Source organism: Gymnodraco acuticeps, unplaced genomic scaffold (genome assembly GCF_902827175.1).
Source record: "Gymnodraco acuticeps unplaced genomic scaffold, fGymAcu1.1, whole genome shotgun sequence".
Lineage (NCBI taxonomy): Eukaryota > Metazoa > Chordata > Actinopteri > Perciformes > Bathydraconidae > Gymnodraco > Gymnodraco acuticeps.
In genome coordinates this window covers 32664-104752 of record NW_022989770.1, presented here as the reverse complement: position 1 = coordinate 104752, position 72089 = coordinate 32664, and the positions used below count along the sequence as shown (strand labels likewise).

The following is a 72089-nucleotide window of genomic DNA, read 5'->3' as shown; positions in this document are numbered from 1 at the left end:
ATGGATATCACTGAGATGCTCCCCACTATGTACTGCTGCAAGTGTCCTTCCTAACATACCTGCCTTCTCTTTATCTGTCACTGCCAGCCTCTCCCCATCAACCAAAGCTGGCATTTTAATGGATTTCCTTTTCCCACTCATCTGCTTAAACATGGACCAGACATCACCTAATGTTACTCCTCTGCCAATGGTAGAACACCATTCTCTCCATGTTCTCTTTCATGTGTCCTTCCTAACATACCTGCCTTCTATAGTATATGTTGTGTTATGTGGCTTGTAATGACCTCTATGCTTCCCTCTGATGTTAGCAGGTGTACCGACTCCTCACACCATATCCTACATTTCCCCCAATCAGCTTTAGCAAAGCACCACCTGGTTATCACACCTCCTTCCTGCATACATTATTATTCATTTTAGGAAGCACTGGATAATGGTCACTTCCTACAGTGGAGTTATTCAAAACAAACCATTCGCACGTATGAACCAAACAGTTTGTTACGTCCCGACTAGAGGAAGAGGAGAGCAACATACACCAGAATTCTAAGGCTTTACTCATTGGGAACTCGGTATGAGATAGAGCACACTGTTGAGATGTCCAATCTGCCTGTTTTACACACTTTGACCAACAGGGGGTTTGTGTTCAAATGAAGCACATGATGAAGCCTCATGAGATGAACCCTTTTGCGAACCAATTGGCTGGAAAGCTTCATAAGGCTTCATCTCACCATCACTAAGAAGCAGTGCTTCGAAGCTTGCTTCAAATCACGTGACATATGACGTCCGAACCAGCAACTGCTTCATTTCCTGAATGAATCACTTGACTGGTTCGCGGTCCATTCACACAATTAAATGCACTGCCTCGTCTCGATTCTGACAGGTTGAAAACAGTTTCAATTTGAGGCACTTCAACACTTTATGACCGCTCTAAACAATGCGCAATGTGTGGGTTGTCGTAGTTTGCGTTGTTGCTGCTGATGTTCCTTCTGGCAGAATCTACACAACACAGCCAGTCATGCACCATACAGCACATGAGGGGGCAGAGTTTTACTCTGTGTGTTGCAACTTGCATATATATTTATACCACTTGACGCACACACATGCATGGCGTAATCTCCACTGGGGACTTTTCGAAATCCCCACTTTACAAGTATGTTTTTTATTATTTTTTAACGCAAGCCGTCATCGCCGCGGAGGATCACACAGCCTCTGTGAGCGAGCGAGACAGAAGGAGAGAGAGAGCTAGGGAGAGATAAATATAATAATATAATATAATAATTAGGGCCGGGACTCGATTAAAAAAATTAATCTAATTAATTAGAGGCTTTGTAATTAATTAATCGAAATTAATCGCATTTTTAATCACATATACATATTTGACCTGAGAACAGTGAGAAGCCTTCCGAGTAAATTGCCAGAACGCCGACACCTCCTCATCTCCACCGCTCCCATGTTTTATTTTGTGTTGCCATAAGTTAGTCTCTCTGCGTTTCTGCGCTGGGCTAATGCTAATAATGCTAATGCGAGGATAATAAAATGGCGGCTTCACAAAACTTTTTGGGAGTTTTACGGGGCGTGGTTTGCAATCCGCCCAGCCAATCAGACATAGGCTATAGCTCATTTCTCACAAGAGAGCCGTACGAAAGTCCCCTGCTCTCTAGCAGCTCTCTGCTCTCTAGCAGGGACTTTCGTGGGGGGTAAAAAGGTTCTCATGAACTAATTTAGTACCGGCTCTTTTTGGTGTGAACGCGATAAAAGAGGGCTAACGTCCACGCTAGCTTCCACGCTAGCTGCTATATGTTTTGCATTGAGGTGATACTTTGAGGCTTGATGTGCTGTGGTGATATGCGAATTCCTTTTTAAGTATCATTCCAATGTGTATAGGACAGTAAAAAAACAGTTTAAAAGGGGAATGATTAGTAAAATATGCATAAAGAAAAAGAAAGAATGCTAACTAGGTAACATAATGTAGCGGCACGTGGGGGGTGTTTGTTGGAAATCCTATTCAACTAAAAGCCAGACAACGCCACCTTGTTGGGAATTGCACCCAAGGAAATAATTATTCCAAGTACCAACAAGGCACTCAGGTTCGTGATACTGAGGGGCAGGAGACGTGGTTCCAATTTATCAAATGTTTTTATTTCTGCATTAAAATATCATTAAAAACACCATAAGATCATTATACACACTGAAAATAAAGGGGGGGGAACTCTTAATTCAGGGGTGCTGAGGCTTACCAGTGGATGGAGGTGACGAGGGGTGAGAGGGATCCCAACAAAGTAAATTAAGGCACCCGTGATCACTACACACTCACACGAAGGAACACAAATCAGGGGGGAGCACAGCACGACACACAAAGGGGGAAGCCACCACCACACCTTTGGCTCTCAGCAACTAAGAGGGGCAAACAATAAACAATTACTGGTGTTGAGGTTTAGGATGGCAGCTTCTTCTTACGCTGCACTCGGAGAGAAATATTGGAGACGGAGACGATGAACTGTTTAGCCCTTGAGCATGATTTATTCCTCTGCTTCACAGGTGATTCCTTCGCTCAGCCGAGCTAACTTAGAAGAGAACAAACATAGACAGTGTACACGTGCATCAGGTGAACACACCCTCATTTACATGACGCAAGACTGGTCATTACGTAGCACGTAATACTACAGTGCCTCAGTGGTACAATAACAGTATTACATACAATAACTGAGGACATAATGTAAACATTTCCCCTCAACACCCCCCACTTTGTTCTCAGGTTGCTGGTACTCCAAAAATGTAAACAACATGAAAATGTGGACCTCCTCACACATTTTAAACTCCAAAAAACGATTCCTGCAAACTTCTTCAGTTTCAGCTTAGTTACAGGTTTTGTCATTATGTCTGCCACCATCTCTTCAGTAGGGCAGTACACCAGAGTTAGTTTTCCATCCTTACAGTTGATCTTATGAAGTGGTACTTTATGTCCACGTGCTTACACCTCTGTCTGCTTACAGGGTTTTTGGCTAGGGCAATTGTTCCCTGGTTGTCCTCATACACTACTGTTTGTGTATATTTGTAATCATCGATACCCTCCAGTAACTGGTCTAGATATATACACACTCTTGTATAGTTGAGGCTAGAGCCATGTATTCCGCCTCACAGGTGGAAAGTGCCACTGTAGGCTGCTTCTTACTCTTCCATGAGACTAAAGAGCTGTTCTTACTGAGGCTTACACAGTATCCTGTGGTACTGCGCCTGTCGGTGACATCAGCTGCCCAGTCGGCATCACTGTAGGCTAGTAAGCCTAGCTTCTCACTATCGTTTCTTCTGAAACACAACTCTTTCTCTATAGTGCCTCTAAGGTATCTTAACACATGTTTCACAGTTACCCACTGTTCCTCTGTAGGCTCAGCAAAATATTGTGATAGTTTGCTCACAACAAAACTTAAATCTGGCCTTGTACATGTGGTCAGGTATATAAGGCTGCCTACCGCCTCTCTGTACATCCTGACATCATCCATTTTCACTGCATTTTCTGTATAGTCAAGTTTTTGATCACAGGGTGTTTCTCTGGGTTTACAGTTTTGCATGTTAAACCTCTCCAGTATCTTGTTAACATATTTTTCCTGTAACATCTTTACACATCCATCCGACTGTTTGAAATCGATACCCAGAAATGTTTTAGGCTGCTAAATCTTTCATCTTAAATTTGGCAGAGAGCATCTCTTTCACTTCCTTCATTATTTTGTCATTGCTAGCTGCAATGATCAGATCATCGACCCAGATGATTATTATCACCTTTCCACCTTCGGTCTCTTTGGCATAGACACAGTGGTCTGCTGGGTTCTGTGCAAAATCGTCTTCAGTTAAACAATCGTGCAAAATCCTGTTCCAATTTCTACCGGATTGTTTTAGACCATAGAGAGATTTTTCTAGCTTACACACTAGACCTTCCCCTCTTTCTTCATAACCCTCTGGTTGTTCGATATAGATTTCATAATCTATAGGAGTGTGTAAGTACGCTGTTTTTTACATCCATCTGATGCAGTAGCAAGTCCTCCTGTGCTGCTTTCTGTAACAACACTCTTACACTCGTCAAGCTGGCCGTGGGGGAAAAGGTCTCTCCATAGTCAATCCCCATCCTCTGGCTATAGCCTTTGGCCACAAACCTTGCTTTGTACTTGTCCATTCCCTCAATATCACTTTTGATAGAGTAAACCCATTTGCCCCCCACTGTCTTTTTGCCTTTTGGCAGATTTGTCAGGGTAAATGTGTTGTTGTCGTTTAATGATTGGATTTCGTCATCCATGGCTTTGACCCACTCTCTTGAGTCAGTTGACGTCATAGCCTGCTTAAATGTCTGTGGAATGCCACATACTGCTCTGTAGCAGTAGTCTACGGTAGTATGAATCCCATCACTATCACCAGTTACAAAGTCCTTTAAGTGACTTGGTTCCTTCTGTCTCTAGTCCGGTATCTCCCACCCTCAGATTCATCATCTGTCCCACTTGGTTGTGTTTGGCTACTGTCGTCAGACATAGTTACTGGACTGTCACTTTGTGCACTAGTCTCTTTAGCATTCTCTGCGCTCTCATGTATCTCCTGTGTGACCCTGCTAGCCCTAGGCTGCCTCACACTGTATTTGTCGTCATTTGGGTCTGACCCAAATGTCTGTGTCTGTTTCTCCACAGTTACCTTGTTTACAAACTTAACTAGTCTGTGCTTTTGTACTTTCTCAGTATCTGGGTGATAGACCAAATACGCGGGGCTGTTCTTGTCATAACCCACAAAACGCCCCTGATCACACCTGGAATCAAGTTTTCCTTTGTCCTGTTTGTATGTGTAACATACAGACCCAAACTTCTGCATTGTAGAGACGTTAGGCTTTTTATCTGTCAGCATCTGGTAAGGGGTTTGTCCTGTACGCCTGTTAAAACATCTGTTACGTACTATGGCTGCTGTTTGGACTGCGTAGTTCCAGAACTGTTTTGGTAACTGACTTTCAGTCAGCATACACCTACCCATCTCAAAAAGAGTACGCCAGCTTCTCTCAGCTGTACCGTTCTGGTGGGGTGAGTACGGGGCTGACGTCTCATGTCTTATCCTATTTTTCCTTAACAACGTTTGGAAATCCCTGCATGTGAACTCTGTGCCGTTGTCTGACCTTATACACTTCACTTTCCCGTATGGGGTTGTATCTGCTAGGAATTTTTCCGTTGCCTGTACCGTGTCACTTTTAGTTTTTAGAAATATACAAATATTGCACCCGAGTAGTCATCAGTGAATGACTGTACATATTCGGTAACCATCTCTTGACTCTGTAGCTACTGGACCGGCTAGGTCTGTGTGTACCATTTGTAATGGAGCCTTAGCTCTACTATCAGGGTTTCTATTTCTGGTTTGTGCAAATTTCCCCTGAATACACACCTCACATTCTTGGTGGGTCTACTCTGTTTTGCCCTTGATCTGCATACCTTCACCACAATTTTGCATTTGTAGCACACTCGTCATAATTACAGTGGCCTAGTATTTCATGCCACGTCTGTACATCATGGCAAGCATTGCATTTGTCACTATTCTCACCTTCAGTGTGCAAATAATACAACCTGTTGTACACATGAATGTCAAACCTGGTACTGTCTTTGTGTATCAAAGCGTCTTTTCCCTGCTTGAAAACGACCGTGGCTCCGCTGGCGGTCGCTGCCTTCACCAGGGGCGTCGCCTGGGGTAGGCATCCGGGGCTTTAGCCCCGGATGTTTTTTCTTTAGTCCCGGACAAATTCTCTCTCAATAATATAATACATTAACCTACTTTACCTATAGGACGGACGGCAGAAATGTAATTTCCCATGTTCAGTGAATGCAACACAGAGGCAAAGACGACGCCACCAGACCAATCAGAGAGTTGCATGGAAATAAACGTGTTTTATTGGCTGACTCTGTGACAATGTTTACACTTTAAATTGTCAGCCCCGGACGCATAGATTCTGAAGATGGACATTAGACATTTTTTTAATAAAAAAGACAGCAATTCTCAAGTGGTGGCTCACACAACAACCCCAGAGCCACCACCTGAGCCAGGTGAACAAGGTATGTACCTGTCAGTAAATGTACAAGTTATGCGAACATGTAAGCAAAGCATAAATTACAGCTACGTTGACGTTACTTTGAATCGCGCGGGTAAGCTAAACCGTTAGCAAGTAGCTATAGCTAGCCAGATATATTAAATAAACACTTTGTCATACAATCTAAATGTTGTGTTTTTTAGCGTTACTTGGTGATTTCAAAGAAAGCTCTCTGGGAAATGTTGACTTACTGTCTGTGTTCGACATGAAGCTAGAAGCTACCTTTCAGTAGTACACAGTTGATCCTGATTCCTTACTCACAGTTGGTGATTACTTTCCTGCATTTCAATGGACAGCATATAAAAAGGACATGTGAGCTTCATTGCTTAAGAGATCCTCACATGCTATCTCTTTTAAAAAAGAAGTGTCCAGTCAACAACAAAATATCAGTGATCGTATAGTGATAGTATATTTTTCATAACCCATGTGAAACATTAAACTTAAAAAAAACTCTGTGAGGGCCTAAGATATTCTACAAAATAATATTAAAAAAACATTTTAGTTATATTTTTCATTAGTTTTACCAAAATAACTTGATTTAATTGTATTTAAAATAACATTTCCAAAGAAATAAATCCTTCGAATCTGCCTATTCAGTTTCTGTTGGAATGTGAAGGGTTAAATGAAAGAAGCCCCTCTCTGCGAGTCTGTGAAGATAGGAGCTGTTGGACTTCCAGCTATGAATTCACAGAGGGCCCGCTATAGTAACTAAAACGAGAGAGTAATGTCAAATGACAGTACAATTGACCAATCATATCTTCCCTCTAAATGGGTGGGTGTTATTATCGCGGACTTTATGACAAGTTCCGCCCGCTGTGCAACTTTTCTTGTTTCCATAGCAACAACAACTTCCTGTCAACAGCGTTAACTCGCCTTCAAAATAAAAGCATGCCAAATTACACTTAAGACATACAACTGCAACGAAAGTAACAAACACAATGCAATATCCTTTTCAATTTCAAAGAACACAAATAGGGTTATTTACAGGTGTTGTTTTGTGTGGTAGAGGGTCGCTTTCATTGATGCGTTTTGCACCCCGGGCTGTTGTTTTGATATTCCGCTGAAGTATACTCTGCTGTGACATAATAACTCGATTAGAACGAAATCTAAAATGAAAATTGTAAATAAGCAATCTGTATGTAAAAAACCACCTGTATGTAAATTGTAAATAAGCCATCTGTATGTCAAATATGTCTTATATGTCTTAAATGACATGATGAATTGGAAATGGGGGACCCTGATGTAAACAAGACGAAAGTCTTTCTCTGGTCTGCATCCCCTTAACAATTGTATGTTTTGAGCTGTACTGTACTGTACCCAATATACAAGCTGTTAATAAACTTTCAATCAATCAATCAAAGGGAAGGGGTGGGGGTCAGAGGGCCTAGGAATAAAAGTCACGGCTCGCCACTGCAAATAGCCAATCACACCAAAAACATATTGCTGTGACTGTGAGCATTAAATAATTAACATTAAACTAAACAAATGTGACCCACACAGTGTGTGATCACAATTGTATGTTTATATTTAATATCATTTTAGAAACATGTTTAACAATGGACAGCAGGGGGCAGTAGATGGCAGGTTAACACTGCCGTAAACGGGTTTGTTGTGATTTGCGCCTGCCGTAAACGGACTGATGTGGAGACGGTGCTGCCGTTGGCTTGCCATTCTGGCAAGACCCGCCAAACGAGCAGCTAAGAATTTGGTTGTTCATCATTTCTCCTGTTTTGCAGGTCAGTTTTGTGTACATATTGTCACAAGTGTTATAAGAATCCACGGTAGTGTTGTGTCACGATGTCCTAGTGTTTGAAGTGGTGTTTGGACGTTAGTTATTGTCTTCAATGCTGCGTAGGAGACTGCCTCGTGGTTGCTGTGTGCGTGTGTGTGTAATGGCGGTCGCTATTTTAATGTAGCATAACTGAGCTTTGATCAAAGTGAATGCAAGTAAATATAATTGTTTACAGCTCCTATACATTTTGTACTTACATATTTTCCGGGTTTATATCCTAAGTATTTTGTGTGTGTGTTGTGTCAAATGGTTAAGGGCATTAACAATTGTGTGTGTGTTGTGTCAAATGGTTAAGGGCATTAACAATTGTGTGTGCCAAATGAATAATACATTCTGGCAAGACCCGCCAAACGAGCAGCTAAGAATTTGGTTGTTCATAATTTCTCCTGTTGCAGGAATACTATCTGTCATCGCGCCCTGCATAGCGGGGCTTGTTACACAAACACAACAGTACGTTATTGTCCTTAGAAAATAAAAACATACATTTTGTCCACCGACATAATACAGGCACCTTACCCTCAAGAGATCCTCACGTGCTATGAGAATCTCCCACAATCCATTGCCGTAACAAAGCTAATGCAGGCATACGTTTGTGACACTAGATGGCGCAATTGTGTATGTGCGTTTGGGGAGTCTTGCAGTAGAACATTTGACTGTAGCGCCGCCACTGTGGGCTAAGCCCCGAATGTTTCCAGGTCCAGGCGACGCCCCTGGCCTTCACTGAGAAGATGTCCTGGGGATATGACGGTATAAACAACGCCTTTCTCAGCGTAGTGGTATGTCGCCGTCCTCCGCTGTCGACCAGGCAAACCTCTGCTTCTCCCTTGCGTTGAGCGACGCCGTTGCACCGGGTACCGTCTGCCAGCTCCACGCAGTGTGTCTCTGGCTTGAACGTGTCATCGAAGTTTTTGAACTTGGTGATGTCCGTGATGATGTGCGAGGTGGCTCCTGTGTCGACCATCAGGCCCTTCTCCTGGATGCTGCGTGCTGGCTGCCGCTGGACCCTGTTTTCTCCGTCTTTGATCCTGAAGACGTAATCTGCGTCGCCGCCATCTTCTTCTGAGACTTTTCTCGCGCCATCTTGTCTGTCTTTACGCCTGCACGTGGCGTCTTTGTGTGTGTCACTTTTGCATTGACTACACCATGTCTTTTGCCGACACACTCTCGCTCTGTGGCCTTTTGTGCCGCACTTAAAACACTCAATATCGGCATTGTCACTGTTCCTGTCATATGCACCTTGCTTGGCGGGCCGCCGTCCGGGTCTCGCTTGAGTCTTCATCACGTTATCACTCGACTCTGTCGTGCTTAATTTCTCTGTGTCTTCAAAACTCCTTAGCTTTGTCCTGAACTCTGGAAACGTTATATTATCATCATTATGTGCCACGTGTATTGCAAATGGCCTAAACATCTCAGGCAGTCCTTTTAAGACCATGGCTATCAGTAGGCCGTCGCCTAACGTTTCACCTGCGTTCCGTAGCGCAGTGATGGTGGTTTCTGCCCGTATGACATTGTCTGTGACACTTTCACTGTTCGTCTTCTGAAGCGATGTCAACATGGTATACAAGTTTATTATCCGGGGTTTTCCCCTCCCGGCATAATATCCCCTTAATATCGTTAAGGCTTCTCTTGCATTGTCGGGCGCATCCCTCATAATTAGCGAGAGGCTTTTGTCGTCTAAAAGTTGTATTAGCTCAGCATACGCGTCTGCATTTTTCTTGCCGTCTGCCGCTATCTCGGCTTCACTATTTGGTTCTCTTAGAATCGTGTTCTTTAACCCTAATAGGTGAAGGTGTCCTAACACTTTTGTCTCCCACAGTTCATACTTAGTTTCATCTCCGTCGAACATCAGTCGAGGCAACCTGCTTGTCCCTCGATGATCCATGTTAGCTTATCTTGCTATCCCGTTAGCACGCTGTTCGCCGTGACTTTCTGACGGTGATACATCTTCAAACTTCTCCCCGAATGACTCCTGGGCCCATAACCTGTTGAGGTTTAGGATGGCAGCTTCTTCTTACGCTGCACTCGGAGAGAAATATTGGAGACGGAGACGATGAACTGTTTAGCCCTTGAGCATGAATTATTCCTCTGCTTCACAGGTGATTCCTTCGCTCAGCCGAGCTAACTTAGAAGAGAACAAACATAGACAGTGTACACGTGCATCAGGTTAACACACCCTCATTTACATGACGCAAGACTGGTCATTACGTAGCACGTAATACTACAGTGCCTCAGTGGTACAATAACAGTATTACATACAATAACTGAGGACATATGTAAACATTTCCCTCAACACAACCGTTGCAAAAAACAGTAAAGTAGTGAGTGAGGGAAAGGAAGAAAGAGAGCAAGAACAGGCGCATGAGAGTTGGGATGATTGTGTGTCTGACAGCAGTGATGTGCCAGGTTTTTTGAGCAGTAGCCAACAAAAAAAAATGTACTCGGCTGAAATGATAAAAAATTACCTGGTGCAGACAAAAAACCAACATAACGTTATAATAGAAGAATATTTCCCAGATTTGTCCGTTTTTTGTGCCTCAGCAAGATTCCACGTGAACCGCACAGAGCAGTCTGTCCTGGATGAGCTGGAAATATACAGACTAAAAAGAATTGTTACTAAAGTAAGGCTTAACTAGCTTCTTCTTCGGCCTGGAAAAAAGAATGGGCAGAGGCGAGTGATCCACTCACTGCTGTCAGACACAGGGCAATAAATAACAGAGCCAAGCCAGATCAGGAGGCGAGCTGTGAGTTTTTATTCCACCCTCTACACAAGCGAGTATGAGGAGGGGGAAACTCTGTCCGAGGGGTTTCTGCAACGAACTACCTCAGGTCTCCGAAGAGACCAACTCACAGCTCGAAGGGCCGTTAACGATCCAGGAGCAGACCGCCCTGCATGGCATGCAGGCGGTCCTGGTATCGATGGCCTCTCCGTAGAGTTTTATAAGCCTACTGGGACGTCTTGTCACATGACCTTTTAGACGTTTTTAATGAAAGTCTGGCCTCTGGCTTGATGCCGATGTCCTGCAGGAGAGCGGTGATCACGCTGCTACCAAAAAAAGGAAACCTGCAGGACATCAAAAACTGGCGCCCTGTGTCTCTCTGCTGTGTGTGGATTACAAACTTCTGTCCAAGGCTTTGGCCACCAGGCTGGGGAGGGCTGTGGAGCAGGTCATCCACCGGGACCAGACCTACTGTGTGCCCGGCAGGTCCATGGTGGACAATATCCACCTAATTCGAGATGTTTTGGAGGTCTCCAGCTCATTGGGCATTAATACTGGTCTGATTTCTCTAGATCAGGAAAAGGCTTTCGAGCGCGTTGAGCAGCTTCCTCTGGGAAGTAATGGAGAAGTTTGGGTTCAGCGCTGGTTTCATAGCCAAGATCAAGGTGTTGTATAATACGATTGAGAGTGTGCTGAAGTGCAACGGTGGGCTGTGTGCTCCGTTTAGAGTGTGTAGAGGGGTCCGACAGGGCTGTGCTCTGTCTGGCATGCTCTATGCACTCTCCCTAGAACCCCTCCTAAACAAAATACGCTCCAAACTGCAAGGGCTGTTTTTACCTGGTTTTAGTGGAGGCATGGTTTTATCAGCATATGCGGATGATATCATTGTTTTTATTAGAGACCAAAAAGATACAGACATTTTAGTTAACATCGTGAGGGATTTTAGTTCAGCATCGGCAGCGAGGGTGAATTGGAGGAAAAGTGAGGGCCTCGCGGTCGGTGAGTGGAGTGGCGGTCTCCCAGTTCTTCCCCAGAACATGATATGGAAGAAAGATGGGCTAAAGTACCTGGGTGTGTTCCTAGGTAATAAAAGCATAGTCCTGAAGAACTGAGAGGACGTCATAGGAAAGATAGAGGGAAAGCTGTCCAAGTGGAGGTGGCTGCTCCCTCAGATGTCTTTTAAAGGTAGAGTGTTGGTTTTAAACAACCTTGTGGCATCCCAACTGTGGCACCGTCTTACCTGTGTGGACCCTCCCTCAGGCTTACTAGCCCAAATACAAAATAAGTTGGTGGATTTATTTTGGGAGGGTCTACACTGGGTGCCACAGGGGGTGCTGTTTTTATCGAGAGAGGAGGGGGGACAGGGCCTTATCCACCTGGCCAGCCGAACAGCCACTTTTAGGATACAGTTTTTACAGAGGTATCTGATCGGCCCGGCTGATTTGGTGTGGAGAGATGTGAGCAGCTGCATTCTCCGTCGCGTGAGTAACCTGGGGCTGGATGCTGCTCTGTTTTTAACTGATTTAAACATTTTAAAGTTAAGTGGGCTACCTCCTTTTTATCAGGGTGTTTTTAAATCTTGGGCCCTTTTTAACCATAAAAGGTGTCCAAAGACTGACTCTCTGTACTGGTTGTTGAAGGAGCCTCTGATTCACAAAGCCAGGTTGGACGTCAGCAGCAGCGAAACACCCGGCCTGACGGTGGCGCTGTGCCGATCCAAGACCCTGTGCCTTCAGCAGCTGGTGGATGCAGTGGGGCCGGAGCTGAGCGATGCCCGGGCCTTGGGCTCTCTGCTGGGTCTGCACTCTGTCCGGGTGGCCGAGAGGATCCTGCAACTCTGGAGCCAGATCCTCTTCCCTGATGACAAAATACTTTTAAGGAGCTACGGACAGGGAAGAGCCAAGCCGGACCCAACAGACCCTTTCCCGGAGATCTACCTGAGCCCAGGGCTCGGAGAGCTGACCGGCCCCCTGCTCAAGGTCGCAAACCAAGGACAAATGACCATCCACACAGTTGACAAGAAAACAATATATATGATAAGATCCAATCTTCCTATTCCAATCCTAAAAAACTATTTTCCATCTTCTCCACCCTCTTGGACCCTCCAAAAGCTCCTCCCCCCTCCTCACTTCTGTCAAGCGACTTTGTTACCCACTTTGAAAAAAAGGTTAATGATATTCACTCTTCTTTTTCTGACTCACCTTTACTCACCGCTGGGTCACCAGACCCGTCCTTCCACCAACACACTTACCTCCTTTTCCCCTCTCTCTCCAAGTGAGGTTCTTACCCTCATTACCTCTGCCCGCCCTACCACCTGTCCTCTGGACCCTATCCCTTCAAACCTCCTTCAGACTATCGCTCCTGATATTCTACCGTTTCTCACCCATTTCATCAACACTTCTCTAACTTCTGGTCACTTTCCAAACAGTCTCAAGGAGGCAAGAGTAAACCCTCTCCTAAAGAAACCCACTCTCAACCCGTCTGATGTTATAAACTACAGGCCTGTCCTCTCTCCTCCCGTTCCTGTCTAAATCACTTGAACGCGCTGTCTTTAAACAACTCTCCTGTTATCTCAATCAGAACAACCTTCTGGATCCGCACCAGTCTGGTTTCAAGGCAGGTCACTCCACAGAAACTGCTCTCATTGCTGTCACGGAGGAACTGCACACTGCCAAACTGCATCCCTCTCCTCTGTCATCATCCTGTTGGACCTGTCTGCTGCATTCGACACGGTGAATCATCAGATCCTCCTTCGCACTCTCCAAAAACTTGGAGTTTCAGGCTCTGCACTTTCCCTCCTCACCTCATACCTGAAAGACCGTACCTACAGGGTGACTTGGAGAGGGTCTGAGTCCGACCCTTGTCAATTAACTACGGGGGTCCCTCAGGGCTCTGTTCTTGGTCCCCTCCTCTTCTCCCTGTACACAAACTCGCTCGGATCAGTCATTAGCCCGCATGGTTTTTCATACCACTGCTACGCTGATGACACCCAATTAATTCTGTCCTTTCCCCGCTCAGAGACCCAGGTCGTTGCACGCATCTCTGCTTGTCTAGCTGACATCTCTCAGTGGATGTCTGCTCACCACCTCAAGCTCAACCTTGACAAGACTGAGCTGCTCTTCCTCCCGGGAAAAGATTGTCCCACTCTTGACCTAACAATCAACATCGGCACCTCAGTTGTTTCCCCGACTCAGACTGCAAGGAATCTGGGTGTGACCCTAGATAACAACCTGTCCTTCACTGCAAACATCGCTGCTACAACCCGTTGCTGCAGATACATGCTTTACAATATCAGGAAGATACATCCCCAGCTGACTCAGAAAGCGACTCAGGTTCTGGTCCAGGCTCTCGTCATCTCACGCCTAGACTACTGCAACTCCCTCCTGGCTGGTCTACCTGCATGTGCCATCCGACCTCTGCAGCTCATCCAGAATGCAGCGGCTCGTCTGGTCTTCAACCTTCCTAAATTCTCCCACACCACTCCGCTCCTCCGCTCCCTTCACTGGCTTCCGGTAACTGCTAGAATCCACTTCAAGACACTGGTACTTGCTTACCATGCTGCGAATGGATCTGGCCCTTCGTACATCCAGGACATGGTTAAACTGTACACCCCAGCGTGTGCACTACGCTCTGCATCAGCCAAACGAGTCGTTGCGCCCTCGCTGCGAGGGGGACCCAAGTTCCCATCGGCGAAAACACGTGGGTTTGCTGTCCTGGCTCCAAGATGGTGGAATGAGCTCCCCATTGACATCAGGACGGCAGATAGCTTGCACATCTTCCGGCGCAAACTGAAAACTCATCTCTTTCGACTCCACTTCGAGCGTTAGAACTATTAACAAAGCACTTTTATACTAATAAAGGACTGGCTTATCTAAAGCCAGTTGAGTAGCACTTGAAATGTTTGGCTCTATGAAACCTGATGTACTTATATGATTCTGTTTTCTTCAAGGTTGTGTCTTCCTGGTCGAATGTACTTATTGTAAGTCGCTTTGGATAAAAGCGTCAGCTAAATGCAATGTAATGTAATGTAATGAACATTGTAAAGACGACCAACAAAAATGCACTGAAGGACAGGGCCTCCACTGTGTGGAGCACCAGACTGGGTAGAGGAAGCGGACCAGGCCCACAGTGGAGGATTTTATACAAACCTCCCATTAAAAAACGTACTGCCGACCTCCAGTGGAGAATTTTACACGTTGCCATCGCCTGTAATTCTTTTATCTCCATTATTAATCCTGCTGTTTTTAACAAGTGTCCATTTTGTGGTTTTAGAGAGACTGTTTTCCATGTTCTCACAGAGTGCAAGAGACACACAGGTTTCTTCTCTCTTTTAACATCGGTTTCTAGTCTTTTAGTATAGCTTTTACCCAGAGTGTTTTTATCATGGGTCCGTATAAAAAGACGAACAAGGAAAAGTGGCAGCTCCTGAATTACCTCTCTGGCGAAGCAAAAATGGCCATTTATTTAAGTAGAAAAAACAGGGTTGAAAATAAGAAAGGGGAAGAGGCAAAAGTGATCTGGCTGTGCAACATCAGAGCCAGACTCTGGCTGGAGCATCGTTTTTATAAACATATTGGAGACTTGGATGCTTTTAAACAGCGTTGGTGTTATGAATATATTGTGTGTTCTGTGGTGGATGAGGATTTGCACTTTGCACAAGTTTTTAAAACATAGGTTTTAATGTATTCAGTGATTCGTTTATTTTATTGCACAATGAAGCACTTTATTGATCGAATGTATAATTGATCATATGTAAATAAAGTGTTTTTGCAAAAAGTCTTCGTCTTCTTCTTCTTCCGGTTTTTTGACGGATTGCAAACAACTTTAAGGTGCATACCGCCACCTCCGGAGTCGGCTTGACTCGGTTTGCATTTATAAAGAATGCACACGTGTTTAATCGTTAATGTCAGATATGTACTAAGTAAATACATTTGTTCCTGCTCAAGATTAGATTCAACTTTTTTGTTATTGCACATATTACAGGTACTGAGACAACGAAATGCAGTTTAGCTTCTAACCAGGTGCAACAAGCAGTAAAGTGAAAAGTAATGTACACAATCTACAGAATAAAATATAGAATAAAGTGAATGATGAATAAACAGTGAGGGGTATGAATACACTAGATACACACAGTAGCCTGTGAGCAGTATGAACAGTGTGTATGAATATGCTAAGATATATAAAGTATGAAAACGGTAAGCAGTGCAAGTCTAGTATAAAATATATAGATATTAATTTCATGATGATAAACATTGTGGAACAATGATGAAAAATGTGAATGGAAGTGCGGTAAAACTGACACAAAACGACAACAAACTTTAGCCGAGCCAATGGGAGAGCTTCATCACCAGCACGTGGTAAAAACCACCAATGAGCGCTCAGCTCGAGATACCAGCGAGTCGTTTCCCATCAAGCATTTCACTTCCGCAGCCCGTGCAGAGGAACTGCGCCGCGCCTCGCTCTGTGTGAGGTGGTGCTTTGCTGATTGGGGGAAATGTAGGATATGGTGTGAGGAGTCGGTACACCTGCTAACATCAGAGGGAAGCATAGAGGTCATTACAAGCCACAAAACGCAACATATACTAAATGCAGCAGAGAACAGTATACCCAAAACAACAACCAAGGGTAGGAAGAAAGTGGTGCCATGGTGGAATGAGGAATGCAGCAGGGCTACTAAAGAGCGAAACCATGCACTTAGAGAATTAAAGAAACATGACACAAAATAATGTTATAGAGTATCAAAGGAAAAGGGCAGCTGCTCGAAGGACAGTAAAATACACACGAGAGAACATGGAGAGAATGGTGTTCTACCATTGGCAGAGGAGTAACATTAGGTGATGTCTGGTCCATGTTTCAGCAGATGAGTGGGAAAAGGAAATCCATTAAAATGCCAGCTTTGGTTGATGGGGAGAGGCTGGCAGTGACAGATAAAGAGAAGGCAGGTATGTTAGGAAGGACACTTGCAGCAGTACATAGTGGGGAGCATCTCAGTGATATCCATAGGCAGCAAAAACAGCAGTTACTAGCAGAGAATGAAAAGGAGAAGAGACAGGATAATAGGTCACCTCTGGATGTGGAATTAGTAAGAGTGAGTAATGACGTGGGAAAACATTGAAAATGAAAGAGATAATGGCAATAGTGTACTTTGACATTGAAAAGGCGTATGACTCTGTGTGGAGGGAGGGGTTACTGATCACTTTGAGGAGAATGGGTATTGGAGGGAGAATGTTCAATTGGGTAAGGGCCTTTTGAACAGACAGGACATTTAGAGTAAAGGTTGGAGCAGATATTTCCAATTATTTAGAAATAGAAAATGGTATCCCCCAAGGGAGTGCAGTCAGTCCAATATTATTCAACATCTTGATTAATGACATGTTGACATGCTTAGACACATGCATCCAATGGGCTTTACACGCAGATGATGGGGCTATGTGGATGAGGGGAAGACATGCCCCATACGTAATGGAGAAGCTAGAGCGATTAAAAAAGTGGAGAGGTGGTCATATAACTGGGGATTCAAAATGTCAGAAGGCAAGTCATGCTACATGGTATTTACAAACAAACACAAGATTGATGGCCAACAGCTAACACTATATCAGTGGTTCTCAACTCTCTCGGGACCCACTTTTTACTTGGTCAATAGATCGCGACCCGAAATTTTGAACCACTCAAATCTATTCAACAAAAAATCGTGCAGTAATATATACGCTTTTCAGCATACATTATTAATTAAAGTGAAGTACAGTGCATATATCCCTTATATCCCTTCACAGAACTAAAGTATGCTTTTAAATAAGGTTTAATGAGATGATGGAATCAAAGCTGAACTAACATAAAAAGGGTCGGGGGGGATTCTCCCCCAGGAGATTTTTTTAAATACTAACATGTAAACTACCCAGTCTGGTACACTCTGAGAAGAAAATAAATAAATCTATTGCTACCCGACATATTTATAATATGTTATGCCATTGTTTGTTTTTCACTTTGTTCTGACAGCTTGCTGCTCCACTCAGAGAGAAGAGTAAAGAGGAGAGAGTCTGTGTGACTTACTTTAAATTGTGGGTAAGGGTAGATAGCCCCCATTGTTCTGTGACCTGTAAATCATCAAACTGGTGGTCATATTTCATTATGTGTTCATTTGTATCTAAAGTTGTACCCGTGGATGTATAAAGAATAGTTCTACCGCAAAGTTATTCTCCGTGGGGACTTCCGGCAACACTCTTGATTCTTATTGGCCAGAAGACTCGAAGAAACATCAGCAAAGATGTTTTATTGAGAAGATGATCACTACGTGACAGAAGTTTTCAAAACCGTTCATGGTCTCCGGTACTTCCAATGCTACTGCATGCACAGCGTTAGAACATCGGGCCTTCAAAATAAAAGTTTGACTTTTTTCCCCCCAAAAAAAAGGAAATATTTTTTTGTTCTACTTTTTTTTCTTCACTCACATGTGCAATATTAGCAGAAAATCCACCTTGAAAGCTCAACTCCAATATGTATAGAAGAGGATCCGAACCAAACAATCAATAACATGTTACCTCTCATTTATCACATATGAAGAATTCATTTTCACAAATTGATTAAAGCCAATCTTAAAATGATGAAACAAACGCCTGTTTGAGACTCCTCAGTGCACACAAACACATAACCTGGAGAAATAAATAAATACGGATATGTTATTGATCACCCCTCGATGATGTTCTCTTGTTATGAAATGTGTTCTCATAAATGATGCGGTAAGCAGGAGGACAGAATTACGTCTAAACTGACGCCGTGTTGCATTTCTATAGGTTGTAGATACGAGCATGGTTTTATATACTATCACGTTTAATCATGTTTTATGCCGTTTGCCAAGACTTGATAAGTCGCTCGTAAAACACAGGAGGTATGGAAACTAAGAACACCATATGTGGTACATTTAACAGCTAATATAACACAACACATTAGTTGTATTTCCTTTAACTGGTGGATATAGGGTTGCTGCGGGGGGGGTTGAGACGCACAGGCTGCAGTGGAGACGCTGCGCACAGCTGATCGACAGCTGGAACACAAACCACCAAATACAAACACATAATTCAGATCCAGTCGTCATGACTCCACTCCGGAGGGATTCCCGATCACTTCTTACAGTCTCTCATCAAGGGGGGTGGGGGGGGGGGGGGGTCTCCTGTCCCCGGTACAAACACACTGCCTGAGGAAGGCTATGTGTATTCTTTTTGTCATGAATCTTTTTCGGACCACTTATTTATTTATGTTGGTGACGATCCGACCTCCATGCTGCTACTCTGGTTCAAACTGCATCCACCAAACAATATGATTTATCTCCACCTCCCCAAAATAACCAGAATCTGACACGGTGTGAGATGTATTTTTTAGCTTTTCTGTCGTCATTTCCTGCGATCTCCTTCATGCAGTCAGTCAGAATGAATGAATGAATGAATGAATGGGCGTTTCTTTGACTATTCATAGGCAAATATGGGCGTTACGTGAAGCCCGCAAAAGCTGCGCCGCATTTAAAGGGAAACCGGTGTAGGAGGTGCCGTACGCAAGTCCTGTGCCGGTACGCAGTCTTTTATGAATCGGAAAGTGTTGGTGCGTATTTATTTGCTTTGTCCTACGTAAGCAACCTTCCCACGCCAATCCTACGCCAGGCTTAATAAATGAGGCCACTGGTGAATACACAGACTATACAGAGATGCTGTTTGAGAAACCAATATGATTTTGGAAAATTGCACAAATTAAATCTATTCTAGCAGACCTCAACAATGGAAATATGATCAGTAGAAATGGCCATGATATGGGACCTTTAACATTTCTGGGTATTTTCATTGAGACTTACGTTCACATTTAGAATTAATTTCAACTTAATAGAGCGGTGCAGGAATGAGTCCTAAAACCAGGAAGTGAGTCAGCATTTCTCCACTTCCTGTTCCCTGGTCTCAGAGCCAATGGGATCTCTCCATAGGGTTTAGGAAACTATCTGAACTAAGGTCTGTGGTTGAGACGCATTGAAGAGACGGATCACGTTTCGTTCTAGGACATTAAATCCATCAGCAGTGACCCTCTGGTGATTTCTGAAGAGTTGACGTCTCTGAAAAGCGATGGTTGTTACCAAGTGGCTGAACAGGACTACAGAAGTCGTGGAGGCCGTTGTACGTCATTACGCCGAACACGTAAACACTCCTCTAAGTTAGTTTCTGTTCTGCTTGAAAGCAAGTCCCTGCCTCCTGCAGACTGTTCAAACAAACGCTTCAACTCGTTCCATTTAGAATCTGTGTGTTTGAATATGGATCTGAAGTTGGCGTGACGTTGAAGTCGTGCTGCTGTAATAATAATAATAATAATAATGCATTTTATTTATATAGCGCTTTTCACAACTCAAAGACGCTTTACAGTATGAGGGAGGGTAGACAGACAAGGACAGGCAAACAAGTAAGTATAGTAAAATAAAAAATAAAATAAAAATAAAATAAAAAGGCAGTCAAGGGGAAGTTGATTGAGAGGGGGGGGCTTATGGGTAGACAGAGTTGAAAAGATGTGTTTTGAGGCGGGACTGAAAGACTGTGAGGGACTCAGAGTCAAGGAGATCTTGGGGGAAGGGATTCCAGAGCCTAGGAGCTGCCACTGAGAAGGCTCTGTCCCCAAAGCTGCAGAGTGTGGATGTGGGAATGGATAGGAGTCCGGCTGCGGTGGATCTGAGGGACCGTGGGGGTTGATAAGCAGTGAGAAGGTTTGTGAGATAAGGGGGGGCCAGATGGTAGAGTGCTTTGTAGGTGAGGACCAGAACTTTGTAGTTGATGCGATGGGAGACAGGAAGCCAGTGGAGGTCTTTGAGGACTGGGGTGATGTGATGCCATGGTTTGGTATGCGAGAGGAGACGTGCAGCTGCATTTTGAACCCGTTGGAGTCTGTTGAGGGATGTAGTGCTGATGCCGTAAAGAAGTGAGTTGCAGTAGTCGAGGCGGGAGGAAATGAAGGCATGGATTAGTCGTTCGGCTGCGGGGCGGGTGAGAGAGGGTAGGATTTTTGCAATATTGCAGAGGTGGAAAAATGAGGTTTTGACTGTTTGGCGGATGTGAGGTTCGAGGGAGAGGGTGGGGTCAAAGATTACGCCAAGGTGGCGTGCCTGATTGGATGGGGAAACAATGGTGCCGTCGATGGTGAGAGTATGTTAGTGACCTTGCTGAGGGTGGATTTGGAGCCGATTAGGAGGAGTTCTGTTTTGTTGCTGTTCAGTTTGAGGAGGTTATGTTGCATCCAAGTTTTAATAGCTGTCAGACAGGAATCGATGTGGGTAAGGGGTGGGTTATGGAGGGATTTGGTGCTGAGGTACTTCCTTTATAGCATAACGTTAGCATTTTGCTTCTGGACATTAGATTTATGATTCCAACATTATAAAAGTAGGGAAGACATGTGGAGATTATCCGGCTGAACAAAACGTGCATTTATCAAACAGGGTCGTTTTCCACAGACCTTATTTCCAGCTATTTTCCTAAATCCTATGGAGAAATCCTATTGCTTTTTGTGGAGGGAACCAGCAGCTTCCTTCAGGGTAAATACGTCCTCCCTGCACCGCTCTATAGCGCAGCCCTAATTGAAACTCCCCAGGTTTATCTAAATAGGATTTTCTTTGAGACTCACCTTCACATTTTGGGAGTGCAGGCTCCCACAGTTCGTTGATCCCACAGATTATGGTGGCAGAATTTGTCATCCTGTACCCCTCGTTGCACTTGAACGTGACGGTAGCCTTGTAAGTGTAGGGGCCCCGCGACCCCGAATCCCAATGACCGAACCCAACAACTGGCTCCTTACAATCTACCTCTGAAAGAACATCAAAATACACAGGAAGGAAATTCAGAAAAATGTCCAAAAACAACTGATTTAGAGTAAATTAGAGTCAGAGCTGAGATGCAATGGGAACATGTTAAATGAAGTGAAGTGAATAAAAGTGTCTTCATGTCTTAAAGCTGCTGAGTAGGGATGGGTATCGAGAACCGGTACTAAGTCAGTACCGGTAGCCGATTGGACGGTATCGGTATACCGTTAAGCCGCTGGACAAACGGTGCTGCTATCGGTATATGAATTACGCTACTTCCTTAGATGAAACAATTCTGGTTGGTTGGGAACCCTCATCCTGTGTGACATATCCGGTTTGAGTACCCCTCTGATTGGCCACTGTGAATGCCACTCGTCATCTCTCCTAACAGCGCTCTTGTTGTTGTGAGACTCCCGGGGGCAGACGCAACATCTTGCAAGAAACAGCGTCTCAAGGCTTCTTAACATTGAACAACCTATTCATATGTCATACCCACTTAACGGGAAGAAACTCAGCTAACAGACGATATTATCCACTTTTGAAAAGTATCGATAAGAGTATCGAAAAATACCGGTACCGATAAAAAAAACGAAACCCATCCCTACTGCTGAGTCATATGTTGCTCCTCAAACAACAAATAAATCCAGAGGTTTCTTTACTTCCTCTACAGAGAAAAGGAAAAGAAACAAAAATCTCAGTTTCAGTGTCAGACCCACCGGACATCCATCCCGTAATTAAGCTGTCTCTGCCGCCTGACGTCATTATTCAGTTTCTGACGAGCAGGAATATTGTTTTCTGGCATCACTTTAACATTTTACAGGGAAAACCTGCATTTTGGTTTGAGGGTGCACGGCGAGAGTAAGAGGGTGCAGACATCCAATAAAAGGATCAAATAAAGATATTAATATAAACATAAGATGTTTAACCTGTTTAGCCCTGAGCCTGTGTTCCAGGTCTCAGGCTCGAAAATGACATTCTCAGAACAAAGGACCATATCTTCTAAAAGGGGAAAATTAATAATCTTTTTTCTCAAAGCAATGATAAACCTGTGAGTTGGACGTAGAAGAGTCAGAATCAATATAGAATTTTTTTATTTGAAAGTAAATTCAGATTGAACATAGTAAAACATTTTTAATTATAGTGTCCATAAAGCATTACTTATAGTGAAACCACCCTTGAATGATGGTAAGGTAGACTAAAAGCTTTAGGAATCCAAACTATAACATATAATAAGTACCCTGTATCAAGATTGATTCAAAACAAGTGACATTTGACCTTTTTAGAGAGATTTAGAAGAAAAAAAAAACACCACGGTGGATTTGACGGTCGATTGACATCTCTTTTTAACCGTTAGAGCCAATAGAAATGAAGGGGAAGTTCCTCAAATCCATCTAAACATTACCCATTGGTGAATGAGTGATGCATAGCCAGAATGCCCCAAACCGGAAGCTGTCATACACTCATGCAGCTATATATGAAAACTCAGTTTTTGCCATAAATATGATGATGGATTATCAGTAATCATCCAAAGTGACAGACACATTGGATTAACCTATGTGTTAGGGAATAATTCTTCCTTACTCCTAAGATATTTAACCTTTCTGTGTGTTGACGTTTACGACCAACCCTGACTCTGTTATCTCCCGTAAGGAATGTGCTAATGCAGTCATATGTTGATATTTCTCAGTCTATGACTAGTCAACTCTCGGACACAGAGCCTAAGAGTCAGACAAGTGATTGAGTGTCTCCAGATGTTGGGGATATCTCCAGTGTTCCCAGCTGTTGATTAACTCTCTGTAAACTAGTTAAAAGGTCTATCGAGAGAGAGACTGGGCAGAATTGATGTGGCAACTCTCCGGGCAGTCAGAACCTCTGGCTGCTGTGACTTGTGATGTGAAATTCTCCGGCCGATACTTGTAATAAAACACCAGTGTTTGACATCAAAGCTCCAACTCTCCTCGTGTCTCTCTGAGTCCTGACTCTCCATTGCTGCAGAAGTTTCCCTTACACTATGGATTAACCTTCAGCGTTTTTATCGTTTTAATGCCATTGAACACGACTTTTGATCAGAATAACAGCAAAGGTAAGACTATTTCCCGTTTTTAGCTCCGTTAAGCTACGTGTTGTGATGTCTGTGTTTGCTTCCCCTGTCGCTCAGTGATGATACTAATACCTATAGAATCAGTGGAATCTGATATCTTGCTTGTGCAGATCCGATTAGTAATAAAGTATTTCTACCGTGAGTTCTGTGCTAAGCGTGTTAGCATTTTTTCGCTCAGCGCTCATTTAGACGCTTCTAGTGAAAATTGTGTTTTGTTTAGGTAAAAATGGTTCATATCGTCAGTTAGCTGAGTTTCTAACCGTTAAGTGGGTATGACACATGAATAGGTTTTTAAATGAGCAGGACAGAGACTTCGATCCGTTCAGGGTGAAAGGTTCAGGACAGGAGAACAGGATCACCTCTCTGTATTCATACGCATCTTTGACCGGATAGAAGCTGCCGATGGTCGGAGTCTTCGGAGGATGACAGTACATCACTGAAACATTCAATACATGGGAAGAGACGGAGAGTTTCTATGTTACAAACTCAGTAATCACATAGCAGATGCAAATACGCTAGAAACATTAGTATATTATCCAGGGGAACCAACTCAGATATCATTTTGCGCCAGCCTCTGAGATCTGGGACCTGATGTTAGTAGTCATTTACAGGGATGGTAAAAGTATCCTTAACTCAAGTAGAAGTACAGATACTCGTGTTTAAAGATATTCTGGTGAAAGTAGAAGTACTGACTAAACTTCTTTACTCAAGTGAAAGTAAAGAGGCTTTGAAATGTACTTCAGTAGAAAGTACCCATAACTAGCAGCTGTTTTAAAGAGTACCTGACCTCCCTTTATATTAATAGAACAATAATGTCATTGTTAGCTAATGAATGTTTCCATGCTGAACAACGGCAACATGACAACGTTTCCATTGGTCCCTCTTCTTTAGAGAAGACCAGGAAATGATGGATACACGGATCGTGTTCAAATCAATAGGCACGCAATGACTCTAAAGAATAATGATCACGCATCAAACACACATTCAGACTAAAGGAACCAGCTGTTTGGGAAATGAGAGAAGTAGAAAGTACAAGGTATTTGAGTTCAACATGTAAGAAGTAGAAAGTACAGGTATTTGAGTTCAACATGTAAGAAGTAGAAAGTACAGGTATTTGAGTTCAACATGTAAGAAGTAGAAAGTACAGGTATTTGGGTTCAACATGTAAGAAGTAGAAAGTACAGGTATTTGAGTTCAACATGTAAGAAGTAGAAAGTACAGGTATTTGGGTTCAACATGTAAGAAGTAGAAAGTACAGGTATTTGTGTTCAACATGTGAGAAGTAGAAAGTACAGGTATTTGAGTTCAACATGTAAGAAGTAGAAAGTACAGGTATTTGAGTTCAACATGTAAGAAGTAGAAAGTAAAGGTATTTGAGTTCAACATGTAAGAAGTAGAAAGTACAGGTATTTGGGTTCAACATGTAAGAAGTAGAAAGTACAGGTATTTGAGTTCAACATGTAAGAAGTAGAAAGTACAGGTATTTGAGTTCAACATGTAAGAAGTAGAAAGTACAGGTATTTGAGTTCAACATGTAAGAAGTAGAAGTACAGGTATTTGGGTTCAACATGTAAGAAGTAGAAAGTACAGGTATTTGAGTTCAACATGTAAGAAGTAGAAAGTACAGGTATTTGGGTTTAAGGCGAGACACGGCAGGCAAAAACATCGTTTTTCAAGTACTGGTCAATTTTGAGATTTTGTGCTATTTTGATTCCACAACATGTTTTCTTTCAGGCTTTTGGAAGGAAAACGTACAAAATACACATTTAAGTGTTTATTTTACTATAGTTTCTCTATTTGCGTCTGTAGATTTCTCCTAAATTCACCAAAAGTTAGCATTCTAACGTAACATAAAGTACTGCGACCGCTGTGTGCACCATGTCAACAGAGGTATCGCTGGAAAGCTGTGTCTCTCCTGCACAATCGCATCGGATCCAAATATGGTCATTTCCTTTGTATCAGCAACCAATCGTGAAAGCACAAAGGGGTCTTAAACCAAGAAACGAAATCTCATTGGCTGGTGTCAATTTCTGACAACGTGATTCGTTCAGATGCGTCACGTGGTGTGCTAAAACACTTCCTGGTTAGCTTTCCGCTAGAAATTGAAATCTCAAAATGGCAAAAGAACGGCGAAAAAAACGTTCACAGAGAAGACAACAACAATTGTCACTTGCACGAAGCAAGGTTATACAAAAAACAAATGACCCCGAACATGAAATACCTTCACAGAGTGCGTCGAGGCGCAAGCTGTCATCCAAAGAACAGGAGGGTTTAGCTAGCGCCTCACTGCAATCTTTAAAGGTCGTTTTCTCAAAATGAGTTTTTTTCTCCTACTCTGAGTTCGAAATTTCAACTTCAGTAGCACGTACATACACTAAACCTTCCAGTTATATTCCTATCAATATTATGAAGGCTTTTACAGAAGGGTTTGTTCATATATCATTCATAGCCTGAATTATACAACATTGTATACCTAAAAACATGGCGAAAATGGATATTTTTGGGCTGTGGACAGTATTTTCTGATTTATGGAGTGATAAAAAGAGATATCCAATATCCCTTCTGAAAAAGCCTTAGATACTAATATGACTACAAAATGAAACGAGCATTTTGAACCTGGCTTTATCCAAAGTTCAGATTTCGATTCCTGAAATGTGTTAAAATATGTGCATATTTAATGAGATATGGATAATTTGCATATTTAAACATGCTATAAGACAGCCCTCGTTGCGTGCAATATTAGCAGAAAATCCACGTTGAAAGCTCAACTCCAATCCAACCATTGAGCAGTAAACAGATCAAACATCCCAGAATAATCATTGATCACCCTAACGAGACAGATATTGAAATGGCCTCTACCTGTGGGCTTCGTGGTGGATTCAGGACTTTTAGTGGTGGTGGTTGTATCTGCTGGTACCGCTGCAAAATATAATACATTATAATAATTAGTGCAAATATCACAAATAATCAGGGTTGCCCTCGACTCAACATTTCTCTAGTCGCCCGATTGTCGTCAATTCGGGCATTTAGTCGACTAATCGTCTCACGTTTATGAAACATTATGATTATTAATATGTTTTTTTTGTCCTCCCAAAATGGTTTCAGTTTCAAAGGCTGATAAAGAATGTTATTATAACAGCATGGTACGTTGTGCTTCATATAAAACACAAAATAAAACTGTAATAATGAACCTTTGAAATATAAATTAAATACCAACACCTTCTCTAAATAATTTGGATTAAGGGCAAAACTAGTCTCTTAAAAAGTGGGGCATCTTCCTGATTGTGAGGAACCACAGAGGAAATAAAGAAAATCCCCAAAGCTCCATGTATCTGAACAGGAAACCACAGAGCGTGCTTCTGGACTAAAGGTGGACTCATGTTCAGACTAAGGCTGCACGACATGGAGGAAATGAACTGTTGGGGATTATTTTTGATTTATATTGCAATATAATATATATGTATAGAAGAGGATCCGAACCAAACAATCAATAAAATGTTACCTCTCATTTATCATATATGAAGAATTCATTTTCACAAATTGATTAAAGCCAATCTTAAAATGATGAAACAAACGCCTGTTTGAGACTCCTCAGTGCACACAAACACATAACCTGGAGAAATAAATAAATACGGATATGTTATTGATCACCCCTCGATGATGTTCTCTTGTTATGAAATGTGTTCTCATAAATGATGATAAGCAGGAGGACAGAATTACGTCTAAACTGACGCCGTGTTGCATTTCTATAGGTTGTAGATACAAGCATGGTTTTATATACTATCACGTTTAATCATGTTTTATGCCGTTTGCCAAGACTTGATAAGTCGCTCGTAAAACACAGGAGGTATGGAAACTAAGAACACCATATGTGGTACATTTAACAGCTAATATAACACAACACATTAGTTGTATTTCCTTTAACTGGTGGATATAGGGTTGCTGCAGTGGAGACGCTGCGCACAGCTGATCGACAGCTGGAACACAAACCACCAAATACAAAAACATAATTCAGATCCAGTCGTCATGACTCCACTCCGGAGGGATTCCCGATCACTTCTTACAGTCTCTCATCAAGGCGGGGTCTCCTGTCCCCGGTACCAACACACTGCCTGAGGAAGGCTATGTGTATTCTTTTTGTCATTAACCTTTTTCGGACCACTTATTTATTTATGTTGGTGACGATCCGACCTCCATGCTGCTACTCTGGTTCAAACTGCATCCACCAAACAATATGATTTATCTCCACCTCCCCAAAATAACCAGAATCTGACACGGTGTGAGATGTCTTTTTTAGCTGTTCTGTCGTCATTTCCTGCGATCTCCTTCATGCAGTCAGTCAGAATGAATGAATGAATGAATGAATGGGCGTTTCTTTGACTATTCATAGGCAAATATGGGCGTTACGTGAAGCCCGCAAAAGCTGCGCCGCATTTAAAGGGAAACCGGTGTAGGAGGTGCCGTACGCAAGTCCTGTGCCGGTACGCAGTCTTTTATGAATCGGAAAGTGTTGGTGCGTATTTATTTGCTTTGTCCTACGTAAGCAACCTTCCCACGCCAATCCTACGCAAGGCTTAATAAATGAGGCCCCTGGTGAATACACAGACTATACAGAGATGCTGTTTGAGAAACCAATGTGATTTTGGAAAATTGCACAAATTAAATCTATTCTAGCAGACCTCAACAATGGAAATATGATCAGTAGAAATGGCCATGATATGGGACCTTTAACATTTCTGGGTATTTTCATTGAGACTTACGTTCACATTTAGAATTAATTTCAACTTAATAGAGCGGTGCAGGAATGAGTCCTAAAACCAGGAAGTGAGTCAGCATTTCTCCACTTCCTGTTCCCTGGTCTCAGAGCCAATGGGATCTCTCCATAGGGTTTAGGAAACTATCTGAACTAAGGTCTGTGGTTGAGACGCATTGAAGAGACGGATCACGTTTCGTTCTAGGACATTAAATCCATCAGCAGTGACCCCTCTGGTGATTTCTGAAGAGTTGACGTCTCTGAAAAGCGATGGTTGTTACCAAGTGGCTGAACAGGACTACAGAAGTCGTGGAGGCCGTTGTACGTCATTACGCCGAACACGTAAACACTCCTCTAAGTTAGTTTCTGTTCTGCTTGAAAGCAAGTCCCTGCCTCCTGCAGACTGTTCAAACAAACGCTTCAACTCGTTCCATTTAGAATCTGTGTGTTTGAATATGGATCTGAAGTTGGCGTGACGTTGAAGTCGTGCTGCTGTAATAATAATAATAATAATAATGCATTTTATTTATATAGCGCTTTTCACAACTCAAAGACGCTTTACAGTATGAGGGAGGGTAGACAGACAAGGACAGGCAAACAAGTAAGTATAGTAAAATAAAAATAAAATAAAAATAAAATAAAAAGGCAGTCAAGGGGAAGTTGATTGAGAGGGGGGGGCTTATGGGTAGACAGAGTTGAAAAGATGTGTTTTGAGGCGGGACTGAAAGACTGTGAGGGACTCAGAGTCAAGGAGATCTTGGGGGAAGGGATTCCAGAGCCTAGGAGCTGCCACTGAGAAGGCTCTGTCCCCAAAGCTGCAGAGTGTGGATGTGGGAATGGATAGGAGTCCGGCTGCGGTGGATCTGAGGGACCGTGGGGGTTGATAAGCAGTGAGAAGGTTTGTGAGATAAGGGGGGGGCCAGATGGTAGAGTGCTTTGTAGGTGAGGACCAGAACTTTGTAGTTGATGCGATGGGAGACAGGAAGCCAGTGGAGGTCTTTGAGGACTGGGGTGATGTGATGCCATGGTTTGGTATGCGAGAGGAGACGTGCAGCTGCATTTTGAACCCGTTGGAGTCTGTTGAGGGATGTAGTGCTGATGCCGTAAAGAAGTGAGTTGCAGTAGTCGAGGCGGGAGGAAATGAAGGCATGGATTAGTCGTTCGGCTGCGGGGCGGGTGAGAGAGGGTAGGATTTTGCAATATTGCAGATGGTGGAAAAAATGAGGTTTTGACTGTTTGGCGGATGTGAGGTTCGAGGGAGAGGGTGGGGTCAAAGATTACGCCAAGGTGGCGTGCCTGATTGGATGGGGAAACAATGGTGCCGTCGATGGTGAGAGTATGTTAGTGACCTTGCTGAGGGTGGATTTGGAGCCGATTAGGAGGAGTTCTGTTTTGTTGCTGTTCAGTTTGAGGAGGTTATGTTGCATCCAAGTTTTAATAGCTGTCAGACAGGAATCGATGTGGGTAAGGGGTGGGTTATGGAGGGATTTGGTGCTGAGGTACTTCCTTTATAGCATAACGTTAGCATTTTGCTTCTGGACATTAGATTTATGATTCCAACATTATAAAAGTAGGGAAGACATGTGGAGATTATCCGGCTGAACAAAACGTGCATTTATCAAACAGGGTCGTTTTCCACAGACCTTATTTCTAGCTATTTTCCTAAATCCTCTGGAGGAATCCTATTGCTTTTTGTGGAGGGAACCAGCAGCTTCCTTCAGGGTAAATACGTCCTCCCTGCACCGCTCTATAGCGCAGCCCTAATTGAAACTCCCCAGGTTTATCTAAATAGGATTTTCTTTGAGACTCACCTTCACATTTTGGGAGTGCAGGCTCCCACAGTTCGTTGATCCCACAGATTATGGTGGCAGAATTTGTCATCCTGTACCCCTCGTTGCACTTGAACGTGACGGTAGCCTTGTAAGTGTAGGGGCCCCGCGACCCCGAATCCCAATGACCGAACTCAACAACTGGCTCCTTACAATCTACCTCTGAAAGAACATCAAAATACACAGGAAGGAAATTCAGAAAAATGTCCAAAAACAACTGATTTAGAGTAAATTAGAGTCAGAGCTGAGATTCAATGGGAATATGTTAAATGAAGTGAAGTGAATAAAAGTGTCTTCATGTCTTAAAGCTGCTGAGTAGGGATGGGTATCGAGAACCGGTACTAAGTCAGTACCGGTAGCCGATTGGACGGTATCGGTATACCGTTAAGCCGCTGGACAAACGGTGCTGCTATCGGTATATGAATTACGCTACTTCCTTAGATGAAACAATTCTGGTTGGTTGGGAACCCTCATCCTGTGTGACATATCCGGTTTGAGTACCCCTCTGATTGGCCACTGTGAATGCCACTCGTCATCTCTCCTAACAGCGCTCTTGTTGTTGTGAGACTCCCGGGGGCAGACGCAACATCTTGCAAGAAACAGCGTCTCAAGGCTTCTTAACATTGAACAACCTATTCATATGTCATACCCACTTAACGGGAAGAAACTCAGCTAACAGACGATATTATCCACTTTTGAAAAGTATCGATAAGAGTATCGAAAAATACCGGTACCGATAAAAAAAACGAAACCCATCCCTACTGCTGAGTCATATGTTGCTCCTCAAACAACAAATAAATCCAGAGGTTTCTTTACTTCCTCTACAGAGAAAAGGAAAAGAAACAAAAATCTCAGTTTCAGTGTCAGACCCACCGGACATCCATCCCGTAATTAAGCTGTCTCTGCCGCCTGACGTCATTATTCAGTTTCTGACGAGCAGGAATATTGTTTTCTGGCATCACTTTAACATTTTACAGGGAAAACCTGCATTTTGGTTTGAGGGTGCACGGCGAGAGTAAGAGGGTGCAGACATCCAATAAAAGGATCAAATAAAGATATTAATATAAACATAAGATGTTTAACCTGTTTAGCCCTGAGCCTGTGTTCCAGGTCTCAGGCTCGAAAATGACATTCTCAGAACAAAGGACCATATCTTCTAAAAGGGGAAAATTAATAATCTTTTTTCTCAAAGCAATGATAAACCTGTGAGTTGGACGTAGAAGAGTCAGAATCAATATAGAATTTTTTTATTTGAAAGTAAATTCAGATTGAACATAGTAAAAAAATGTTAATTATAGTGTCCATAAAGCATTACTTATAGTGAAACCACCCTTGAATGATGGTAAGGTAGACTAAAAGCTTTAGGAATCCAAACTATAACATATAATAAGTACCCTGTATCAAGATTGATTCAAAACAAGTGACATTTGACCTTTTTAGAGAGATTTAGAAAAAAAAAAACCACCACGGTGGATTTGACGGTCGATTGACATCTCTTTTTAAACCGTTAGAGCCAATAGAAATGAAGGGGAAGTTCCTCAAATCCATCTAAACATTACCCATTGGTGAATGAGTGATGCATAGCCAGAATGCCCCAAACCGGAAGCTGTCATACACTCATGCAGCTATATATGAAAACTCAGTTTTTGCCATAAATATGATGATGGATTATCAGTAATCATCCAAAGTGACAGACACATTGGATTAACCTATGTGTTAGGGAATAATTCTTCCTTACTCCTAAGATATTTAACCTTTCTGTGTGTTGACGTTTACGACCAACCCTGACTCTGTTATCTCCCGTAAGGAATGTGCTAATGCAGTCATATGTTGATATTTCTCAGTCTATGACTAGTCAACTCTCGGACACAGAGCCTAAGAGTCAGACAAGTGATTGAGTGTCTCCAGATGTTGGGGATATCTCCAGTGTTCCCAGCTGTTGATTAACTCTCTGTAAACTAGTTAAAAGGTCTATCGAGAGAGAGACTGGGCAGAATTGATGTGGCAACTCTCCGGGCAGTCAGAACCTCTGGCTGCTGTGACTTGTGATGTGAAATTCTCCGGCCGATACTTGTAATAAAACACCAGTGTTTGACATCAAAGCTCCAACTCTCCTCGTGTCTCTCTGAGTCCTGACTCTCCATTGCTGCAGAAGTTTCCCTTACACTATGGATTAACCTTCAGCGTTTTTATCGTTTTAATGCCATTGAACACGACTTTTGATCAGAATAACAGCAAAGGTAAGACTATTTCCCGTTTTTAGCTCCGTTAAGCTACGTGTTGTGATGTCTGTGTTTGCTTCCCCTGTCGCTCAGTGATGATACTAATACCTATAGAATCAGTGGAATCTGATATCTTGCTTGTGCAGATCCGATTAGTAATAAAGTATTTCTACCGTGAGTTCTGTGCTAAGCGTGTTAGCATTTTTTTCGCTCAGCGCTCATTTAGACGCTTCTAGTGAAAATTGTGTTTTGTTTAGGTAAAAATGGTTCATATCGTCAGTTAGCTGAGTTTCTAACCGTTAAGTGGGTATGACACATGAATAGGTTTTTAAATGAGCAGGACAGAGACTTCGATCCGTTCAGGGTGAAAGGTTCAGGACAGGAGAACAGGATCACCTCTCTGTATTCATACGCATCTTTGACCGGATAGAAGCTGCCGATGGTCGGAGTCTTCGGAGGATGACAGTACATCACTGAAACATTCAATACATGGGAAGAGACGGAGAGTTTCTATGTTACAAACTCAGTAATCACATAGCAGATGCAAATACGCTAGAACATTAGTATATTATCCAGGGGAACCAACTCAGATATCATTTTGCGCCAGCCTCTGAGATCTGGGACCTGATGTTAGTAGTCATTTACAGGGATGGTAAAAGTATCCTTAACTCAAGTAGAAGTACAGATACTCGTGTTTAAAGATATTCTGGTGAAAGTAGAAGTACTGACTAAACTTCTTTACTCAAGTGAAAGTAAAGAGGCTTTGAAATGTACTTCAGTAGAAAGTACCCATAACTAGCAGCTGTTTTAAAGAGTACCTGACCTCCCTTTATATTAATAGAACAATAATGTCATTGTTAGCTAATGAATGTTTCCATGCTGAACAACGGCAACATGACAACGTTTCCATTGGTCCCTCTTCTTTAGAGAAGACCAGGAAATGATGGATACACGGATCGTGTTCAAATCAATAGGCACGCAATGACTCTAAAGAATAATGATCACGCATCAAACACACATTCAGACTAAAGGAACCAGCTGTTTGGGAAATGAGAGAAGTAGAAAGTACAAGTATTTGAGTTCAACATGTAAGAAGTAGAAAGTACAGGTATTTGAGTTCAACATGTAAGAAGTAGAAAGTACAGGTATTTGAGTTCAACATGTAAGAAGTAGAAAGTACAGGTATTTGGGTTCAACATGTAAGAAGTAGAAAGTACAGGTATTTGAGTTCAACATGTAAGAAGTAGAAAGTACAGGTATTTGAGTTCAACATGTAAGAAGTAGAAAGTACAGGTATTTGGGTTCAACATGTAAGAAGTAGAAAGTACAGGTATTTGTGTTCAACATGTGAGAAGTAGAAAGTACAGGTATTTGAGTTCAACATGTAAGAAGTAGAAAGTACAGGTTACATGTAAGAAGTAGAAAGTAAAGGTATTTGAGTTCAACATGTAAGAAGTAGAAAGTACAGGTATTTGGGTTCAACATGTAAGAAGTAGAAAGTACAGGTATTTGAGTTCAACATGTAAGAAGTAGAAAGTACAGGTATTTGAGTTCAACATGTAAGAAGTAGAAAGTACAGGTATTTGGGTTCAACATGTAAGAAGTAGAAAGTACAGGTATTTGAGTTCAACATGTAAGAAGTAGAAAGTACAGGTATTTGGGTTTAAGGCGAGACACGGCAGGCAAAAACATCGTTTTTCAAGTACTGGTCAATTTTGAGATTTTGTGCTATTTTGATTCCACAACGTGTTTCTTTCAGGCTTTTGGAAGGAAAACGTACAAAATACACATTTAAGTGTTATTTTACTATAGTTTCTCTATTTGCGTCTGTAGATTTCTCCTAAATTCACCAAAGTTAGCATTCTAACGTAACATAAAGTACTGCGACCGCTGTGTGCACCATGTCAACAGAGGTATCGCTGGAAAGCTGTGTCTCTCCTGCACAATCGCATCGGATCCAAATATGGTCATTTCCTTTGTATCAGCAACCAATCGTGAAAGCACAAAGGGGTCTTAAACCAAGAAACGAAATCTCATTGGCTGGTGTCAATTTCTGACAACGTGATTCGTTCAGATGCGTCACGTGGTGTGCTAAAACACTTCCTGGTTAGCTTTCCGCTAGAAATTGAAATCTCAAAATGGCAAAAGAACGGCGAAAAAAAACGTTCACAGAGAAGACAACAACAATTGTCACTTGCACGAAGCAAGGTTATACAAAAAACAAATGACCCCGAACATGAAATACCTTCACAGAGTGCGTCGAGGCGCAAGCTGTCATCCAAAGAACAGGAGGGTTTAGCTAGCGCCTCACTGCAATCTTTAAAGGTCGTTTTTCTCAAAATGAGTTTTTTCTCCTACTCTGAGTTCGAAATTTCAACTTCAGTAGCACGTACATACACTAAACCTTCCAGTTATATTCCTATCAATATTATGAAGGCTTTTACAGAAGGGTTTGTTCATATATCATTCATAGCCTGAATTATACAACATTGTATACCTAAAAACATGGCGAAAATGGATATTTTTGGGCTGTGGACAGTATTTTCTGATTTATGGAGTGATAAAAAGAGATATCCAATATCCCTTCTGAAAAAGCCTTAGATACTAATATGACTACAAAATGAAACGAGCATTTTGAACCTGGCTTTATCCAAAGTTCAGATTTCGATTCCTGAAATGTGTTAAAATATGTGCATATTTAATGAGATATGGATAATTTGCATATTTAAACATGCTATAAGACAGCCCTCGTTGCGTGCAATATTAGCAGAAAATCCACGTTGAAAGCTCAACTCCAATCCAACCATTGAGCAGTAAACAGATCAAACATCCCAGAATAATCATTGATCACCCTAACGAGACAGATATTGAAATGGCCTCTACCTGTGGGCTTCGTGGTGGATTCAGGACTTTTAGTGGTGGTGGTTGTATCTGCTGGTACCCGCTGCAAAATATAATACATTATAATAATTAGTGCAAATATCACAAATAATCAGGGTTGCCCTCGACTCAACATTTCTCTAGTCGCCCGATTGTCGTCAATTCGGGCATTTAGTCGACTAATCGTCTCACGTTTATGAAACATTATGATTATTAATATGTTTTTTTTGTCCTCCCAAAATGGTTTCAGTTTCAAAGGCTGATAAAGAATGTTATTATAACAGCATGGTACGTTGTGCTTCATATAAAACACAAAATAAAACTGTAATAATGAACCTTTGAAATATAAATTAAATACCAACACCTTCTCTAAATAATTTGGATTAAGGGCAAAACTAGTCTCTTAAAAAGTGGGGCATCTTCCTGATTGTGAGGAACCACAGAGGAAATAAAGAAAATCCCCAAAGCTCCATGTATCTGAACAGGAAACCACAGAGCGTGCTTCTGGACTAAAGGTGGACTCATGTTCAGACTAAGGCTGCACGACATGGAGGAAATTAACTGTTGGGGATTATTTTTGATTTATATTGCAATATAATATATATGTATAGAAGAGGATCCGAACCAAACAATCAATAAAATGTTACCTCTCATTTATCATATATGAAGAATTCATTTTCACAAATTGATTAAAGCCAATCTTAAAATGATGAAAGAAACGCCTGTTTGAGACTCCTCAGTGCACACAAACACATAACCTGGAGAAATAAATAAATACGGATATGTTATTGATCACCCCTCGATGATGTTCTCTTGTTATGAAATGTGTTCTCATAAATGATGATAAGCAGGAGGACAGAATTACGTCTAAACTGACGCCGTGTTGCATTTCTATAGGTTGTAGATACAAGCATGGTTTTATATACTATCACGTTTAATCATGTTTTATGCCGTTTGCCAAGACTTGATAAGTCGCTCGTAAAACACAGGAGGTATGGAAACTAAGAACACCATATGTGGTACATTTAACAGCTAATATAACACAACACATTAGTTGTATTTCCTTTAACTGGTGGATATAGGGTTGCTGCAGTGGAGACGCTGCGCACAGCTGATCGACAGCTGGAACACAAACCACCAAGTACAAAAACATAATTCAGATCCAGTCGTCATGACTCCACTCCGGAGGGATTCCCGATCACTTCTTACAGTCTCTCATCAAGGCGGGGTCTCCTGTCCCCGGTACCAACACACTGCCTGAGGAAGGCTATGTGTATTCTTTTTGTCATTAACCTTTTTCGGACCACTTATTTATTTATGTTGGTGACGATCCGACCTCCATGCTGCTACTCTGGTTCAAACTGCATCCACCAAACAATATGATTTATCTCCACCTCCCCAAAATAACCAGAATCTGACACGGTGTGAGATGTCTTTTTTAGCTGTTCTGTCGTCATTTCCTGCGATCTCCTTCATGCAGTCAGTCAGAATGAATGAATGAATGAATGAATGGGCGGTTCTTTGACTATTCATAGGCAAATATGGGCGTTACGTGAAGCCCGCAAAAGCTGCGCCGCATTTAAAGGGAAACCGGTGTAGGAGGTGCCGTACGCAAGTCCTGTGCCGGTACGCAGTCTTTTATGAATCGGAAAGTGTTGGTGCGTATTTATTTGCTTTGTCCTACGTAAGCAACCTTCCCACGCCAATCCTACGCAAGGCTTAATAAATGAGGCCCCTGGTGAATACACAGACTATACAGAGATGCTGTTTGAGAAACCAATGTGATTTTGGAAAATTGCACAAATTAAATCTATTCTAGCAGACCTCAACAATGGAAATATGATCAGTAGAAATGGCCATGATATGGGACCTTTAACATTTCTGGGTATTTTCATTGAGACTTACGTTCACATTTAGAATTAATTTCAACTTAATAGAGTGGTGCAGGAATGAGTCCTAAAACCAGGAAGTGAGTCAGCATTTCTCCACTTCCTGTTCCCTCGTCTCAGAGCCAATGGGATCTCTCCATAGGGTTTTGGAAACTATCTGAACTAAGGTCTGTGGTTGAGACGCATTGAAGAGACGGATCACGTTTCGTTCTAGGACATTAAATCCATCAGCAGTGACCCCTCTGGTGATTTCTGAAGAGTTGACGTGCTCTGAGAAAGCGATGGTTGTTACCAAGTGGCTGAACAGGACTACAGAAGTCGTGGAGGCCGTTGTACGTCATTACGCCGAACACGTAAACACTCCTCTAAGTTAGTTTCTGTTCTGCTTGAAAGCAAGTCCCTGCCTCCTGCAGACTGTTCAAACAAAACGCTTCAACTCGTTCCATTTAGAATCTTGTGTGTTTGAATATGGATCTGAAGTTGGCGTGACGTTGAAGTCGTGCTGCTGTAATAATAATAATAATAATAATGCATTTTATTTATATAGCGCTTTTCACAACTCAAAGACGCTTTACAGTATGAGGGAGGGTAGACAGACAAGGACAGGCAAACAAGTAAGTATAGTAAAATTAAAAATTAAAATAAAAATAAAATAAAAAGGCAGTCAAGGGGAAGTTGATTGAGAGGGGGGGGCTTATGGGTAGACAGAGTTGAAAAGATGTGTTTTGAGGCGGGACTGAAAAACTGTGAGGGACTCAGAGTCACGGAGATCTTGGGGGAGAGGGATTCCAGAGCCTAGGAGCTGCCACTGAGAAGGCTCTGTCCCCAAAGCTGCAGAGTGTGGATGTGGGAATGGATAGGAGTCCGGCTGCGGTGGATCTGAGGGACCGTGGGGGTTGATAAGCAGTGAGAAAGGTTTGTGAGATAAGAGGGGGGCCAGATGGTAGGAGTGCTTTGTAGGTGAGGACCAGAACTTTGTAGTTGATGCGATGGGAGACAGGAAGCCAGTGGAGGTCTTTGAGGACTGGGGTGATGTGATGCCATGGTTTGGTATGCGAGAGGAGACGTGCAGCTGCATTTTGAACCCGTTGGAGTCTGTTGAGGGATGTAGTGCTGATGCCGTAAAGAAGTGAGTTGCAGTAGTCGAGGCGGGAGGAAATGAAGGCATGGATTAGTCGTTCGGCTGCGGGGCGGGTGAGAGAGGGTAGGATTTTTGCAATATTGCAGAGGTGGAAAAATGAGGTTTTGACTGTTTGACGGATGTGAGGTTCGAGGGAGAGGGTGGGGTCAAAGATTACGCCAAGGTTGCGTGCCTGATTGGAGGGGGAAACAATGGTGCCGTCGATGGTGAGAGTTATGTTAGTGACCTTGCTGAGGGTGGATTTGGAGCCGATTAGGAGGAGTTCTGTTTTGTTGCTGTTCAGTTTGAGGAGGTTATGTTGCATCCAAGTTTTAATAGCTGTCAGACAGGAATCGATGTGGGTAAGGGGTGGGTCATGGAGGGATTTGGTGCTGAGGTACTTCCTTTATAGCATAACGTTAGCATTTTGCTTCTGGACATTAGATTTATGATTCCAACATTATAAAAGTAGGGAAGACATGTGGAGATTATCCGGCTGAACAAAACGTGCATTTATCAAACAGGGTCGTTTTCCACAGACCTTATTTCCAGCTATTTTCCTAAATCCTATGGAGAAATCCTATTGCTTTTTGTGGAGGGAACCAGCAGCTTCCTTCAGGGTAAATACGTCCTCCCTGCACCGCTCTATAGCGCAGCCCTAATTGAAACTCCCCAGGTTTATCTAAATAGGATTTTCTTTGAGACTCACCTTCACATTTTGGGAGTGCAGGCTCCCACAGTTCGTTGATCCCACAGATTATGGTGGCAGAATTTGTCATCCTGTACCCCTCGTTGCACTTGAACGTGACGGTAGCCTTGTAAGTGTAGGGGCCCCGCGACCCCGAATCCCAATGACCGAACCTCAACAACTGGCTCCTTACAATCTACCTCTGAAAGAACATCAAAATACACAGGAAGGAAATTCAGAAAAATGTCCAAAAACAACTGATTTAGAGTAAATTAGAGTCAGAGCTGAGATGCAATGGGAACATGTTAAATGAAGTGAAGTGAATAAAAGTGTCTTCATGTCTTAAAGCTGCTGAGTAGGGATGGGTATCGAGAACCGGTACTAAGTCAGTACCGGTAGCCGATTGGACGGTATCGGTATACCGTTAAGCCGCTGGACAAACGGTGCTGCTATCGGTATATGAATTACGCTACTTCCTTAGATGAAACAATTCTGGTTGGTTGGGAACCCTCATCCTGTGTGACATATCCGGTTTGAGTACCCCTCTGATTGGCCACTGTGATGCCACTCGTCATCTCTCCTAACAGCGCTCTTGTTGTTGTGAGACTCCCGGGGGCAGACGCAACATCTTGCAAGAAACAGCGTCTCAAGGCTTCTTAACATTGAACAACCTATTCATATGTCATACCCACTTAACGGGAAGAAAACTCAGCTAACAGACGATATTATCCACTTTTGAAAAGTATCGATAGAGTATCGAAAAATACCGGGTACCGATAAAAAAAAAGAAACCCATCCCTACTGCTGAGTCATATGTTGCTCCTCAAACAACAAATAAATCCAGAGGTTTCTTTACTTCCTCTACAGAGAAAAGGAAAAAGAAACAAAAATCTCAGTTTCAGTGTCAGACCCACCGGACATCCATCCCGTAATTAAGCTGTCTCTGCCGCCTGACGTCATTATTCAGTTTCTGACGAGCAGGAATATTGTTTTCTGGCATCACTTTAACATTTTACAGGGAAAACCTGCATTTTGGTTTGAGGGTGCACGGCGAGAGTAAGAGGGTGCAGACATCCAATGAAAGGATCAAATAAAGATATTAATATAAACATAAGATGTTTAACCTGTTTAGCCCTGAGCCTGTGTTCCAGGTCTCAGGCTCGAAAATGACATTCTCAGAACAAAGGACCATATCTTCTAAAAGGGGAAAATTAATAATCTTTTTTCTCAAAGCAATGATAAACCTGTGAGTTGGACGTAGAAGAGTCAGAATCAATATAGAATTTTTTTATTTGAAAGTAAATTCAGATTGAACATAGTAAAAAAATGTTAATTATAGTGTCCATAAAGCATTACTTATAGTGAAACCACCCTTGAATGATGGTAAGGTAGACTAAAAGCTTTAGGAATCCAAACTATAACATATAATAAGTACCCTGTATCAAGATTGATTCAAAACAAGTGACATTTGACCTTTTTAGAGAGATTTAGAAAAAAAAAACCACCACGGTGGATTTGACGGTCGATTGACATCTCTTTTTAACCGTTAGAGCCAATAGAAATGAAGGGGAAGTTCCTCAAATCCATCTAAACATTACCCATTGGTGAATGAGTGATGCATAGCCAGAATGCCCCAAACCGGAAGCTGTCATACACTCATGCAGCTATATATGAAAACTCAGTTTTTGCCATAAATATGATGATGGATTATCAGTAATCATCCAAAGTGACAGACACATTGGATTAACCTATGTGTTAGGGAATAATTCTTCCTTACTCCTAAGATATTTAACCTTTCTGTGTGTTGACGTTTACGACCAACCCTGACTCTGTTATCTCCCGTAAGGAATGTGCTAATGCAGTCATATGTTGATATTTCTCAGTCTATGACTAGTCAACTCTCGGACACAGAGCCTAAGAGTCAGACAAGTGATTGAGTGTCTCCAGATGTTGGGGATATCTCCAGTGTTCCCAGCTGTTGATTAACTCTCTGTAAACTAGTTAAAAGGTCTATCGAGAGAGAGACTGGGCAGAATTGATGTGGCAACTCTCCGGGCAGTCAGAACCTCTGGCTGCTGTGACTTGTGATGTGAAATTCTCCGGCCGATACTTGTAATAAAACACCAGTGTTTGACATCAAAGCTCCAACTCTCCTCGTGTCTCTCTGAGTCCTGACTCTCCATTGCTGCAGAAGTTTCCCTTACACTATGGATTAACCTTCAGCGTTTTTATCGTTTTAATGCCATTGAACACGACTTTTGATCAGAATAACAGCAAAGGTAAGACTATTTCCCGTTTTTAGCTCCGTTAAGCTACGTGTTGTGATGTCTGTGTTTGCTTCCCCTGTCGCTCAGTGATGATACTAATACCTATAGAATCAGTGGAATCTGATATCTTGCTTGTGCAGATCCGATTAGTAATAAAGTATTTCTACCGTGAGTTCTGTGCTAAGCGTGTTAGCATTTTTTCGCTCAGCGCTCATTTAGACGCTTCTAGTGAAAATTGTGTTTTGTTTAGGTAAAAATGGTTCATATCGTCAGTTAGCTGAGTTTCTAACCGTTAAGTGGGTATGACACATGAATAGGTTTTTAAATGAGCAGGACAGAGACTTCGATCCGTTCAGGGTGAAAGGTTCAGGACAGGAGAACAGGATCACCTCTCTGTATTCATACGCATCTTTGACCGGATAGAAGCTGCCGATGGTCGGAGTCTTCGGAGGATGACAGTACATCACTGAAACATTCAATACATGGGAAGAGACGGAGAGTTTCTATGTTACAAACTCAGTAATCACATAGCAGATGCAAATACGCTAGAACATTAGTATATTATCCAGGGGAACCAACTCAGATATCATTTTGCGCCAGCCTCTGAGATCTGGGACCTGATGTTAGTAGTCATTTACAGGGATGGTAAAAGTATCCTTAACTCAAGTAGAAGTACAGATACTCGTGTTTAAAGATATTCTGGTGAAAGTAGAAGTACTGACTAAACTTCTTTACTCAAGTGAAAGTAAAGAGGCTTTGAAATGTACTTCAGTAGAAAGTACCCATAACTAGCAGCTGTTTTAAAGAGTACCTGACCTCCCTTTATATTAATAGAACAATAATGTCATTGTTAGCTAATGAATGTTTCCATGCTGAACAACGGCAACATGACAACGTTTCCATTGGTCCCTCTTCTTTAGAGAAGACCAGGAAATGATGGATACACGGATCGTGTTCAAATCAATAGGCACGCAATGACTCTAAAGAATAATGATCACGCATCAAACACACATTCAGACTAAAGGAACCAGCTGTTTGGGAAATGAGAGAAGTAGAAAGTACAAGTATTTGAGTGCAACATGTAAGAAGTAGAAAGTACAGGTATTTGAGTTCAACAATGTAAGAAGTAGAAAGTAAGGTATTTGAGTTCAACATGTAAGAAGTAGAAAGTACAGGTATTTGGGTTCAACATGTAAGAAGTAGAAAGTACAGGTATTGGAGTTCAACATGTAAGAAGTAGAAAGTACAGGTATTTGAGTTCAACATGTAAGAAGTAGAAAGTACAGGTATTTGAGTTCAACATGTAAGAAGTAGAAAGTACAGGTATTTGGTTCAACATGTAAGAAGTAGAAAGTACAGGTATTTGAGTTCAACATGTAAGAAGTAGAAAGTACAGGTATTTGAGTTCAACATGTAAGAAGTAGAAAGTAAGGTATTTGAGTTCAACATGTAAGAAGTAGAAAGTACAGGTATTTGGTTTCAACATGTAAGAAGTAAAAGTACAGGTATTTGAGTTCAACATGTAAGAAGTAGAAAGTACAGGTATTTGAGTTCAACATGTAAGAATAGAAAGGTATTGGGTTCAACATGTAAGAAGTAGAAAGTACAGGTATTTGAGTTCAACATGTAAGAAGTAGAAAGTACAGGTATTTGGGTTCAACATGTAAGAAGTAGAAAGTAAGGTATTTGTGTTCAACATGTGAGAAGTAGAAAGTACAGGTATTTGAGTTCAACATGTAAGAAGTAGAAAGTACAGGTATTTGCGTTCAACATGTAAGAAGTAGAAAGTAAAGGTATTTGAGTTCAACATGTAAAGAAGTAGAAAGTACAGGTATTTGGGTTCAACATGTAAGAAGTAGAAAGTACAGGTATTTGAGTTCAACATGTAAGAAGTAGAAAGTACAGGTATTGAGTTCAACATGTAAGAAGTAGAAAGTACAGGTATTTGGGTTCAACATGACATGTAAGAAGTAGAAAGTACAGGTATTTGAGTTCAACATGTAAGAAGTAGAAAGTACAGGTATTTGGGTTTAAGGCGAGACACGGCAGGCAAAAACATCGTTTTTCAAGTACTGGTCAATTTTGAGATTTTGTGCTATTTTGATTCCACAACATGTTTTCTTTCAGGCTTTTGGAAGGAAAACATACAAAATACACATTTAAGTGTTTATTTTACTATAGTTTCTCTATTTGCGTCTGTAGATTTCTCCTAAATTCACCAAAAGTTAGCATTCTAACGTAACATAAAGTACTGCGACCGCTGTGTGCACCATGTCAACAGAGGTATCGCTGGAAAGCTGTGTCTCTCCTGCACAATCGCATCGGATCCAAATATGGTCATTTCCTTTGTATCAGCAACCAATCGTGAAAGCACAAAGGGGTCTTAAACCAAGAAACGAAATCTCATTGGCTGGTGTCAATTTCTGACAACGTGATTCGTTCAGATATGTCACGTGGTGTGCTAAAACACTTCCTGGTTAGCTTTCCGCTAGAAATTGAAATCTCAAAATGGCAAAAGAACGGCGAAAAAAACGTTCACAGAGAAGACAACAACAATTGTCACTTGCACGAAGCAAGGTTATACAAAAAACAAATGACCCCGAACATGAAATACCTTCACAGAGTGCGTCGAGGCGCAAGCTGTCATCCAAAGAACAGGAGGGTTTAGCTAGCGCCTCACTGCAATCTTTAAAGGTCGTTTTCTCAAAATGAGTTTTTTCTCCTACTCTGAGTTCGAAATTTCAACTTCAGTAGCACGTACATACACTAAACCTTCCAGTTATATTCCTATCAATATTATGAAGGCTTTTACAGAAGGGTTTGTTCATATATCATTCATAGCCTGAATTATACAACATTGTATACCTAAAAACATGGCGAAAATGGATATTTTTGGGCTGTGGACAGTATTTTCTGATTTATGGAGTGATAAAAAGAGATATCCAATATCCCTTCTGAAAAAGCCTTAGATACTAATATGACTACAAAATGAAACGAGCATTTTGAACCTGGCTTTATCCAAAGTTCAGATTTCGATTCCTGAAATGTGTTAAAATATGTGCATATTTAATGAGATATGGATAATTTGCATATTTAAACATGCTATAAGACAGCCCTCGTTGCGTGCAATATTAGCAGAAAATCCACGTTGAAAGCTCAACTCCAATCCAACCATTGAGCAGTAAACAGATCAAACATCCCAGAATAATCATTGATCACCCTAACGAGACAGATATTGAAATGGCCTCTACCTGTGGGCTTCGTGGTGGATTCAGGACTTTTAGTGGTGGTGGTTGTATCTGCTGGTACCGCTGCAAAATATAATACATTATAATAATTAGTGCAAATATCACAAATAATCAGGGTTGCCCTCGACTCAACATTTCTCTAGTCGCCCGATTGTCGTCAATTCGGGCATTTAGTCGACTAATCGTCTCACGTTTATGAAACATTATGATTATTAATATGTTTTTTTTGTCCTCCCAAAATGGTTTCAGTTTCAAAGGCTGATAAAGAATGTTATTATAACAGCATGGTACGTTGTGCTTCATATAAAACACAAAATAAAACTGTAATAATGAACCTTTGAAATATAAATTAAATACCAACACCTTCTCTAAATAATTTGGATTAAGGGCAAAACTAGTCTCTTAAAAAGTGGGGCATCTTCCTGATTGTGAGGAACCACAGAGGAAATAAAGAAAATCCCCAAAGCTCCATGTATCTGAACAGGAAACCACAGAGCGTGCTTCTGGACTAAAGGTGGACTCATGTTCAGACTAAGGCTGCACGACATGGAGGAAATGAACTGTTGGGGATTATTTTTGATTTATATTGCAATATAATATATATGTATAGAAGAGGATCCGAACCAAACAATCAATAAAATGTTACCTCTCATTTATCATATATGAAGAATTCATTTTCACAAATTGATTAAAGCCAATCTTAAAATGATGAAACAAACGCCTGTTTGAGACTCCTCAGTGCACACAAACACATAACCTGGAGAAATAAATAAATACGGATATGTTATTGATCACCCCTCGATGATGTTCTCTTGTTATGAAATGTGTTCTCATAAATGATGATAAGCAGGAGGACAGAATTACGTCTAAACTGACGCCGTGTTGCATTTCTATAGGTTGTAGATACAAGCATGGTTTTATATACTATCACGTTTAATCATGTTTTATGCCGTTTGCCAAGACTTGATAAGTCGCTCGTAAAACACAGGAGGTATGGAAACTAAGAACACCATATGTGGTACATTTAACAGCTAATATAACACAACACATTAGTTGTATTTCCTTTAACTGGTGGATATAGGGTTGCTGCAGTGGAGACGCTGCGCACAGCTGATCGACAGCTGGAACACAAACCACCAAGTACAAAAACATAATTCAGATCCAGTCGTCATGACTCCACTCCGGAGGGATTCCCGATCACTTCTTACAGTCTCTCATCAAGGCGGGGTCTCCTGTCCCCGGTACCAACACACTGCCTGAGGAAGGCTATGTGTATTCTTTTTGTCATTAACCTTTTTCGGACCACTTATTTATTTATGTTGGTGACGATCCGACCTCCATGCTGCTACTCTGGTTCAAACTGCATCCACCAAACAATATGATTTATCTCCACCTCCCCAAAATAACCAGAATCTGACACGGTGTGAGATGTCTTTTTTAGCTGTTCTGTCGTCATTTCCTGCGATCTCCTTCATGCAGTCAGTCAGAATGAATGAATGAATGAATGAATGGGCGTTTCTTTGACTATTCATAGGCAAATATGGGCGTTACGTGAAGCCCGCAAAAGCTGCGCCGCATTTAAAGGGAAACCGGTGTAGGAGGTGCCGTACGCAAGTCCTGTGCCGGTACGCAGTCTTTTATGAATCGGAAAGTGTTGGTGCGTATTTATTTGCTTTGTCCTACGTAAGCAACCTTCCCACGCCAATCCTACGCCAGGCTTAATAAATGAGGCCCCTGGTGAATACACAGACTATACAGAGATGCTGTTTGAGAAACCAATGTGATTTTGGAAAATTGCACAAATTAAATCTATTCTAGCAGACCTCAACAATGGAAATATGATCAGTAGAAATGGCCATGATATGGGACCTTTAACATTTCTGGGTATTTTCATTGAGACTTACGTTCACATTTAGAATTAATTTCAACTTAATAGAGCGGTGCAGGAATGAGTCCTAAAACCAGGAAGTGAGTCAGCATTTCTCCACTTCCTGTTCCCTGGTCTCAGAGCCAATGGGATCTCTCCATAGGGTTTAGGAAACTATCTGAACTAAGGTCTGTGGTTGAGACGCATTGAAGAGACGGATCACGTTTCGTTCTAGGACATTAAATCCATCAGCAGTGACCCCTCTGGTGATTTCTGAAGAGTTGACGTGTCTGAGAAACGATGGTTGTTACCAAGTGGCTGAACAGGACTACAGAAGTCGTGGAGGCCGTTGTACGTCATTACGCCGAACACGTAAACACTCCTCTAAGTTAGTTTCTGTTCTGCTTGAAAGCAAGTCCCTGCCTCCTGCAGACTGTTCAAACAAACGCTTCAACTCGTTCCATTTAGAATCTGTGTGTTTGAATATGGATCTGAAGTTGGCGTGACGTTGAAGTCGTGCTGCTGTAATAATAATAATAATAATAATGCATTTTATTTATATAGCGCTTTTCACAACTCAAAGACGCTTTACAGTATGAGGGAGGGTAGACAGACAAGGACAGGCAAACAAGTAAGTATAGTAAAATTAAAAATTAAATAAAAATAAAATAAAAAGGCAGTCAAGGGGAAGTTGATTGAGAGGGGGGGGCTTATGGGTAGACAGAGTTGAAAAGATGTGTTTTGAGGCGGGACTGAAAGACTGTGAGGGACTCAGAGTCAAGGAGATCTTGGGGGAAGGGATTCCAGAGCCTAGGAGCTGCCACTGAGAAGGCTCTGTCCCCAAAGCTGCAGAGTGTGGATGTGGGAATGGATAGGAGTCCGGCTGCGGTGGATCTGAGGGACCGTGGGGGTTGATAAGCAGTGAGAAAGTTTGTGAGATAAGAGGGGGCCAGATGGTGGAGTGCTTTGTAGGTGAGGACCAGAACTTTGTAGTTGATGCGATGGGAGACAGGAAGCCAGTGGAGGTCTTTGAGGACTGGGGTGATGTGATGCCATGGTTTGGTATGCGAGAGGAGACGTGCAGCTGCATTTTGAACCCGTTGGAGTCTGTTGAGGGATGTAGTGCTGATGCCGTAAAGAAGTGAGTTGCAGTAGTCGAGGCGGGAGGAAATGAAGGCATGGATTAGTCGTTCGGCTGCGGGGCGGGTGAGAGAGGGTAGGATTTTTGCAATATTGCAGAGGTGGAAAAATGAGGTTTTGACTGTTTGGCGGATGTGAGGTTCGAGGGAGAGGGTGGGGTCAAAGATTACGCCAAGGTGGCGTGCCTGATTGGAGGGGGAAACAATGGTGCCGTCGATGGTGAGAGTTATGTTAGTGACCTTGCTGAGGGTGGATTTGGAGCCGATTAGGAGGAGTTCTGTTTTGTTGCTGTTCAGTTTGAGGAGGTTATGTTGCATCCAAGTTTTAATAGCTGTCAGACAGGAATCGATGTGGGTAAGGGGTGGGTCATGGAGGGATTTGGTGCTGAGGTACTTCCTTTATAGCATAACGTTAGCATTTTGCTTCTGGACATTAGATTTATGATTCCAACATTATAAAAGTAGGGAAGACATGTGGAGATTATCCGGCTGAACAAAACGTGCATTTATCAAACAGGGTCGTTTTCCACAGACCTTATTTCCAGCTATTTTCCTAAATCCTCTGGAGGAATCCTATTGCTTTTTGTGGAGGGAACCAGCAGCTTCCTTCAGGGTAAATACGTCCTCCCTGCACCGCTCTATAGCGCAGCCCTAATTGAAACTCCCCAGGTTTATCTAAATAGGATTTTCTTTGAGACTCACCTTCACATTTTGGGAGTGCAGGCTCCCACAGTTCGTTGATCCCACAGATTATGGTGGCAGAATTTGTCATCCTGTACCCCTCGTTGCACTTGAACGTGACGGTAGCCTTGTAAGTGTAGGGGCCCCGCGACCCCGAATCCCAATGACCGAACCCAACAACTGGCTCCTTACAATCTACCTCTGAAAGAACATCAAAATACACAGGAAGGAAATTCAGAAAAATTTCCAAAAACAACTGATTTAGAGTAAATTAGAGTCAGAGCTGAGATGCAATGGGAACATGTTAAATGAAGTGAAGTGAATAAAAGTGTCTTCATGTCTTAAAGCTGCTGAGTAGGGATGGGTATCGAGAACCGGTACTAAGTCAGTACCGGTAGCCGATTGGACGGTATCGGTATACCGTTAAGCCGCTGGACAAACGGTGCTGCTATCGGTATATGAATTACGCTACTTCCTTAGATGAAACAATTCTGGTTGGTTGGGAACCCTCATCCTGTGTGACATATCCGGTTTGAGTACCCCTCTGATTGGCCACTGTGAATGCCACTCGTCATCTCTCCTAACAGCGCTCTTGTTGTTGTGAGACTCCCAGGGGCAGACGCAACATCTTGCAAGAAACAGCGTCTCAAGGCTTCTTAACATTGAACAACCTATTCATATGTCATACCCACTTAACGGGAAGAAAACTCAGCTAACAGACGATATTATCCACTTTTGAAAAGTATCGATAAGAGTATCGAAAAATACCGGTACCGATAAAAAAACGAAACCCATCCCTACTGCTGAGTCATATGTTGCTCCTCAAACAACAAATAAATCCAGAGATTTCTTTACTTCCTCTACAGAGAAAAGGAAAAGAAACAAAAATCTCAGTTTCAGTGTCAGACCCACCGGACATCCATCCCGTAATTAAGCTGTCTCTGCCGCCTGACGTCATTATTCAGTTTCTGACGAGCAGGAATATTGTTTTCTGGCATCACTTTAACATTTTACAGGGAAAACCTGCGTTTTGGTTTGAGGGCGCACGGCGAGAGTAAGAGGGTGCAGACATCCAATAAAAGGATCAAATAAAGATATTAATATAAACATAAGATGTTTAACCTGTTTAGCCCTGAGCCTGTGTTCCAGGTCTCAGGCTTGAAAATGACATTCTCAGAACAAAGGACCATATCTTCTAAAAGGGAAAAATTAATAATCTTTTTTCTCAAAGCAATGATAAACCTGTGAGTTGGACGTAGAAGAGTCAGAATCAATATAGAATTTTTTTATTTGAAAGTAAATTCAGATTGAACATAGTAAAACATTTTTAATTATAGTGTCCATAAAGCATTACTTATAGTGAAACCACCCTTGAATGATGGTAAGGTAGACTAAAAGCTTTAGGAATCCAAACTATAACATATAATAAGTACCCTGTATCAAGATTGATTCAAAACAAGTGACATTTGACCTTTTTAGAGAGATTTAGAAGAAAAAAAAACACCACGGTGGATTTGACGGTCGATTGACATCTCTTTTTAACCGTTAGAGCCAATAGAAATGAAGGGGAAGTTCCTCAAATCCATCTAAACATTACCCATTGGTGAATGAGTGATGCATAGCCAGAATGCCCCAAACCGGAAGCTGTCATACACTCATGCAGCTATATATGAAAACTCAGTTTTTGCCATAAATATGATGATGGATTATCAGTAATCATCCAAAGTGACAGACACATTGGATTAACCTATGTGTTAGGGAATAATTCTTCCTTACTCCTAAGATATTTAACCTTTCTGTGTGTTGACGTTTACGACCAACCCTGACTCTGTTATCTCCCGTAAGGAATGTGCTAATGCAGTCATATGTTGATATTTCTCAGTCTATGACTAGTCAACTCTCGGACACAGAGCCTAAGAGTCAGACAAGTGATTGAGTGTCTCCAGATGTTGGGGATATCTCCAGTGTTCCCAGCTGTTGATTAACTCTCTGTAAACTAGTTAAAAGGTCTATCGAGAGAGAGACTGGGCAGAATTGATGTGGCAACTCTCCGGGCAGTCAGAACCTCTGGCTGCTGTGACTTGTGATGTGAAATTCTCCGGCCGATACTTGTAATAAAACACCAGTGTTTGACATCAAAGCTCCAACTCTCCTCGTGTCTCTCTGAGTCCTGACTCTCCATTGCTGCAGAAGTTTCCCTTACACTATGGATTAACCTTCAGCGTTTTTATCGTTTTAATGCCATTGAACACGACTTTTGATCAGAATAACAGCAAAGGTAAGACTATTTCCCGTTTTTAGCTCCGTTAAGCTACGTGTTGTGATGTCTGTGTTTGCTTCCCCTGTCGCTCAGTGATGATACTAATACCTATAGAATCAGTGGAATCTGATATCTTGCTTGTGCAGATCCGATTAGTAATAAAGTATTTCTACCGTGAGTTCTGTGCTAAGCGTGTTAGCATTTTTTCGCTCAGGGCTCATTTAGACGCTTCTAGTGAAAATTGTGTTTTGTTTAGGTAAAAATGGTTCATATCGTCAGTTAGCTGAGTTTCTAACCGTTAAGTGGGTATGACACATGAATAGGTTTTTAAATGAGCAGGACAGAGACTTCGATCCGTTCAGGGTGAAAGGTTCAGGACAGGAGAACAGGATCACCTCTCTGTATTCATACGCATCTTTGACCGGATAGAAGCTGCCGATGGTCGGAGTCTTCGGAGGATGACAGTACATCACTGAAACATTCAATACATGGGAAGAGACGGAGAGTTTCTATGTTACAAACTCAGTAATCACATAGCAGATGCAAATACGCTAGAACATTAGTATATTATCCAGGGGAACCAACTCAGATATCATTTTGCGCCAGCCTCTGAGATCTGGGACCTGATGTTAGTAGTCATTTACAGGGATGGTAAAAGTATCCTTAACTCAAGTAGAAGTACAGATACTCGTGTTTAAAGATATTCTGGTGAAAGTAGAAGTACTGACTAAACTTCTTTACTCAAGTGAAAGTAAAGAGGCTTTGAAATGTACTTCAGTAGAAAGTACCCATAACTAGCAGCTGTTTTAAAGAGTACCTGACCTCCCTTTATATTAATAGAACAATAATGTCATTGTTAGCTAATGAATGTTTCCATGCTGAACAACGGCAACATGACAACGTTTCCATTGGTCCCTCTTCTTTAGAGAAGACCAGGAAATGATGGATACACGGATCGTGTTCAAATCAATAGGCACGCAATGACTCTAAAGAATAATGATCACGCATCAAACACACATTCAGACTAAAGGAACCAGCTGTTTGGGAAATGAGAGAAGTAGAAAGTACAAGTATTTGAGTTCAACATGTAAGAAGTAGAAAGTACAGGTATTTGAGTTCAACATGTAAGAAGTAGAAAGTACAGGTATTTGAGTTCAACATGTAAGAAGTAGAAAGTACAGGTATTTGAGTTCAACATGTAAGAAGTAGAAAGTACAGGTATTTGGGTTCAACATGTAAGAAGTAGAAAGTACAGGTATTTGTGTTCAACATGTGAGAAGTAGAAAGTACAGGTATTTGAGTTCAACATGTAAGAAGTAGAAAGTACAGGTATTTGAGTTCAACATGTAAGAAGTAGAAAGTAAAGGTATTTGAGTTCAACATGTAAGAAGTAGAAAGTACAGGTATTTGGGTTCAACATGTAAGAAGTAGAAAGTACAGGTATTTGAGTTCAACATGTAAGAAGTAGAAAGTACAGGTATTTGAGTTCAACATGTAAGAAGTAGAAAGTACAGGTATTTGGGTTCAACATGTAAGAAGTAGAAAGTACAGGTATTTGGGTTTAAGGCGAGACACGGCAGGCAAAAACATCGTTTTTCAAGTACTGGTCAATTTTGAGATTTTGTGCTATTTTGATTCCACAACATGTTTTCTTTCAGGCTTTTGGAAGGAAAACGTACAAAATACACATTTAAGTGTTTATTTTACTATAGTTTCTCTATTTGCGTCTGTAGATTTCTCCTAAATTCACCAAAAGTTAGCATTCTAACGTAACATAAAGTACTGCGACCGCTGTGTGCACCATGTCAACAGAGGTATCGCTGGAAAGCTGTGTCTCTCCTGCACAATCGCATCGGATCCAAATATGGTCATTTCCTTTGTATCAGCAACCAATCGTGAAAGCACAAAGGGGTCTTAAACCAAGAAACGAAATCTCATTGGCTGGTGTCAATTTCTGACAACGTGATTCGTTCAGATGCGTCACGTGGTGTGCTAAAACACTTCCTGGTTAGCTTTCCGCTAGAAATTGAAATCTCAAAATGGCAAAAGAACGGCGAAAAAAACGTTCACAGAGAAGACAACAACAATTGTCACTTGCACGAAGCAAGGTTATACAAAAAACAAATGACCCCGAACATGAAATACCTTCACGGAGTGCGTCGAGGCGCAAGCTGTCATCCAAAGAACAGGAGGGTTTAGCTAGCGCCTCACTGCAATCTTTAAAGGTCGTTTTCTCAAAATGAGTTTTTTCTCCTACTCTGAGTTCGAAATTTCAACTTCAGTAGCACGTACATACACCAAACCTTCCAGTTATATTCCTATCAATGTTATGAAGGCTTTTACAGAAGGGTTTGTTCATATATCATTCATAGCCTGAATTATACAACATTGTATACCTAAAAACATGGCGAAAATTGATATTTTAGGGCTGTGGACAGTATTTTCTGATTTATGGAGTGATACAAAGAGATATCCAATATCCCTTCTGAAAAAGCCTTAGATACTAATATGACTACAAAATGAAACGAGAATTTTGAACCTGGCTTTATCCAAAGTTCAGATTTCGATTCCTGAAATGTGTTAAAATATGTGCATATTTAATGAAATAATGGGTAATTTGCATATTTAAACATGCTATTTCAGAAAACTTGTAATACAAAAAACAATTGCCTTATTGGAAGTAATTAACTGGAGACATTTCTAGCTGATACCTTTAAGTTAAAAAAAATTACCCTATTCACCTGGGGTGTCTCGCCTTAAAATGTAAGAAGTAGAAAGTACAGGTATTTGAGTTCAAAATGTAAGAAGTAGAAAGTACAGGTATTTGAGTTCAAAATGTAAGAAGTAGAAAGTACAGGTATTTGAGTTCAAAATGTAAGAAGTAGAAAGTACAGGTATTTGGGTTCAACATGTGAGAAGTAGAAAGTACAGGTATTTGGGTTCAACATGTAAGAAGTAGAAAGTACAGGTATTTGTGTTCAACATGTAAGAAGTAGAAAGTACAGGTATTTGAGTTCAACATGTAAGAAGTAGAAAGTACAGGTATTTGAGTTCAACATGAGAGAAGTAGAAAGTACAGGTATTTGTGTTCAACATGTAAGAAGTAGAAAGTACAGGTATTTGTGTTCAAAGTGTTAGAAGTAGAAAGTACAGGTATTTGAGTTCAAAATGTAAGAAGTCAAAGTAAAAAGTGGTCAGAAAAATAAGTAGTGGAGTAAAGTACTGATACCAGAAACATGTACTTAAGTACAGTAACAAAGTATTTGTACTTCCCCCTCTGGTAGTTTATTATAGATGTATAAACACACAGACTCACCTTCACACACAGGCGGCCGGCCCATCCAGCCCTCGTTGCCACAAAGGATATTCGGATTTCCAACCAAATCGTAACTAATTAGAGAAATAAGAAAAAAAACGTATTTGTTTTTGAGCAGATGTTCTTCCTTTGACCTGTTAAGCCTGGAGCCTGTTTTTCAGGTCTCGAAAATGACGTTCCCAGGACAAATGACAATATCTTCACTTCTAAAAGGGGTACATTAATAATCTTTGTTCTCAAAGCAATGATAAACCTGTGAGTTGGATGTAGAAGAGTCAGAATCAATATAGATGTTTTTTATGTTAAAGAAAATTCAGATTGAACATAGTAAAAAAAATGTAAATTATAGTGTCCGTCCAAAAATAAACCATTACTTATAGTGAAAACTAACCTTGGATGATGGTATGGTAGACTAAAAGCTTTAGGAATCCAAACTATAACATGTAATAAGTACCCTGTATCAAGATTGATGCAAAACAAGTGACATTTGACCTTTTTAGAGAGGTTTAGCACAACAAAAAACTTCTGGGGTCATTTGGGTGGATTTGCCGTTTCTCTGGAACCCATTGGTCGATTTTGATGATTGACATCTCTTTTGAACCGTTAGAGCCAATATAATCGAAGGGGAAGTTCCACACACACACACGTTACCATTGAGGAGTGAGAGCTATGCGCACGCAGTTTGCCCAAAGCGAAACCTATCTTACGCTCTGAAATCTGAAACCTAGGCTCAAACTAGTAAATATGAGGATGGATTATCAGGAATAATTTCAAAGTGACAGACACATTGGATTAACCTATAGATTACCTTCAGCAGCGTTGTTATCATTGTAATGCCATTGAACACGACTTTTGATCAGAATAACAGCAAAGGGTAAGACAATTTGGCCGTGTTTCCTCCCTAAAGCTACATTGTGTGATGTCTGTGTTCGCTTCCCCTGTCGCGGGTTCTGATCGCTCAGTGATGATACTTATACTTCTGTGGAATCTCATTTTGCTAATCGATATCTTGTTTGTGCAGATCCGATAAGTAATAAGGGTATTTTATCGTGAGTTCTGTGCTGAGTGTGTTAGCAATTTTTCGCTCAGGGCTCATTTAGACGCTTCTTGTGAGACTTGTGTTTTGTTTCGGTAAAAATGGTTCGTATCGTCTGATAGCGGAGTTTCTTCCCGTTAGGTGGGTATGACACATTCATAGGTTTTTAAATGTGAAGAAGCCCTGAGACACAACAAAAACAGGTTAACAACCCTGAACACTCAGAGAGCATATTGTGCTTAACCTCTACCTGTTGCATTCCAATTATAATTATAATTCAAATGAACAATGTGTACACGTGTGTCATCTATGTCTAAATAAGGCGGGACGACAAAAAAACTCATATCACGGCCTTTTCCAAATTAGAACGGCATCACGGTATTTATTTATGGTTCAATGATTTAAATGTATTAACAACAACAACAACAGCAATCTCCAGTTCTTCAGAATCAGAATCAGGTTTATCTCCAGATAGGTTGACACGTACGAGGAGTTTGACTTGATGTCGTGGTGCATACATCAAAGTAAAAACTGTTTTTAAAACACAGATAGAGAACTATTTTACGAAAACTATAATAACATAAAAACATATAGCAGTATTTACATTGAAATGGAATTGGAATAAAATGTAAAATATTCAGCGTGCATCTGCAGCCTCACATGTTCTGCTGCTACGCTTGGCGCTGTCCCCCAGCATGCATTTCAACGGTGCGACAGTGAAAGGAGTCCCCAGAGGACTCCTTTCACTTAAGAAATCATTCAAAGTGACACATTGGATTAACCTATGGATTAACTTCAGCAGCGTTTATCGTTTGAATGCCATTGAAGACCAGTTTTGACCAGACTACCACACAGGTGAGCCATGTTAGCGTTTTTGGCTACCTAGCGCCATATATTTTGATGTCTGTTCTTGTTATTATCTCCACGAGTTCGTATAATTGAGTGATAATGAGGGTACCCATCGATTCTGTGTCCCCTCACGATGTGAAACGATGGGTTGGATGTGCAGCAAAGATAAATAATAAGGTTTAGTGAGTGAATCTCGGTGCAGTCATCTGTTAGCATTTTTCGCTCGTTGCTAATTCAGAGGATCAGCGTTAGCGTTGTGTTTTTTTTTGGGAAACAAATTAAAATGATCAGTTAGATGAGTTTCTTTCCGTTACATGGATATAAAACATTCATAGTTTATTAAATGAACATGCCCTCAGACACTGTTTCCTGCAAGATGTTGCAGGAGGCCCCCGGAACCGGGGTCTCGAGCCGGTTCATCAAACTTACCCCACCTTTAAGTTTCCTGTGGTTATTTATATATTTTTTATTGAAATAGTAGGTTGGTAGTAAGTTATTCTCTATATTTTATTCTGTGCGTTCCTTACATACTCTGCTGTTCATATGTATATATTTAGTGTCTATTTGTCCTTTACTTTGGTATTTTATTTTGTATTTTATTATAGTTTTGACTCATGTGCAAAGCCTTGTAAACTTGCTGCTAGAACAACACAATTGTCATGTTAGGGATAAGATGAAAATATATCTAATTTTTGTATTTTAATGACATTTTAACTTGTGCATCGCTTCTCAACATCTAATCATCCTATGTATATATTTGTTGAGTAGTACGTTGGTCTATTATATTCCAATGTATTCTGTATGCTATAGATCAGTGACCATCAACTGGTGGCCCGCGGGCCACATCCGGCCCGCCAGACATTCTCATCCGGCCCGCACGGCGGGGGTGACTGTGGCGTTGGCGGAGTGGTTAGTGCGTTCGCCCCCCACTCAAAATCGCTGGCCCCCGAAAGTGTCTCTTGGAATAGTTTTGGCCCTCGGACCCCTGATAGACCCCTGCTCATCTTTTGTGGATTTTATATATTTTTATTTTATTTATTAATAAACCTTTGCTCAGTTTTTATGGGTGTGTGACTCACCCAGGTTTGCAGGTGACCGTCAGTTTGTCTCCGAACTCATTCCCTTCAGAATAATCCACGCTTCCATTTGGCACGTCTTCAAAAGCGCCACATTGCTTCCCTTAAAAAACAACAGAAAAAACCCTTAGGATTAAATTCATCCCTTAAACATTTCTGGATATCTGTGTTTCAGAGTGTAAGAATACTCTGTTACAGTAAAAGTCCTGCATTCAGAATGTTCCTCAAGTAAAAGTAGAAGTACTCAGATCTTGTACTTGAGTAAAAGTAGAAGTACTCAGATCTTGTACTTGAGTAAAAGTAGAAGTACTCAGATCTTGTACTTGAGTAAAAGTAGAAGTACTCAGATATTGTACTTGAGTACAAGAAGAAGTACTCAGATCTTGTACTTGAGTAAAAGTAGAAGTACTCAGATCTTGTACTTGAGTAAAAGTAGAAGTACTCAGATCTTGTACTTGAGTAAAAGTAGAAGTACTCAGATCTTGTACTTGAGTAAAAGTAGAAGTACCAGAGTGTAGGAATACTCTGATACAGTAAAAGTCCTGCATTCAGAATGTTCCTCAAGTAAAAGTAGAAGTACTCAGATCTTGTACTTGAGTAAAAGTAGAAGTACTCAGATCTTGTACTTGAGTAAAAGTAGAAGTAGGCCTACTCATATCTTGATCTTGAGTAAAAGTAGAAGTACTCAGATCTTGTACTTGAATAAAAGTAGAAGTACTCAGATCTTGTACTTGAGTAAAAGTAGAAGTACTCAGATCTTGTACTTGAGTAAAAGTAGAAGTACCAGAGTGTAGGAATACTCTGTTACAGTAAAAGTCCTGCATTCAAAATGTTCCTCAAGTGAAAGTTGAAAAGTATTATCTTCAAAATATAGTGAAAGTAGCGACAGTAAAATAAGTCGTTGTGCAGATTGGTCCATTTCAGAATAATATATATGATGTATTTTATAATGATTGATCATGAAAGTGTTCTCAAAGCTGGTGAAGGTGCAGCTAGTTTGAATGACTTTGTATACTGCAGGGTAGCTGGTGGATTTACTCCAGGTGGAACTACAGTCTGATTCAACACTTGATTATATTTCACATCATTCATCCACATCTGTGAAGTAACTAAAGGGATTAAATACATGCAGTGGAGTAGAAGTACACCATGTACATCTGAACTGTAGTGGAGTAGAAGTACACCATGTACCTCTGAACTGTAGTGCAGTAGAAGTACGCCATGTACCTCTGAACTGTAGTGGTGTAGAAGTACACCATGTACCTCTGAACTGTAGTGGTGTAGAAGTACACCATGTACATCTGAACTGTAGTGGAGTAGAAGTACACCATGTACCTCTGAACTGTAGTGCAGTAGAAGTACGCCATGTACCTCTGAACTGTAGTGGTGTAGAAGTACACCATGTACCTCTGAACTGTAGTGCAGTAGAAGTACGCCATGTACCTCTGAACTGTAGTGGTGTAGAAGTACACCATGTACCTCTGAACTGTAGTGGTGTAGAAGTACACCATGTACCTCTGAACTGTAGTGGTGTAGAAGTACACCATGTACCTCTGAACTGTAGTGGAGTAGAAGTACACCATGTACCTCTGAACTGTAGAGGAGTAGAAGTACACCATGTACCTCTGAACTGTAATGGTGTAGAAGTACACCATGTACCTCTGAACTGTAGAGGAGTAGAAGTACACCATGTACCTCTGAACTGTAGAGGAGTAGAAGTACACCATGTAACTCTGAACTGTAGTGGAGTAGAAGTACACCATGTACCTCTGAACTGTAGAGGAGTAGAAGTACACCATGTACCTCTGAACTGTAGAGGAGTAGAAGTACACCATGTACCTCTGAACTGTAGAGGAGTAGAAGTACACCATGTACCTCTGAACTGTAGTGCAGTAGAAGTACACCATGTACCTCTGAACTGTAGTGGAGTAGAAGTACACCATGTACCTCTGAACTGTAGTGGTGTAAAAGTACACCATGTACCTCTGAACTGTAGAGGAGTAGAAGTACACCATGTACCTCTGAACTGTAGTGGTGTAGAAGTACACCATGTACCTCTGAACTGTAGAGGAGTAAAAGTACACCATGTACCTCTGAACTGTAGTGGTGTAGAAGTACACCATGTACCTCTGAACTGTAGTGAGTAGAAGTACACCATGTACCTCTGAACAGTAGTGAGTAGAAGTACACCATGTACCTCTGAACTGTAGTGGAGTAGAAGTACACCATGCACCTCTGAACTGTAGTGCAGTAGAAGTACACCATGTACCTCTGAACTGTAGTGGAGTAGAAGTACACCATGTACCTCTGAACTGTAGTGAGTAGAAGTACACCATGTACCTCTGAACAGTAGTGAGTAGAAGTACACCATGTACCTCTGAACTGTAGTGAGTAGCATAACATGGAAACACTCAGTTAAAGTACGAGTACCTCAAAATGATACTTGAGTAAATGTACTTAGTTACTTTACACCTCTGTATATCGCTAACTGGTACTGGATATGTATTTTGTAAATTGTGTAATTTGTAGTTTAATCTATTAATATTTGTATGCATGCTTCTTCATAAGCTGTCTTTGGCTCAAATGTAAATGTCCTCCTCTGTGGGACGAGTAAAGGTATTGTACCGCTACGTGTAAATACTAGTACTCACTTTTACACGTCATCCTCAAAGAGCTCCAGTCTCCCGCAGTGCAGGTGATGGATGCAGATCCTCCAGCAGTAACGTAGCCAACATCACAAGCAAACGTAACTTTTGTCCCGTCGGGGAAAGATTGTAAAAGTATGTCGTTCCCCTTCAGCCCCATGTTGTCTCCTCCCACAGGGCTGGAGCAGTCCTGAGCTGGGGAGGGAACGTCCAGAAGTTAATGTGTAACGTAGAATCAAAACAGGACTAATGTCATATCTGCAGCGAGATTATAACCACTGACCTTGAGCTGAAAGGAAAAGGCCAACACAGGTCAGGAGCAGGAGGAAGGAGGCCGCCATGATTTAAGACCGTCTGGTGAAGAGAAACATTAAAACATTAAAACATGTGATGGTTCAAATGTAAAGTAATGAATTAGATTTACTTAAGTACAAGTTTGAGGTACTTTACTTGAGTATTTGCATGTTATGCTACTGTGTACTTCTACTGCACTACAGTTCAGAGGTACATGGTGTACTTTTCCTTCACTACATGTGTTTAATACCTTTAGTTACTTGTGGATGTGGATGTGGATGTGGATGAATGATGTGAAATATAATCAAGTGTTGAATCAGACTTTAGTTCCACCTGGAGTGAATCCACCAGCTACCCTGCAGTATACAAAGTCATTCAAACTAGCTGCACCTTCACCAGCTTTGAGAACACTTTCATGATCAATCATTATAAAACATATCATATATATTATTCTGAAATGGACCAATCAAACAACGACTACTTTTACTGTCGCTACTTTCACTCAGGGGCGGATCTAGAAAAATATTCATGGGTGGCATCCCCTGGCAGAAGTATATGCTGATTTAAATGCAGTCATATCAATCAATGTTAACTTGGAAAGCCACAATATTTATTTTAACTCAATAACATCAGGTGACATTATTGTGGCACATCAGTAAAGCCTTACAAGGTGGCAGACATCATTGAATGAATTTTAACTGAACAATAACTGAATGAGTTTCACTCTTAGACCAGCAGGGGAACCACATCTATGCAGACTGCTGCAATAAGTACATTAACTGTCTCATCGATGTTTGTCTGTATGAATATGATACTATTAACAATCATATTATTCCTATCAGCTGTCAGCAATACATCAGTATTGGGTCCACTCCTATTCATCATTTACCTCCTCCCACTAGGCACAATCCTCCGTCACCATGGCATCCACTTTCCACTATGCTGACGACAAGCAAGTCTATATCTCAACCAAACCCAACACCGCCCTCCCGCCCACCTCCCTCACCACCTGCCTCCAGGATATCAGGAGCTGGATGAGCAGGAACTTCCTGAAGCTAAATGGTAGTAAAACTGAGGCCCTGCTCATCGGCTCAAAAAACACCCTCTCCAAAATCCTAACCACCCCACCCCCAAGCATCATGATCGACGGCTTCCCTGTATCCTTCACCAGCCAAGTCAAAAGCCTTGGCGTCATCCTGGACAGCACCCTTTCGTTTGCACCCCACATAAAAAACATCACCCGGACTGCCTTCTTCCATATCCGCAACATTTCCAGACTCCGCCCATCCTGTGGTGGCGTCTTGATCCTTGTCTACAATTTAATCGCCACCTCTATAGGGGTTGTGGGTTTTGACGCGCCTCTCTTTGTTTCCAAACAATTCAGCGGAGATCGTAGTTGAATCAGATGAGCTTTGTTCCTTGATCCACACGGCACATACAGGAGGACACATTTCTTCGCTTCATAGTCACTAAAAAGTGTATCATTTTCCAAAGTAACAAAAAGAACACGGTCAAAAGACTTTTCCATTTCCCCGTCTATCACCCCCAGCTGTGTCCCATCAATCTACCATATATAGGCATAGCCATGCACGTGATACTGACGCACATATCACAAATAATAAGTGAGCCTTAAATGAATGCATTTTAAACCATAATGTGACTCACAAAAATAGTCGATAATTTACAGTATAATCTAATTTATATTATTATTAAGCCTAACATTCAGACAATAATAACAAAAGGTAAAATGGCTCTAACACATCCCTTTCACAATCCAGCACCGAAATCCTGGTTAATGCATTTGTCACAACCCGGATTGACCACTGTAATGATATCCTCTCTGGCCTACCCACAAAACTACTCAACAGACTCCAAATCATTCAAAACTCGGCTGCCCGGATCATTACCTGTACCAAATGGTCTGACCACATCACCCCCATCCTCATCCAACTTCACTGGCTCCCTGTTCAGCACCGGATTGACTAAAAAAACCTTCTGCTTACATACAAAGCCCTCAACAACCTCACCCCCACCTATCTCTCAAACCTCCTCCAGGAATACACCCCCTCCCGCTCCCTGCGCTCATCCTCAGCCGGACTCCTGACTGTCCCCACCTCCCGCCTTAGCACCATGGGAGCCAGGGCTTTTAGCTGCACCGCGCCCAGGCTCTGGAACTCTCTGCCTCCACACATCAAACAGTCTGACTCCATCACGATATTCAAATCCCACCTCAAAACCCACCTGTTTAAACCGGCCTACTCACTCTAAAACACATTCAACCTGCCATCACGGATCCTCCTCTCACTCCGTCACTCCACACTCTTGTCTGTTTTATGTTTTATGCTGCTGTATTGCCTTGTCGGTTCGATTAAATTGTGTTCCGTTTTTGTTTTAGCCGTTTTGACTTTTAAATGCACTGTAAGGCGACCTTGGGTGTCCTGAAAGGCGCCTCGAAATAAAACGTATTATTATTCTTATCAGCTGTCAATCACTGTTATGATTCACATATTCAGTGTTATTATTAAATAAACTATATTTTTTGGAGGAGTTAATGATGAATGTTCCTCAAGATGCTTGCTGACCCTCCTTCAAATTTGAAAGACAAGTAATTACTATCATAAATCAAAAGAATCAAAAGAACAGTTCAGCGCCCCACGACTTCACTGCAAACACTTACAACCTTGACTTTACATCAGAAAGAACAAACATTAAAGAAGTGACTAACTGCATCAATTAGGGTTAAAAAATGTGTATTCAGCTAAAACATAAACATCGCGGCAGCTATGATCCAGTGGAGAGTCCTTACCTGCTGGCCTAGTTAAATCAAAGTGGTTACTTTCTGTTGGCTGGGCAGTGAAGTTTTACACACCGTCTTATTTGACTTTCTCAGGACTTGAAACTGTTTTTGGGGGCAGACCCCCACAAAGAAGAAAACTATTATACACACGTAAGGTCATCATCTTAACAGTTTATTATTCTCATCGACTCATCCGTGAGCAGAGCATCAAGCTGCCGATAACAGCTGAATGTGGCGATTACCATCTTGATCAGCAAAACGCCTCACAAACGTATTAAGATTTAAAGCTATGGTGCGTTTTGATTCAATGCTGAGTACAGCCTGAAGAACATCGAGGATTAAAAAACTAATGTCACAACAGGACTTAGAAAAGCTTGTCCATGCTTTTATCTTTAGTAGACTCACTCGACTACTGCAATAGTGTCTTCACAGGGCTCACTAAACAATCCATCAGAAAGCTGCAGCTGATCCAGAGCGCTGCTGCTCGAGTCCTCACTCACACTAAAAGAGTGGATCACATCAGTCCGGTTCTGAAATCTCTACACTGGCTTCCAGTCGGCCACATCATTGATTTTAAAGTACTATTGCTAGTTTTTAAATCATTACATGGTTTAGGACCAAAGTATATTGTTGAACTCCTGCATAATTACGAGCCATCAAGGTGCCTCAGGTCTTCTGGGACGGGTCTGCTATCGGCTCTATGTTTGAGTAACAACAAAACATGGAGAGACAGCATTTAGCTGTTATGCCCGACACTCCTAAAAAGTCTTTTAATTTGTTTTGTAAAGCACTTTGAATTGTCGCGTACAGAAAAGTGCTATATAAATAAACTTCCCTTCCCTTGCCTTACAGCCAAACCTGACAGGCTCTTCTCTGTCATTGTAGACTGCAAATACCTCATTCCTTCCGTCTACTTGGATCCGAAATGCTTCTCGTTTTGAGCTGTCCCCCGTTCAAATGAAATCGCCGCCAATCATATTTCCAGGCTCGCGCCAGGGCCGGGGGAGGGGTTACAAGGCTCACGTCTTGTGCTGCATTCATTGCACTCGGACATTAGAGATTTTCTCTCATAAATGTTCGATGAGCCACAACTTTTCTTTCAAAACAAAGCTGCCAAATGGGGTAGCAAGGCATTTTTCTGAGGTGGCAGCTGCCACCCCGTGCCACCCCGTAGAACCGCCACTGCTTTCACTATATTTTGATGAGAATACTTTTCTACTTTCACTTGAGGAACATTTTGAAAGCAGGACTTTTACTGTAACAGAGTATTACTACACTCTGGTACTTCTACTCAAGATCTGAGTACTTCTACTTTTACTCAAGTACACGATCTGAGTACTTCTACTTTTACTCAAGTTCAAGACTTGAGTACTTCTACTTTTACTCAAGAACACGATCTGAGTACTTCTACTTTTACTCAAGTTCAAGACTTGAGTACTTCTACTTTTACTCAAGTACAAGGTCTGAATACTTCTACTTTTACACAAGTACAAGATCTGAGTACTTCTACTTTTACTCAAGTACAATATCTGAGTACTTGTACTTTTACTCAAGTACTTCTACTTTTAATCAAGATCTGAGTACTTCTACTTTTAATCAAGATCTGAGTACTTCTACTCAATAGTAGAGTACAAGTATAAAGTAGTATTGTGGTGACACGTTATTGGACATAATTCACCTTGCTTATTGTGTTGCCACACGGACCCTTTAGTGGGGAACACCTGTAGCTTTAGCTGCCATTCCTGCTAGCTCATCAGGCAGAGCAGTGCATGTGTTAACCTCTCTGAAAGTAATGGATAATAAAGATTGGAACTCCATTCTTAATACACCGCCTCCGACTCTCTTTTCACGGCACTACACTGGTGACCCTGACTTTTCCGAGAAAGTTTCCGGAAAATTAACGAACATGGCTGAGCGCGATGTTTTCATAAAGCTGCCGGAATTCTGGGAGCACGCCGCGGAGGCATGGTTCGCACACGTGGAGGCACATTTCGCCTGCCGACAGGTCCGTGACGGGGACCTAAAATACTACCATGTGGTAGCAGCGCTGGGGAGCTCCACGTCGTCCAGGTTGGTGGGATTCATCGCAGCCCCCCCACATCATGGCAAATATGAGGCGATTAAGGCCCTTCTCCTTAAGACATTTAGCTTATCTGCTAAGGAGAGGGCCCGCCAGATACTTGACATTCAAGGCCTAGGAGACAGCAAGCCATCCCAGCTAATGGAGAAAATGCTAAATCTGCTAGGGGGGGAAGATCCCCGGATTTTATTCACGGAGATTTTCCTGCGTCACTTGCCTCCCCGGGTACAGACGGCGCTGGCTAACACGCCTGTCATGGAGCCCCGTGCTTTGGCTGAGGAAGCGGATCGTTTTTTCCTGGCTACGCAACAGCCCGGGGCAGAGACGTTAGCCGCGACGCTCAGCAGCCCACCGGCAGTCAAGAAAGCGTGGCGGAGGCCGGACACGGCTGTGGCTAGCCGGCGTGGAGACGCCGGAGAGTGCGTTTACCACGCACGTTTCGGGACAAGGGCGAAGAGATGCATCGCTCCGTGCAGCTACAAACCCCCGGGAAACGGAGGGGCCGGCGCTCAGTAGTGGCTCTGAGCGTCGGCGGCACGTGCAGGCTCCTCTTCGTCAGCGACAGCGTTTCGGGGAGCCTGTTTCTGTGTGACACGGGCGCTCAACGGAGTGTAGTTCCAGCGTCGAGTGAAGACGTCGCCCGTGGGGGGCACGGACCGCGATTGACGACGGCTAACGGCAGTCCCATTCGCACGTACGGCGTGAGGCCTATGTGTTTGTGCATCGGAGGACAGCGTTTCAGCTGGGATTTTGTGACAGCGGACATTTCTTTTCCCCTCCTCGGAGCGGATTTTTTGTGTGCTCATGGACTCTTAGTGGACGTTAAGAATAGGCGTTTGGTTGATGCCTTAACGTTTTCTTCCCTCGTGTGCACACTTGGCAGCGCAGCGTACGACGGGCTGTCAGGCTCGCTGTCAGGTGCAGACACGTTTCTCAGACTGTTGGCCGAGTTTCCAGACCTGTCGCTACCCACCTTCTCTGCGCTTACCACTAAGCATGGCGTGGAACACCACGTCACTACCGGGGGGCCTCCTGTCTACGCCAGGGCCCGGCGGTTGAACCCTTCTAAGCTGGCTGTAGCGAGGGCGGAGTTCGCAACCATGGAGCGCCTGGGCATTGTCCGCCGCTCCGACAGTCCTTGGGCTTCCCCCCTGCACGTCGTTCCCAAATCGAACGGCGGGTTCCGCCCGTGCGGGGATTACCGCCGACTCAACGACGCCACTACGCCTGACCGCTATCCGGTGCCGCACATTCAGGACTTTTTGGCGCATCTGGCCGGTACGGGGGTGTTTTCCAAGGTGGACCTGGTGCGTGGATACCACCAGGTGCCCATGCACCCCCTGGACATTCCCAAGACAGCAGTGATTTTTTTTTTTCTTTTGGACTTTTTGAGTTCCTGCGGATGCCTTTTGGACTCAAGAATGCCGCTCAGACGTTCCAGCGCCTGATGGATTCGGTGCTGCGGGACCTGCCGTGTGTGTTTGTTTACCTCGACGACATACTCGTCGCCAGCGCTTCAGTGCAGGAGAACCTGTCCCACCTCCGAGCCCTTTTCACACGGCTCAACGAACACGGATTAATCATCAATCCTGCAAAGTGCCAGTTCGGGGTGTCGGACATCGATTTCCTGGGGCACCGCGTCACCAAGGGCGGTGCGACACCTCTGCCAGCGAAGGTGGAGGCTGTTGCGGCGTTTCCTCGCCCGCTCACAGCCCGGTCGCTCCGTGAGTTTCTGGGGATGGTGACTTTCTACCACCGTTTCATCGCCCGGGCCGCACACATCATGCGGCCGCTGTATGAAGCGTTGAAAGGCAAGACCCCCGTCCAGGAGATCGACTGGACAGCAGAGGCGGACGGCGCTTTTGCTGAGGTCAAGACCGCGTTGGCTCAGGCGGCTTTGCTGGCACACCCATCATCTACGGCTCCCATCTCCATCACCACGGACGCGTCAGACTACGCGGTCGGCGCAGTGCACGAGCAGTGGGTAGAGGGCGCTTGGCAGCCGCTCGCCTTTTTCAGCCGCCAGCTGACGCCTAGAGAACGCAAATACAGCGCCTTTGACCGGGAGCTCCTCGGACTTTATTTGGCCGTGCGGCACTTCCGTTTCATGCTGGAAGGCCGTGAATTTACGGCGTTTGTCGACCACAAGCCGCTCACCTTCGCCATGTCAAAAGTGGTGGAGCCTTGGTCGGAACGTCAGCAGCGGCAACTGTCCTACATATCGGAGTTCACTACGGACATTAAGCACGTGGCTGGCAAGTCGAACCTGGTTGCTGATTGCCTCTCCAGGGTCGTCATCGTTGCCGTCCAGTTTGGCCTGGACTATACTCGCATGGCGGCAGACCAGGTCACAGATCCCGGCGTCCAGGCCCTGAAGGTGGAGAGCGCGGGGCTGCGCTTGGAGGACGTGGTGTTCGGCGACGCGGGCATTACTCTCCTGTGTGACGTCTCTACGGGCCTGGCGCGGCCTGTCGTCCCTGCCAGCTGGAGGCGTCCTGTGTTCGAGGCTGTGCACGGCCTGTCACACCCCGGCGTTAAACCTTCGGTCCGTTTGGTAGCGGCGAAGTTCGTTTGGCAAGGACTGAAAAGGGACGGGAGGACTTGGGCCAGGGAGTGCGTGGCTTGTCAACGCGCTAAGGTGCACCGCCACACGAAGGCCCCGTTGGAGCGTTTCCTGGTGCCTGAGAGGAGGTTTGATCACGTCAACATTGACCTGGTTGGTCCGTTGCCTTCCTCTCAGGGGTTTTCCTACCTCCTCACCATGGTGGACAGAACTACCCGTTGGCCGGAGGCGGTTCCGCTCGTTTCGACATCAGCCGCAGACGTCGCCCGGGCCTTCATTGCAACGTGGGTGTGTCGTCTTGGCACTCCGTCAGACATTTCCTCAGACAGGGGCTCTCAGTTCACGTCCGAGCTCTGGAATGCTGTGGCAGGCGGTTTGGGGGTTAAGCTGCACAGGACTACCGCTTACCACCCTCAGGCTAACGGCCTCTGCGAGCGCTTTCATCGCTCCATGAAGGCGGCCCTCAAGGCCGGCCTTACGGACGGTAACTGGGTCGACAAGCTGCCCTGGGTGATGCTGGGCCTGAGGACCGCACCTAAGGAAGATCTGCAGTGTTCTACAGCGGAGATGGTCTACGGTCAGCCGCTGAGAGTTCCGGGGGATTTCCTCCCAAATGCATCGGCTCCCTGGTCGGCGTCGGCCCAGCGGGCTTTCCTGCGTGACGCCGCTGAGGCCTTTGCTCCAATCCCTACTACTCAGCACGGTACTCAGGTGTCCCAGGTTCCCGCAGAGCTCCGCTCGGCGGAGCACGTGTTCATCCGGCACGATGCGCACAGAGGCCCCCTGCAGCCCCCTTATGATGGGCCTTTCCGGGTCTTGGAGCACGGGGACAAGCACCTGGTGGTCGACCTGGGTGGCAAGGCCGAGCACGTCTCGGTGGACCGGGTGAAGGCTGCTCACCTGGACTTGGACCAGCCTGACGGGGCCGCCCCCCGGCCTCGTCCCCTGTCACGGATTTAAGACCTGTTGTTCCGGTCCCTCCCCTTCCGGGGGCCGCACAGGCGGGAGTCACTTTTCCGACTCCCGTGCTCAGGAGTCGTGGGGGTCGGCATGTCGTTCCTCCCCGCCATGCTGATTTTGTTTATGTGTGAATTCTGGGGAGGCTTGTGTGGTGACACGTTATTGGACATAATTCACCTTGCTTATTGTGTTGCCACACGGACCCTTTAGTGGGGAACACCTGTAGCTTTAGCTGCCATTCCTGCTAGCTCATCAGGCAGAGCAGTGCATGTGTTAACCTCTCTGAAAGTAATGGATAATAAAGATTGGAACTCCATTCTTAATACACCGCCTCCGACTCTCTTTTCACGGCACTACACTCCGTTATTTCCACACACACCCCCGCCTCTGTTAGTGCACATTTACTGACACAAACATTTGTATCATCTGTTGTAGATCTCAATAAATAAAATAAAATAAGAACTCATTCTCAAAAAAGATAAACGCCATTCTTAAAATATATAAACGAACAATAGTTTGATTAATATTGATTAGAGTGCACAAAAGAAATAAAATAATTGAGAGAAGAAAAAGAGATATGTTATCTATCAAAACCCAGTTAGATTAACATTCATTGGATTGCACACTTTGTGTGTTTGTGTGGATATGTAGCACATTAACATTTTAATAGCACTTAATGACTGACTGAATGGAAATGACAATAAATGAAAATGTAAAACGAAAAAAGCGATCATGAAAATGTTTCCAACAAATGAATAAAATGATTTTTGACCACTTTGTTGTTCAGATATATCACATATTTGTAACTAAATGAAACATGAATTGAAACAAAACACGGTATAAACTGAGTAGTGACTCCCGTGAGGTTCATGTATTTTCTTCACTCTGCTCTCATGTCAACAAGCATCAGATCAGTGCATGCACTGCCTCGTCCAATCAGTGAGCGATACACAGTAAGGGGGCGGGGCGAGTATCTGAGGATTTCATCGGAGGATGGTCTGGTGGTTCCTCGATTATCGCTCCTCCATTATCGCTCCTCGCTCCTCGATCCTCAGTCCTCCGGCAGAAATAAGAGCCATGGGACGGTACTCAAGATGGCGCAGGCAAATCAACTTCCGGTGAGACCGAGGACCGAGGAGCGAGGAAATGAAAATAGTCGACCTGAGAAGCAGCCACGGTCGGACAACGTTAGCGAACTAGTGCACTGCCCACTGCCCACCAGCCACGCCCCGACACATGGGGTCACGCCTGCCAATCACAAAGCTTTGATGCGTTCAAGTGCATTATTCTGGCACAGGAAGATTATGTTATAGGACATTAACGATAAAACAGAATATTGTTGTTCTATTTTTAGACACATCTCGCGATCGACTGGGAATCTGATCGCCTGGTTGGGCACCCCTGATCTATAGTAACGCAGTGTAGGTGGAGCCGTGACGTCATTTTCAATGCGAAACACAAAACCAACATCAGCCGTTAGCTGTTAGCCCTCAGAGCTCACAGCTCCTCATATCTGTTCAGAAACGCGCTCCACGCTTTAGTGGAAATGCAACATTAGAGAATATCAAGATAATCTGATGTAGAGTTTCAAAATAAAAGACATTTGAAGTCTTATATGAGCTATCGTCCCGATGTTTTTAGATAAGAATAAAACAAAAACTCTCCAGTATCAAATACTTATTCCACTCCAGGGTGATAGCAGGACACCCCATCTAGTCACTCAGAGAAAATCAGGACAATCTGATGTAGAGTTTCAAAAATAAAAGACCATTGAATTCTCATATATAATATGAGCTATCATCCCTCTGTTTTTAGATTACATTACATTGCATTTAGCTGACGCTTTTATCCAAAGCGACTTACAATAAGTACATTCGACCAGGAAGACACAACCTTGAAGAAAACAGAATCATAAAGTACATCAGGTTTCATAGAGCCAAACATTTCAAGTGCTACTCAACTGGCTATAGATAAGCCAGTCCTTTATTAGTATAGTGCTCTGTTAGCAGTTATTTGTTAGTAATTCTATCGCTCGAGGTGGAGTCGAAAGAGATGAGTTTTCAGTCTGCGCCGGAAGATGTGCAGGCTTTCTGCTGTCCTGATGTCAATGGGGAGCTCATTCCACCATTTTGGAGCCAGGATAGCAAACCCATGTGTTTTTGCTGATGGGAACTTGGGTCCCCCTCGCAGCGAGGGTGCAGCGAGTCGTTTGGCTGATGCAGAGCGTAGTGCACGCGCTGGGGTGTACAGTTTAACCATGTCCTGGATGTAGGAAGGGCCAGATCCATTTGCAGCATGGTATGCAAGTACCAGTGTCTTGAAGTGGATTCTAGCAGTTACCGGAAGCCAGTGAAGGGAGCGGAGGAGCGGAGTGGTGTGGGAAAATTACATTAGATAATAATAAAACAAAAACTCTCCAGTATCAAAGACTTATTTGGCCTTAAGATTAATAGCTTTGTAAAGATGTTTTGTTTTGGTTTTGTTTGTTTGTTTTTCAGCAGTAGGCCTACTGAACAAACTCAATTTTCATGAAACTTGGGTGAAGCATGGGCCAAAGAAGAAGCAATTGAAAAAAAAATGTTTAAGATTGAAATATAAAACATTTGGCTTTTGTGGAATGTGGATTTCTTCACTCTCTGTGTTTTTTAATCAATGTATTTATAATACTAATGTAATGGCAAACAAACTGATTGTGTGTATACACTACAGTATGTGTATACTTGTATGTATAAATAAAAAAAGTACAGGTGCTACCCTTCTGGGGAAGCTTGGCAGCATTGTTTCAGTTTCAGCTGGTCTGAGCCAATAATGATGACCTCACCCAGCATTTAAGTTTCATTTCATTTCTGTGAAACTAAACCAAACAGGAGTCTGTTTAATTCACACTATAATTTTGACAAATATCTATGTAATAATAAAATGTTTAATGAATGCCTTGTTTATATAAGTGTTTTTCATCATGACATTTTTTATCTAAATTTAATATATTTTGAGGAGATGAGGAATATCTGATGGTTCTTCGTCTTTCAAGACAATTACATTGACTTTATCTTGTGTTTAATCATTATCTTATGAGCCTGCATCGAAATCCATAAATGAACTTCTTGTGCAACTCAATCAGCTGTGCTACGTTTCAGTTTCGTTTACCCCTTGTCAGTGAAGACAACGAAAGTTATGCGTGATGTTCAAGTGCAGATGGGAAATTGGAACATTCATTACAGTGATGTATTCGGGTTTGTGGGAATTAGTGGCAGTACAATAATTAAGATACTTTAAAGTTTAAAAAAAATACAGTGTAATATAGTCCTGCATTCAAGATGATCTAAATTGTAAAAGAATAACATTGCATTAAATGAAACCAGTAAGTAAAGGACATGGTCGTAGGAAGCATCCTGAATGTGGGGGGGACATTTTTAACGGGGGTTGTGGGGGTCCCTCACCACGAAAAAAAAATAGATTTCCTGTATTCTGGTGCATTTTAACAGGTGGTTTGATACTTTTATGTGGCTATACTAGCATGAGGAATGATGGGTACATTTTGTAATTTCATCCAGTAGTAAAGAAAGGAAACATATTTGATTATTAATTCAGAGCCGTCTTTGAATTAATAAAAAGCAGTTTAAATGCCCATTTTTTGTACATTTATATACAACAATACATATTCGTGAGTGCATAGAGAACCGCAGTGACGCGTCCTAAAACCCGGAAGTAAGTTAGCATTTTTAGCACTTCCGGTTCCTTTGTCAAAAAGCAATGCATTTTCTCCATAGGGTTTTGGAAAATAGCTCGAAATAAGGTCTGTGGTTGACACAAATTTAAGAGATAAATCACGTTTTGTTCTACGACATTAAATACATCAGCAGTGACCCCACTGGTGATTTTTGAAGAGTTTGAAGAGTCTGAAAAACGATGGTTGTTACCGAGTGGCTGAATAGGACTACAGAAATGGTCGAGGCCGTTGTACGTCATTACGCTGAACACGTAAACACTCCCGCTAAGTTTGTTTTCCCCTGTGTTCTGCTTGAAAGAAAGTAGGCTTGTTTGAGACAAGCGAGACCTGCGCAATTGCGATCAACGTCTTGCTAGTGCGTTGCATGATGGTTG

At 42.5% G+C, this 72089-nt stretch overlaps 1 protein-coding gene across 4 annotated transcripts; it reads right to left on the bottom strand.

Moving 5' to 3' along the window:
- Nucleotides 1–15802: 15802 nt before the first annotated feature.
- LOC117548410 (membrane cofactor protein-like) lies at nucleotides 15803–59657 on the bottom strand. Of its 4 annotated transcripts, none has more exons than XM_034219707.1 (9): nucleotides 59575–59657; nucleotides 59298–59486; nucleotides 56650–56749; nucleotides 53686–53759; nucleotides 48131–48310; nucleotides 44426–44485; nucleotides 26386–26445; nucleotides 21251–21430; nucleotides 15803–16137 (listed from the first exon to the last, which is right to left on the bottom strand). In XM_034219707.1, exons 1-9 carry the CDS (start codon nucleotides 59630–59632, stop codon nucleotides 16028–16030), a joined length of 1011 nt encoding a protein of 336 aa, XP_034075598.1. In that variant the 5' UTR covers nucleotides 59633–59657; the 3' UTR covers nucleotides 15803–16027. The 4 variants fall into 4 exon arrangements, with proteins under 4 accessions (XP_034075598.1, XP_034075607.1, XP_034075615.1 ...); XM_034219716.1 differs by having other exon boundaries at nucleotides 15803–16134; XM_034219724.1 differs by lacking the exon at nucleotides 21251–21430 and having other exon boundaries at nucleotides 15804–16137.
- Nucleotides 59658–72089: the final 12432 nt, after the last annotated feature.

Excerpts from the sequence above, each read along its gene's own strand:
- LOC117548410 (XM_034219699.1), bottom strand. The coding sequence starts at position 59,632 with ATGGCGGCCTCCTTCCTCCTGCTCCTGACCTGTGTTGGCCTTTTCCTT. Across the intron at positions 56,750-59,297 it reads TTTGAGGATGACGTGTAAAA|GGAAGCAATGTGGCGCTTTT; the intron begins GTGAGTACTAGT and ends TTGTTTTTTAAG. Across the intron at positions 44,486-48,130 it reads TGCACTCCCAAAATGTGAAG|CGGTACCAGCAGATACAACC; the intron begins GTGAGTCTCAAA and ends TATATTTTGCAG.